Source organism: Vicugna pacos, chromosome 27 (assembly GCF_048564905.1).
Source record: "Vicugna pacos chromosome 27, VicPac4, whole genome shotgun sequence".
Classification (NCBI taxonomy): domain Eukaryota; kingdom Metazoa; phylum Chordata; class Mammalia; order Artiodactyla; family Camelidae; genus Vicugna; species Vicugna pacos.
This window is the reverse complement of record NC_133013.1, coordinates 24,149,591-24,211,539: the sequence shown is the minus strand read 5'-3', so window position 1 is coordinate 24,211,539 and position 61,949 is coordinate 24,149,591. Positions and strand designations below refer to the sequence as shown.

At 54.7% G+C, this 61,949-nt stretch overlaps 1 protein-coding gene and 1 long non-coding RNA gene across 7 annotated transcripts in view; both read right to left on the bottom strand.

Moving 5' to 3' along the window:
- Window positions 1-10,005: 10,005 nt before the first annotated feature.
- On the bottom strand, window positions 10,006-46,417 carry PSTPIP1 (proline-serine-threonine phosphatase interacting protein 1). Of its 4 annotated transcripts, none has more exons than XM_015243142.3 (15): window positions 45,902-46,417; window positions 29,252-29,352; window positions 28,847-28,921; window positions 20,727-20,761; window positions 20,355-20,461; window positions 18,015-18,077; window positions 17,289-17,387; window positions 16,330-16,375; window positions 15,164-15,243; window positions 14,578-14,676; window positions 13,656-13,752; window positions 13,066-13,156; window positions 11,488-11,543; window positions 11,146-11,270; window positions 10,006-10,305 (listed from the first exon to the last, which is right to left on the bottom strand). In XM_015243142.3, exons 1-15 carry the CDS (start codon window positions 45,935-45,937, stop codon window positions 10,174-10,176), a joined length of 1,242 nt encoding a protein of 413 aa, XP_015098628.1. In that variant the 5' UTR covers window positions 45,938-46,417; the 3' UTR covers window positions 10,006-10,173. The 4 variants fall into 4 exon arrangements, with proteins under 4 accessions (XP_015098628.1, XP_006208830.1, XP_072807042.1 ...); XM_006208768.3 differs by having other exon boundaries at window positions 11,146-11,279; window positions 45,902-46,412; XM_072950941.1 differs by lacking the exon at window positions 45,902-46,417 and adding an exon at window positions 35,420-35,729 and having other exon boundaries at window positions 11,146-11,279.
- A 5,957-nt stretch (window positions 46,418-52,374) lies between these two features.
- Window positions 52,375-61,949, bottom strand: part of LOC116285823 (uncharacterized) — an 11,591-nt gene continuing 2,016 nt past the window's right edge. For 2 of the 3 annotated variants that reach the window (XR_012064843.1, XR_012064845.1), the window contains 6 exons: window positions 60,504-60,624; window positions 60,042-60,123; window positions 56,482-56,608; window positions 55,326-55,365; window positions 53,230-53,314; window positions 52,375-53,040 (listed from right to left, as the gene is read on the bottom strand). This is a non-coding gene — a long non-coding RNA (uncharacterized lncRNA). Of the gene's footprint in view, window positions 53,041-53,229; window positions 54,563-55,325; window positions 55,366-56,481; window positions 56,609-60,041; window positions 60,124-60,503; window positions 60,625-61,949 lie in introns of all 3 variants that reach the window. The other variant, XR_012064844.1, reaches the window with a different exon arrangement.

Sequence of the window (61,949 nt, the reverse complement as noted above, 5' to 3'; positions counted from 1 at the left end):
AGATGTAGTATTTAGGAAAGAGCTCAAGAGCATGGAATAGGGCCCTAGTGGTAGAGGTGGTGAGTAAGTGGACTCGGGGAGTCTGGAATGGGGGAGACTGGCAGAATTCCATCATTGATTGGCTGTGGGACAGAGAAGGGAGAGGAAGGAAGGAAGGAGTCCAGGATGAGTCTCAGTTGTCTGACTCAGTCACCTGGGGAGACAGAATTAGTTGCAGAGACAGGGAGCAGGTAAGGACCACATCTGGGGGCATGAGTTCATGTTCAGTTTTGGATCCGTCAGTTCTGATATGCCTGAATATTTCAAGGCTGTCCTGCATGAAAACAGAGGTGATGTGAGAAAGGACTAAAAACCAACTCCTGTTTACGCAGTGGATGTTAACCAAAACATTCATGATTTTAGAGAACTGCAGATAGCTATGTTCTGTTGACCCGTCCGCCCTCTTGTTCCTACCTGCTGTGCGCTGGGCTAGAATGTTTGCTTGTCTTCGTGGCCTTTCACTACCACTTTCCCACCTTTCCCAGCCCTGTCTCTCCCTCTCTCTGTTTCTGGTTTTCCGTCTGTACTGTTCTGTGGCACTGCTGTCACGGGTTGGAGCTGAGGTGGGCAGTAGCTGGGCAATAGCTGGGCAATAGCTGGGCTGTGATGTTGGTTGCCCTCAGCTCTTTCTGCATGACCTAACTGAGCTGCTTGAGATGGAAAACACTTTGGAAAAATGCACCAGTTGCTGGCTCAGTCCTTGAACTTCTCCGAGAAGCCAGCTCCACACCCCCTTCACTCATTCACCGGTTTGCTGGGTGAGAGAGCAGCTGCTTCTCCTTGCTCTATCAGCTGGACTCAGACCGACCGTGCTAGCAGTTGAGGCCAAAAAGACAAGGGGATGTGGTGGCTCTGGAGCCAGGTTAATCATTCTAGTTCCTGCCAGCTTTAAACTGGGCTTCAATTCCTGGCAGAGTCATGGAAATGCCGTTTTCCTTTGGGGACCACTGGATGGGGAAGTCTGTTCATGTTGACCAGGGCTGTACAGATTTAACTTGACCTGCATAGTGTCTCCAGTGTCTCTTCCATGCCTCATGGAGCTGAGACTAGGAATTTGCATGACCCTGGTACCCTGCTCCTCAGGGCCTGTTCTTTAGAGGGCAAAAGAGCCACTTTTTATGTCTGAATTTAATGAATGAGCTGTCCCACTGGGCCAGCGTTTCCCACCCTTGTCTGCACGTTGGAATCGTTTGGGGAACTTGAAGAATACAGGTGCCTGGGTCCCAGAGTTCCTGAAGTGGACTGAGGTGTCCGGAGTGCAGTGAAGGCTGAGAACCACTGCTATACCCTATTGCCTTTTTTATTTTTAAGTTACTTTAATTTGGAAATAATTTCAGGCTTACGGAAGAGTTGCAAGAGTAAGAATTGTACACATGAGGCTAAAATATCCTTTATTCAGGTCTACCTATTAACTTGCCCTATTTGATTTGTCATTTGTATTCTTGCATGTGCTGTCTCTCTGCATGTGTCATGGGCCTTTGGCTCTAATGCTTAAGTGGGTATTTCCTAAGAGTAAAGATAATCTGTAACCAACCTCAGTACGATGATCAAATTCAGTAAATTTAACACAGATACAGTAGTTTGAAATACCCTTTGTATTCCAGTTGACCTCATAATGTCCTCTGTAGGCCCTTCCCCCAGCCCCCAGCCCTGGATCTAGTCTGGGATCAGGTGTTACAGGTAGTTGTCATGTTTCTCTAGTCTCCTTTACTCTGGAGTATTTCCAGTTTTGTCACTTACAACATTGACATTTTGGAAGAATACAATTTCTCCTTTTAAACGATGGTGCTCACTTTGGGTTTATCCAGTGCTTCCTCTTGAGTAGTTTAGACTGTTTTGCATTCCAGGTGGCTCCAGCACTGCCTGTGTCATTTCTCTCTGGGAACACGATGTCTTCTGCCCCTCAGTAGTGCTCTTAATTTTGGTCACCTGGTGGCTCATTCTGGTCCAGTGAGGGAGAAAGTAAATAGGAAAATTTTAATATAAATAATTAACTGTGTAAGAGGTAGTTAACTATTAAGAGGCTATAAAAGAGAGTTCTGAAGCAGCTTAGTAGGAAACAGCTATCACCCCGAGGATCAAGGGAAGAGAAGACAAGGAAAGGGAGGAACTTAGAACCTCAGAGGAGGACCCCGTAAGCTTGAGAGTCAGACTTCCAACAGGAAGGCACTGCCTGCCTTGTGCTGCAGAATCAGTCCCCTGGAGATGCCCGCTGAGCCACAAAAGCAGAGAACCACTGCTTTGAAAGATGCTGCTGGGAACCAGGCCAGACTGAAACAAAAGTGGTCTCCAGCCTTGCTATCCTCATCAGAGGCCCCTGTTAGCCACCTGGCAAAAGGGAAATGCAGTTTGCAGGGTCCCAGCTTCAGTGTAGCAAGGAAGGTGAGTTTGGAGCTAAGAGGCAACAAATTAATTCCTAGCGCAGCTGGTCAGGATGTCTCCCACTTTTTCCATGGTATCGTTAACTGTTTTCCCTCCCAACTCAAGCAGTCTATGGAGACATACTATAGGACCGTGCGAATACCCTGCCCCTCACCAGACTTCTCCCTAGATTCCAACAAACAGTGCTGCCGTTGGTCTGAGTCCGTCTTTGCTGTCATGATTGTTGTTTTAGATTCCATTTTACTGTGATGGTTGTGAAACATTGTTTTTCCAGTTCAGCACACCTTCCTCATTGACCAGTCTGTTCTCCCTCCCTTCTCCCCTAGCTGTTTGTTTTTATATCTATTTATGTTCATTATGACCTGATGGATTCTTCTTTTATTCGATAGTCTGTAATTCACTGTTGTCCTTTCGTTCGTGTTTTGTTTTTGGTTCTCAGATTGGGCCAGTGGATATCCCTGCAAGTTGTTTCCTATGTCCTGACTCTCTTTTCTTTTTTAACACTTACGTAATTTCTGACATTACAAGATGTTCCCAACATACCTTGTACCCCACCTTGCCCCAGCGCTGGGGTCAGCGTTTCCCCAAGGAACCCTGGTCCCTGGTGCAAGCGGTGTTGATTGCTGCTGGGGTGTCTCTGCTTCTCATTCTGTCAGAGCCGTCTTTCTGCCTTTGAAAAGTTGTTTCTAATTTTTTTTAACAGAAGTAATAGAGCTTTAAAAAATGTAAACCACGCAGACATCTGTAAGGAAAAAGCGCCCGCAGGTAAGCAAGTTTAGTAGTGGTATGTGTTCCTGTAGACTGTGTTTCCTACAGAGACAGAACAGACTTGGAGTGGTTTTTGGTTTTGCTTTTTGCTGTTCTATGAATTCTTCTCTGAGGTCCTTTTTTTTGCCCCCCACAACAAGGTGTGTACTCCATCAGACTGAGAATTTGTCATTACTTCTTGTTAGCTGCATGAGTATAGCCATACTGTGATTAACGGACACACAGTGGACAGACACTCAGGTTGATTCCTGCCTCACTGCAGTGAACTCCTTCGTACACATGCTGTCAGGCATTTAGAATTTCTTTTAATTTTTAAAACTTTTTATTGAGGCAAAAACACAGCCTGAAATTAATGTTTTAAAGTGAATAATTCAGTGGCATTTAGTACACTCACAGTGTTGTGTGACTCCCCCCCCCCCCCGTCTAGTTCCAGAGCATTTTTATCACCCCATAGTGTGCACAGACTTAAGGATGGATTCTTAGTGCTGGTTTACTTTGGACCAAAAGTCACATTAAAATTTTTTCATAGATATATCCAGTTGCCCTCCAGAAAAGTTACACCAACTTACCTTCCCACTAGCAGTAAAAGAATTGCATTTCCCGACAACTGTGTCTGTACTTTGGGTGCTGGAAAACTGTCTCTAGAAATCTGTTCTTTTCTCCAAGGCTGTCCAGTTGGTTGGCATCTCTGTAGTATTCTCTTACGACTTTTTGTGTCTCTGTGATACTGGTTGTTATTTCTCTTCTCTCATTTGCTGTTCTGTTTATTTGAGTCCTCTTTTTTTCTTGATGAGCCTGGCTAAAGGTTTTTCAGTTCTGTCATTTTAAGAAATTAGCTTTGGTTTCACTGATCTTTTCTTTTTTGTCTCTGTTTATTTCCTCTCTGATCTTTATTATTTCTTTCCTTCTACTGACTTTGGACTTTGATCTTCTTTTTCTAGTTCTTCAGATGGTTACATTGTTTGAAACTTTTCTTGTTTCTCGAGGAACGCCTGTATTGCTGTGAACTTCCCTCTTAGAACTGCTTTTGCTGTGTCCCTTAGATTTTGGGAAGTTGTGTTTCCATTTTCATTTGTCTCGAGGTATTTTCTGGTTTCTTTGATTTCTTTACTGACCCACTGCTTTTTTTAGTAGCGTTTATTTAGTCTCCATGTGTTTGTGCTTTTCCCATTTTTCTTCCTGTAATTGATTTCTAGTTTCACATCATTACAGTTGGAAAAAATGCTTGATATAAAATCTATGTTCTTTAATTTGTTAAGCTTGTTTTGTGGCCTAGAATGTATGTGATCTACCGTGGAGAATAAAAGAATGTGTATTCTGATGAGTTTTTTGTTGTTGTTTTGTTTGTTTTTTGATGTAGTGGCCTGTAGATATCTGTTAAATCCAGCTGGTCTAATGTGTCATTTAAGACTACTGTTTCCTTACTGATTTTCTGTCTGGATGATTTGTCCATTGATGTAAGTGGGGTGTTAAAGTCTCCTAGTGTGATTTTACCATTGGTTTCTCCCTTTATGTCTGTTAATATTTGCTTTATATATTTAGATACTCCTGTCCTAGATGCATGTATATGTTAGTGAGTGTGATATCCTCTTGTATTGATTCCTTTATCATTATATAATGTCCGTCTTTGTCTTTTGTTATAGACTTTGTTTTCAAGTCTGTTTTGTCTGATATGAGTATTGCAACCCCTGCTTTCTTGTCATTTGCATTGGCTTCAAGTATCTTTTTCCATCCTCTCACTTTGTTTGTGTCTTTAGCTCTGAAGTGAGTCTCCTGTAAGCAGCATATAGCTGGGTCTTAACTTTTTCATCCAGTTAGCCACCCTGTGTTTATTGATTAGAGCATTTGTCCATTGACTTTTAAAGTGATTATTGGTAGGTATGTATTTACTGCCATTTTGTTTCTTGTTTTCTGGTTGTTTTTGTAGTTCTCTGTTCTTTTAGTCTCTTTGCTTGTGAATTGATGATTTTCTTCAGGGGTATGTTTGTGTCCCTTTTTCTCTAGTTTTTGTGTCATAGGTTTTTGATTTGTGGTTATCATGGGGTTCATATATGTTGACCCATTACTACATCTGCTTCTTTTAAACAGATAGTCATTTAAGTTCAAACACATTCTAAAAGATGTACATTTTTTTACTCCCCTTCCCAGGATTTTGTGTTTTGATGGCCTATTTTTGCATCTTTGTGTTCATCTGTTACTGCTTGTTGAAGTTACAGTTGTTTTTACAGGGTTTTGACTTTTAATCTTCCTGCCAGCTCATTTAAGTGGCTGGTCCTCAGTCTTCACTGTACGTTTGTCTTTTCTCGTGGGCTTTCTCCTTCCACGTAGGTACTTCTTGTAGCCTTTTACTTTCCACTTAGGGAAGACCATTTGACATTTCTTTTAGACCTGGTTTAGTGTTGATGAACTCTTAGTTTTTGCTCATCTGACAAGTTATTTCTCTCTCTCTCAGTTCTAAATGATAACCTTGCTGGGTAGACTCTCCTAGTTTGCAGGTTTTTCCCTTTCTGCACTTTGACTGTTTCATGCCATTCCCTTCTGCCTTGCAAGCTTTCTGCAGAAAAATCAGCTGATAGCCGTATGGGAGTTCCCTTGTATATAACTCTTCGGTTTTCTCTTGCTGCCTTTAGAATTCTCTGTTTAACTTCTGCCATTTTAATTATATGTCCTGATGTGGATCTTTTTGGGTTCATCTTGTTTGGGACCTTCTGTGCTTCCTGTACCTGGATGTTTGGTTCCTTCTTCGGGTTTGGGAAATTTTCAGCCATAATTTTATCAAATACATTTTTGACCCTTTTCGCTCTGTCTCCTCCTTCTGGGACCCCTACACTGCAAATGTTGGTACACTTGATGTTTTCTGAGATGTCTTAAAGTGTTCTCCTCAATTTGTTTTGTTTTGTTTTTCTTTTTGCTGTTCTGAATGGGTGATTTCCACGATTCTGTCTTCCAGATCACTTAAGCATTCTTCTGTATCACCTAGTCTACTGTTAATTCCTTCTAGTGTGTTATTCATTTATGTTATTGTATTCTTCAGTTCTGGCTGGTTCTCTTATATTTTCTAGTTCGTTGTAAAAATCCTCTCTGTGTCCATCTATTCTTTCCCCTAATTCAGCTAGCATTCTTACTACTAGTGCTTTGAATTCTTTATCTGGTAAATTGTTTATTTTTGTTCCATCAGTTGTTTTTTAGGAGTTTCCTCTTGCTCTTTTAATTGAAACAAGTTCCTGTCTTCTCATTTTGCTTAATTTTCTGTCTGTGAAATTAGGTGAGACAGTTCCCTGTTGTGGTCGTGAAGAGGTGTCCTTGTGTGGCAGCAACCCTGTACAGTCTGCATGTGCCCAGTGGCTTTGGTCGGGGACCTGGATGTGACGTGAACATGAGACATCTTTCTCCAGGGCGTGCTGGCAGCTATCACCTTGACAGAAGGTGGGTGGGGCTAGAGGTAGAGGGGCCAGGGCCAGGGGCAGCTGTGAGCAGGGCTTCTCTTCTGCTCAGTGGCCATCACCACCCTACCGGGGGCAGGGTTGGGTCCCAAGTTGCTAGAGCAGAAGCCCTGAGGGACGGGTGCAAGTTCACTCAGTTGCCTGTCAGCATGTGCTCTCCTCACCCTGGATGGGAGCCGCGCTGCGAGGGGCTGGCGTGGGCGCCGGCGCGGGCCTCGGCACGGCCTGTGCTGCCCCTCCGCAGTCTGAGATCTGGCTTCTGGTGCACTGCCTGTTGTCAGTGCCAGTCGTGGCTGCGCAGGGCTCTGGGTCTGGGCTGCCTTTGTGCCTCACAGCCGGGCTTTCCCCTCAGCCGAGGCAGCGCTCGCCCCAGCGTGGAGCTGCTTGTGAAGCAAGTGGGGCCAGGGCTGTTGCTCAGCCCAGGCTGGGGTGTGTGCTGAGGCAGTTGTGGGAAACCAGTTGGAGGCCCAGTCTCAGTCCACCCATTCCACCCTGTTTCGGGAATAAACAAGTATGTGCTCACTCCTCACGAGTGGGGTCCAGGCTTCCCATAGCCCTTCTGTTACAGCCAAGGGGACGTGTCTTCCTGAGGTCAGACCCCAGGACTGGGGCACCCAGAATGTGCTCGAACCACTGAGTCCCCTCCCGGCAGCACAGACCCCAATCCAGTTGCTTCTCTTCCCTTCCTGCCTGACTCCGGGTGGACCCTTCTGACAGCCCTGGTTGTGCAGGAGTCTGTCTGCAGGTTTGTTTTCAGTGGGAATTGTTCCACGTGTGGATGTATTTCTGATGTGTTCACTGGGGGAGGTGAGTTCCCCGCCCTCCGGCTCCACCATCTTGGTCTGTTTTTGACACTTTGGGAATTATCAGCCTTGTTTGCTTCCAGTCATGCTTCCCACTACATGAAAATATGTATATCTTTGGCTCTTAGCGAGGACCAGGATGTTTTTAAAGGTGTTTCAGTAATTTGTATCTATTGGATTTCCAGTTTCTATCATCTGCCTAGTTTGATAGGTTGTTTTTGCTTTGTCTTTCTTACAGATCCTAACAGAGATAAGTTACTGAGGAAAATTTGCTCTGAAACTTAACGCCTGTGGCTGTTGTGACGGGATACTCTTGCTGATGTGTTTCCTAATTGGTTATTGTTTCCTAATTGGTTATTGGTTATTGTTGGCTCATCGGAGCCCCGACTCTCTGGGTGCCTGATCTTACATCCAGCATCCTTGTGGTTCTGGGCAGTAATTTACGTATCCTGTGTGGCTCATTACTGCAGTGTCCCTGAGGGTGCATGCAGGACCTGGCAGAAACATCCTGAGTTTACCTGCTGAACACCTTTGTGGGCAGTGCTGAGTACACGGCTCGTTGTGAGGGAAGTTGACTCGCACAGAGTTCCTGCTCTTGCGTTTATCCACTGAAGGTAAAATAGATGTGGAAATTACAATAGGATAGAAAAGAGACTCGTCTGTCTTTGCATCCCCAGTACCGCTCCTGGCAGGCATAGTGAGCACTCAGTGTCTGAAATACGCACTGTGGTGCCATGAGAAAATGATTTTAAAACTTTTTTTTTTTCAGCTGAAGAACCCATTAATTAGAGAGATTCTCAATCCTGGCTGCATAGTAGGATCACCAGGAGAATGTTTGAAATATTTATGTTCAAGATCATCTGGCAGAGGGTTGGATTCAGTTCATCTAAGGTGGGACCAAAGTGTCAGCGTTAAAAACGCAAACAAACAAAAAGCTTGGGTGATGCCGTTGAGCAGCCAGGGGTGAGAAGCACCGTTGACCCAATGGGTGAAGTCTGCAAGTAGAGCTGGAAATGGGGTGGGGGCTCCCCTTCTCCTCACTTTGGCCCCGGATGGGGCTTTGCTGAGCACAGTTTGAGAGCCACAAGCCTGTGGCCCCGGGGACCCTGTGCCCACTGGCTGCTAGCGGCCTTGTTCTGGGCTCGTGCTGCCGCTTCGCACGCCGGGATGAGACATAGGCCGACGTCCTGGTTCAGCCAGACAGGCCTCTCAGGTACCCTGTGCTGGGGCTGCCAGGCCTGGGAGTGCCGGGGGGAGGGCGGCTGGAATTACATGTCAGACCCGAGTGGTGCGTGCGTCCAGTTCAGCCAAATAGCGCACTGCTTCTCCTAGACTCCTCGTCACCGTGGGGAAGGAATTAGTGACGTAAGCACAGCTCTCCAGAGGGCATGCTGAGGACATTGGGCCACCCCCAAGATTCAGAGGTGGGGGCCTTTTTATTAAAAATGATCATCTCTTGCTTTTAGTTAGCACTTATGTTTAATTTTGAACTTTACAAGGATAGTGACTGACAACAGGTGCTGACTGCACCCATCCTACTGATGATGAAACTGAGGTCCAAAGAAACTGTCTTGCCGAAGACCACACAAGGAAGATGAGCGTGGGTTCAGACCCTGATGCTCTGACTTCAGAGGCCACTGCCTCTGCTCCAGTCTGTCTTTGAGCAGCCCTCTGTCAGGAAGAGGTCTGTGGTGATTTACACACCCCGTTACACACTTGCCAACTTCCTCTTTGGCAGCATCTCCTCTGCCGGGAAGGACGGCTGTCTGTGCAGCTGAGGGTGTGACCTGGTGCACGCTGAGTGGAGAAAGCTGCAGAGGCAGTGAATCAGATTTGTTCGTGGGTTCCTTTTTTCCTGGTATAAATTGTGACCCAAGAGTTGCTTTCAGTTCTATTCTCTGGCTTCCTGTACGACTGGAGCGCAAGCTCTGTTACCTAACACCCGTTACCCGTCACCCTCAGGGCAGTAGACAGTGCGGCACCTGTCAGAAATGGTGATAAATATCTAGGCCAAAGGGTTTTGAAAAAACCTGTGCGGTCAAATGGAACGCTCAGTCCAGATGACCAGGTATTTTCAGGAAATAAAGCACTCACACCCGACTTTCTCCTCTTTCCCTTCTTCTTGGCTACCTGTATGTCCTGCCTCTTCTGGGCCTTTACTCAGGCTTGTCCCCGCTGCTACCCCTCCTCCCCTCGTCCTCCTCCACCACCCCGGCCCCGGGGAGGGAAACAGCTCCTCCTCTCCTTGCTTCCACTCTTCTCACCCGTGAACTACCAAGTCCTAGCGATCTGCTTCCCTCGTTCGTCCAGAATTGCTCTCCAGCCCGGTTGCCGCCTCCCAGGCCAGCCCCCAGCATCTCTGTTGGACAGGCTGTGCCTGGTCTCCCAGTCCTATTGTCACAGACACGCTCAGCTTCCTTGTGTGGTCTCCCTGGCAGTTCCCGGAGCACGGCACCTCTCCATCCCCAGCAGACCTGGGACAGACCCAGGGGGCCTCAGGGGCAGCTCTGCTCTCCTGGACCTCTCCCCTCCCTTGCTTCCTCTGAATTGAGCACTTGGACACGGAGGGCGAGGAGGAAAAAACACTCCTTTATTCCCTGTGGCAAAGACTGCTCGAGAGCAGCCAGCACCCTTCCTGGGAAGGCAGGCTCTGTCTTGGGGCCCCAGCAAGGCCAGGGCAGTGGTAGGGTCACCGCTGACCCCACAGGCAGGTTGGGGTGGAGACGACTGCCCCTTCCTCAGAGCTTCTCCAGGTAGGAGCCAGGGACGAAGCCACGCTGCCCATTCCGTTGTACTGTCCACCAACCATCTTCCCCTTCTAGGATGACCTCCAGGATGTCCCCCGCAGAGAGGTCCAGCTCATCAGAATTCTGGGCGAGAATGAAGGCACATCAGGCTGAAGGGGCCTGCTGGGACAGTTCTGGTCAGCCGTTCCCGCACCCCAGGCACGAAATGCCAGCTTGTCTCCCAGGCGGGCTGTCAGCTGAGGCAGGACGTGGGGTGCTCTGTGGGACTCAGCCTCTTCATCTCTCTGGTTTGTCACTGTGGGCCTCCCACAACCTGGGGCTCCTTCCCTTCTCCCTGCTCCTGACACACAGCAGCCTAGCCATTTGTGGCAGGTGGCCTGCCGTGCTCCCACCCTGCTAGCCCTGTCATGAGCACAGTGTCATCATCCCGGCCTGTCTCCCCAGCCAGGGACTGGGCCTTGGGAGTCACCGAAGCCTGCCCTGGGCAAGAGAATGAAAGCACATCAGGCTGAAGGGGCCTGCTGGGACAGCTCTGTCCTTGAAGGGATGCTTGGCCTCTGTCCTGGGGAACCTAGGGGTCCAGCTCTGTGCTCCTCACCTCAAAGCAGGGAGCAGACTAGGCTTCCTGGGGACCTTGGCACGGTGCCCTGTGGCTCCTTGACTCATCCTCCCCTTATGGGCCTCAGAAAGTCAAACCCTGGACACTCATGGTCGTGGGAACAAGGCCCTCACCTGTGGGTGCAGAACCTGACCCTCAGACCACTTCCTCAGGGAGCCCCAGCTGTCGGTCTGCCTGCACACCACGTATGCGTGTGACCAGACTCAGGCAGGCCCGGGCCTCCCCTACATGCTGGGTGCTGTCCTAAGGGCACCCACTCCAGCACACAATGCACGTGCCTACGTGTGAGCACAGCCTGGGCGTACCAGTGCCCTCCCGGGGAGGACAGGAGGGCGGGTCCTCACCTGGGCCGTGTAGTCATAGAGTGCCCTGTACTCCTGGGCTGGCAGGGTGGAGGGTTCTGGCGTCTCCTGCACAGCGATGGCGGCGTAGACACCATCGTTCCGTTCAGGGGTGGGGGTCAGGTTCTCTGTGGAGGCTGAGAGCAGGGTCAGGCCTGGCGCCCGCCCCTTGGAAAAAACAGTGGTCCCTGGAGGCCCCCCCGATGTGGAGCTTCCCCAGACCTGGCTCAGCCTCTCCCCAAACCCCAATCCCCCTGCTGCTGGAGGACCCATCTGTGCCAGGTAGGCATCCTCCTCGTCCCTGCAGGGTGACAGTTTGGGGGCCCTCACAGCACCCCCATTTACCTGCAGAAGCTGCTGACGATGTGGTCTTGGCACTTCCGTGCAGCAGCCCAGAGAACCTGGGGACAGGGAGGAAAGCAGGTGGGTCCCGGGGAGGTGGACGAAGCAGGGAGCCCTGGGGCTCCAGGCACAGGTGTGACTGACGGGGTGCCCCTCAGCATGAGAGCTCCTCCAAGGGGGGCCCCAGCGGCGGCGCTCTTCCAGTCCCTCACACTGTGGCCGTCGTCTTGTGCCGGGTCCCTGCAGAGCCTAATTGGTGGCCCTGAGACCTCTTCTCCAGGGCCCAGGCCCCTGCACCAGCCTCCCCCAAGCGCGAAGGAGCTGCTGCCCGGAGCTTGGCCTACTCGAGGCCCGCTAGGGCCTTCACCCATCTTGGCCCGGACGGTCCTCTTCCCTGCAGCTTCCCCGTGACCTGGCCACGCAAAGTGGGTTCCAGGAGGCAGTGCTGGGCTAATTCACCCCTTCCCCTGTGCCTCGCTCAGGCCTGGAGCCAGATTTACGCAAATTTGTTGAGTAAAAGAAGAAAGCAAAAAGCAAGAGGCAGACACTGGGGTACGTAGTAGGGAGACAGGTGAGGGTGCCCACAGCAGGTGGTGCTAAGGGCTAAATGAGTAGAGGCTGATGCTACTTCCCTGCCTTAGGAGGCCTTCCGGGGGGGGGTCGGGGGGAGCCGGGCCAAGGCTGAAGGCTCAGCTTCACCAGGGACACAGGGCTGCCTTGCTGGGGTCTGGGTCCTCCAAGACGGTAAGAGTGCAGGTGGGAATGCCCTCCTCTCCTGGGGGCCTCTGGTTCTCAGGGTTCGCAGGGGTGTGTGCTGTGATGCCCAGGAGCCTCTGTCTCCCTGGAGACTTCCTGCAGGGGGGCTCCAGAGGCCTTGGAAATGAGCTGTCCTCGGAGGGCTGGGAGCCCCACCCCTTGCCCCTCTCTCAAAGACAGGGCCTTCTCCGCAGTAGGTTGGAGGGAGAGGCGGTCAGAGCGACCTGGAGTGGGGGTGGGCTACCGGCACCACGGGAAGCCCACAGATGTTCCTAGATACCCACACAGGGGACATGTGGGCTGTCATCATCGTCACTTAAGGCCTGAAAAGGAGCATCCTTAGATCTGGGCCTGCCCCCTACATTCACAGGCTCTGCACCTAGAGAAGGTACGTGGCTTCTGCAGATGACACCCACTGCAGCCAGTCCAGAGGAGGAGCCCTGGGAAAGCCTGGAGCGTTCTCCAGGAGTACGGGCTGCCCTGATCTCACCAGCGGGAGAGGTCACCACTGCAGCCTGTCAGTCCAGGGCTCCAGCCAGGCTAGCGGCAGGGCCTAAGGGACAAGCCACCCTGAAAGTCTGCATGCAGTTGCTAGTGAATAAGTGGGGTGTGACTGCTTAATGCCCCTGTCCCTTTAGGCTGAGGGTGTCATGAGGCTAGAGTGAGCCTGTCTTGTCCCCAAAGAGTGCCCAGCACCCAACAGCACCATGTACACAGTAGGTGCTCAGTAAGTACACAGGAAAGAGCCAGTTAAGGAGGAGAGGCGGGCCTTGCTTCCTGGCAGCCCCCTTTTCCCCCAGCCCCAGTACCCCAGTCTGCGCTCACCTCTTTATCATGCCACAGGATGGCTGCGGGCCAGGGCTGCTGGACATCGGGGCGACCTCCCGGTCATAGTAGTTCTGGTAGGGCACCGGAGCTGCGGGCAGCAAGCCCGTGAGGCCCAGGGTAGGAGGCCAGACAGGACACCCCCATCCTGTCCCCACCCAAAGACCCAGTCTGGGGCCCCACCTTCCCCTGGCCCACCCTGGTGCTTCCATGAGAGACCCCACCGCGGGTACCACCAAGACCGAATATTCTAAACTTGGGCCTTAGTGATACCGAACAGGCTGGGGAAGGGGGCTCTGGGAGGCTCCCTGCCTCTACCCCTGTCCTCCGCCCCTTCAGTGTTACCAGGGTTCTTGAGCTCGGCTCATCCTCTGTCTCAGAGGAGGCAGCAGGCTAGAGCCCCGGCACTGCCCCTGACCCCTATCCCCCAGCGGGGAGGTGTGACACTGTCCCTGACTGCCCTCCCCCGAAGGGAGGTGTGAGCCTCTCCCGCTTGGTCCCGGCAGCTGATGCACAGAGAACCCCGGCCGGGTCGTCAGGGCGAGGTGGGCCTGGACGCAGAGGCTGTGCTGCCTCCAGGCTGGCCTCACCTGGGGGCTCGGTGCCTGTGCTCTTGGCCTGGATGAAGCCGTCAATGTCACCGTCCACGCTGCAGCCTTCCAGAGTCACCCGCACCTCTTCGTAGAGCTGGGAGCGGGAAAGAGCAGACGCTGAGGGGCCAGGCCTCCCCTCTGTGGGTCTGAACCCGGGCCAGAGGCCTTGAGGGCTAACAACCCAAGGCCTGCCCAGGGGTCAGGGCCTGGCTGGCAGCTTCTCCTGTTTCCTGAACAGCTGCACAAGTTCCTTTGCAAGGAGTCACCTCACTCCCATCCTCTGAGGGCGACACTACTTCCTCTTTTGACAGATGAGGAAATTTGGGAGGAGAGTGATTTGTCCAAGGTCACAAAGCAAGAATTCAGCGCGCTGGGCTTGGGATTCACTACGGGAGGGTTCACAGCCCACACTCCTTCCTCTGCCACAAGGAGGCCACTGGGGGGTGTCAGTCATTTGAGGGGGAAACTCCAAAACAGCCTGTGGGCAGAGGGGCAGCCTCGAGACAGCACGGGGCTCTGGGGCTGCACCAACGGAGGGCAGGGCCTCTCTGCTGAGGAGGACCCACGCAGGAACTGTCTGGGGACAGAGGAGGGACTAGACCTTGGTTCCTGTAAGCGCCAGGCCTGGAGCAGACAACCCAGGGTCCTCCAGCCTCTCCCCAAACTCTGCGGGCCTGTGTCCACCCACCTTCCTGACCCTGGCAGACGGAGCAGGTGCTCTGTGGCTCTGCTAGCAGAGCCAAGGCCTTGGAGCAGGGCTGCGCACAGGGAGCAGGTGCCGGCAGCGGGGGGTGGGGGGGGGCAGGGGCGCGGACCACAGAGGAAGCTGTCTGCTGCCAGACTCAGGTGGGCCTGGGGAGCTGCTGCTGGGGAGCTGCCCTCTCCCCACGCCCTGCCCGTCCCCGCCCTCAGCCCCCACCTCGTCGTCCTTGACGCACTGCATGGAGAGCTGGTTGCAGTGCACCCACAGGGCATTGCGGAGGATGGTCAGCCGGTCAAACTCTTGCAGCTGGAAGGCCTGGGGGAGTAAGAGAAGTGGAGGGCTCTGCTGCAGGGCTGGGCCGGGCTGGGCCAGGCCGGGCCCCACTCAGCCAGACCCCCTCTGCTGAAAGCCAAGTCTAAAGGAAAGATTCTTCCTGAGGGTCTCCACCCCAACCTTTGTACCAGCTTCTGGGGAGTGTCGTGCGAGGAGCACTGGTCCCCGAATCCTGAGGCCTGTCTCCCAGGCCCTGTCGGTCAGCAGGGCCCAGGGACGCTATGGGTTTTGTCTGAGCCTCAGTTTGGACTTAAGCCAGTGGGGGTGCAGGATGCCTGCCTGCAAAAAGGGGCCCAGAGCACAGAGCCAGGCAGTGAACTCCCCAGGGGCAGGGACCCAGCACAGGGCCGGTGGTATGAGTGGAAGAGAAAATGAAGGAAGCAATGATGCCTCATCCCCCCGTGAAGCAGCTGGAGCAGGGGTGGGCGTCTGTCCCATTGTAGCTGAGGGAAGTGGGGGGGTCACTCACCTCACACGTGGCCCGGTGCTCCTGCTCCCACTCGCCCCGCACCTTCTCCAGCTGCTCAATGTTCTGCCTGTATACCCGCTCTGGAAGCACAGGTGGTCCTCAGGGAGGCCGGTGGCCTGAATGCCCTCCCATGGCCCCTCCTTTGCTCCAGCAGTGCCCCTGCCCCGAGTGCCCTCCTGTGCAAGTCCTTGGAACCCCTCCTCCTCCCTAGAGGGACCCACCCTGGCTGTGGGTGCTGCATCTGAGTGCTCGTCAGGGCCCCGCACCCTAGTGCTGCTCTTCTCAGGGTGACTCCCAGCTCCCCGCTGTGCTCCAGCTGCCTGGGGCTGGGGCCGGGGCCGGAGCTGAGCCTCAGAGGCCCAAGGTCAGAGTCTGGGTCTTTCGCCATCCCTGGCTCCCACCCTCACTTTCTAGATGGGAAACTGAGGCTCAGAGAAGCTGGCACTGAAGGAGGGGTGGAGGGGAGTGTAGGGAGCTGATGGGCTGGGAAGCCCACAGGCTGGGCCATGACCTCTGTCCCCAGATTCTCTGGGGCTCACCTGTCCCCAGCCAAGGGAGCTGCTGCGTCCTGGAAAAGGCCGTGTTAGCAGAAGGCAGAGCCTTCCCAGTGCAAGGGAGTAACCGAAAGCTCTCTGTCCTAGGAGCCGTGCCAGCAGAGAGAGGGGTGTTGGGACTTCTGGCATCGAATGAAGGATAGAGGAGACAGGCCCAGAGAAGGGAAGGCTGTGTGCATACACATGTGTCAATGTACAGATGGGAGGGAGGGAGAGGTGGGAGGCGAGTGGGGCTGTCTCCCTTGATTGTGGCTGTGAAAGTCCTGGGCTCTGGAGTCAGATGGCTTGGGTTCGAATGCAGTTACCACCACTTGTTGGCTGTGTGCCCTTGGGCAAGTCACTTAACCTCTCTGTGCCTTAGCTGCCTCATCTGTTAAAGAGGATATAATAGTGGCCACCTCACAGGACTGTCACGTGGATTAGTTAAAATATGCAAAGCACCAAGAGCAGTCTTGGCAAATGTGAGAAAACCAATGTTTTTATCTTGCACAAAAGTATGGAAGTGAGAGTGAGGGGCATGTAACTGTCCCCAGGGTGAGGGAAGCGTGCTGCTGGGGGAGGACTGTCCAGGCCACCACTTTCCCCAGCTGAGGGGGTGGGCCGGCTGCCTACCTGCCTCCGTGGCCGAGTCCTTGCACTGCTTGGCTTTGTTCTGGCTCTGAGGAGACAGAGAGCAGCCCTGAGGCCCCGCCCCCAGGGCCTCCCAGCCCAGCCCAGCCCTTGGGCTCCCAGCCTCCCTGGGTGACTCCGAAGGGACTCCCTTGGCCACCCAGGGGGCCACTCAGGAGCCAGCTGTGGACAAGTTCTCTCATTAACTCCAGCCTCACCCCACAGACGACCACAGGCTGGTTCCAATAAAAAAGGAATAAAACAAACCTGCATCTCATGCAGATACACGTGAAAACAGGATGCTGAGACCGAGAGGGAGACACTGACCAGGCCTGGTGCCCCATGACAACTCCTGAACCCACTGGCTGGGGCTTGCTGCCACCAGCTCACTCCAGGCCCCTGCCCTCTCTGGGCCTCAGCCTTCCAGTCTGTGCAACGGGCAACTGTGTTCTTGGGCCATGGCAGCTCTGACACCCTCCCCCGCAACTGGCCAAGAGGCCAGAGCAGTCAAGAGTTTGGCCTCTGGACAACCTGGGTTTGGGTCTTTTCTCTGTTGCTTCCTGGCCCTGAGAACTTGGACAAGTCACTCACCATCTCTGGGCCTGTTTCCTCTCTGTGACTTGGGCCTAGTGAGCCCTTCTTCAAAGGGTTGTGTGAGGGTTAGCGTCTGTTCTCATTGTCTGTGAGCTCTGGGCCTGGGCTGCAGGGGTCTGCTCTGAGGAATGGGTCCTTGGGGGCAGCCTGGGGATGGATGGCAAAGGGAGTCAAGCTGACCCTGTCTGTCCAGGCCCTGAGATTCTAGGAAACCCATTTCACAGATGGGGAGATGGAGGTTCAGAGAGGTGAACAGCCAGAATGTCCCAGATGCAGGCCTTGCCTTGGGGTGTCTGTGGCACCCCTGCCCTGCCTCCCTGCCCTGCCCCAGCCCTGTGACACCACATGGCCTCAGTGGCCCCACACACCTTCTCCACCTGTTTCTGTTGGCCATTGGCACTGATGCGCTCGAAGGCCTGCTCGGCATCGTCTGCGTCCCGGCACTTCTGCTCGTATGTCTTCTTGGACTGGGGGTGTGGAAGGGCATGACTTGGGGCGCCCCAGAGTGAGGCTCCTGAGCCCAGCCTCCCTTCTCCCTGCTGGGGGCTGTGGATGGAGTGGGGGCCTCCTCACCGGGGACAGGGATCAGGGTCCGGAATGGAGATGGACAAGGGAGTCTTTTTGCCAGGCCCCTTCCCAGTGGGGACAGCGTAGCCCTACCCATGAGCCCAGCCTCATCAAACCACCAGCAGGGCCCTGCAAAAGCCACACGTGGTCACGATGCAAGCCTCTGCACGTGTGGTCCCCTGGTGGAGCCCTTTTTCTCCTCACCAAGTGTCCTAGGGGACACAGCTCAGGGGTCCCTTCTCCCTCTGCCCCCAGAGTCCCGATCTGATGGCATGGATGGCCCTGCGGACCGCTGTCTGGGACTGACCGCCTGCTCATCAGTCGGGATGAGCCCCCCGAGGGCAAGGCCTGGGTCAGTCTGTACGGGGCCCTGGGACCCAGTGCAGCCCCCCAGACCCAGCAGGCTGCTGTTCCTGTTGCTGGGTGGAGGCCTACGGCCAGCCCTGTCCCCTGTGCCCAGCCCAAGGCTCCTGGGATCCACACCTTGAGCCCAGCCACGCCTCCAGGCCTGAGACTCTCGCACTCACCTCCATGGCCTTCTTGTAGAGCGACAGCTTGCTTTTCTGGACACGGTCCATGGCGGCCTCATACTGCGGGGGACACAAGGCTCTGAGCGTGGGGCTGTGGCCTCAGGATGTTCTAGGCCAAGAGGACAGGGTGTCCCTGGGACGAGGCCCGGCCTCCCCTCCTGGCTCTGACGGCGGCGATGACAAAGCTCCCTCCCTGTCCCACCGTCTTTCACAGCTACCGCTCAGAACACAAAGTGAGGGGAGCCCGGGGTGTGGCCCAGCCTCGCTGCAGACCCCAGCCCGCGCCTGCGCTCTGGCAGGCACACCCAGCCTGCACGCATACACGGGCCTCCGCTCATAAGCCTCCGTACCCACGCACAGCGGTCACACCCGTGCACACACGCTGGTACACGCACGCAGAGCTCCACATGACACACACTCAAGCACTAACAGGCCCCACTGCTTACACTTGCACACACAAGGCCTTCACAGAGCACCCACAGACACCACTCACAAGTACACACACACACACTCTCTCATGTCCCCCCACCCCACAGCCATGGGCCTGTGCACACACCCCCCAGACTGAGTCATGGCCACACATACAGGCACCCGGGGCCATTGCACCCTCCCCTCCCCTCCCCGGCTCCTTGTTCAGATCGGGTGAACTTGGCCTGGACAGAGATTGGCTATAAGGTACGAGGAGAATTGGAAATAAAATGCCCCTCGTGTTGCGGCTGGAGCAGGCTGGTGCCTGGGGCCTCAGTGGGCCCGTGCCAGCAGGGAGACCTCAGGAACTCACCCGGCCACACCCAAAACATTGAGGCATGCACGCATGTACCCACATTCTCCTGTGTGCACACACCCAGGCAAGCTCCCCCCACACTACATCACAGCTCTCCTCCACTTGCAGGCACCCTGGCCACTCTGCAGAAGGTGTCACTCTGTCCAAAACAGCTTCTGCAGACATCACAGCCCTGCTGGCCACAGGAAGGCTCAAAATAGCCCCCTCCGGGCCTCAGTGCTGCAGCGGATGCTCTGCAGGCCAGTCCCAGCCCAGAGAGGCCACTGGCTCCAGCGCCTCAAGGCTGGGCTAACTTCTGGGGCTGGCTCGGGGGTAACAGCTGTCTGCTCAGGAACCCTAATTTAGAATCTGAAAAGCCAGAGACCCCGGCTGGCCGGACGGGCAGACAGGGGCTACGGCCACACGACACTTCTGTGGTCAGAGCCGTTAGGCCGGCCAGCAACCTGCCTATGAAGGGGGGCCTGGTTCTGGGCTGTCCCCAGAGCTTGGGAGGTGGACATAAGTGTCGCAGCCTGCAAGAGGGGAACTGAGGCGCAGGGAGGGAAAGCCACTCGGCCAGCACACCCAGTCCCGGCCTGGCTCCGGCCGTGACCTGTCGCCGTCCTCTTCGCTACTCAGCTGTGTGGAGTTTTCCATTTTCAGTTCTTTGAACAGTTTATGATGATCCTTCCTCTGGGAGCAAGAAGCATTTCTATGCACTGGCCTCTCCCACCCTGTCCAAGGCACCACCCTCATCACTCAGGATCTGGCAGGCTGAGCGTGTATCCCCACCTGTCTTCCCAGAGGCCACATGCGCAGCCAATCAGAGAGCCTCAGGCTTGGGAGGGGGCCCTGGGACACAGAGGTCCCCCAACCCCCCTTCCCTACAACTCCTGCATCTTCCCTAACAAGCAGCCTCCAGCCTCTGCTTCCACACCTCCCGTGATGAGGACCTCACTTCCTGTCCATGCAGGCCCCCCTATCTAGGGGCAACCATTCGACAGATGGATGGAAAGTTCCTTTGGATGTGAAGGTGGGCCTAACAGCCCGGACTCCTGCAGGCTGCCTCCCTCAGCCTCAGGCAGCCCTGCAGGGTCCCTTCTCCCACAGTCGTGCTCCTTGGGTTTCTGCTCGGCCAGTCTGGTGGCTCCCTAGCTTCAGTGGCCTCCTCTGAGCTGTCACAGGCCCTCTACAGCCTGCTGTGGCTTTGTCGTCCAGAAATCCCAGCTTTTTGTAACCGAATGGTCAAAAAGACCGTCTTTCCCTCTTCCTGATATGAGCCTGCTCGGGGGGAAGACCCCAGGGGGACTCTCAGGCCTGAGAGTTGGGCCCTGGCTCCTGGGGCCTGGCCTCTGTCCACACCCTCCTCTCCTCCAAATTACCATCACCCCCCAGCCTGGTTTTCACAACTACCGCTCAGAACAGAAAGCGGGGGGAGCCCGGGGGCGGACCGGCCTCACCGTAGACCCCAGCCAGCGCCTGCACTCTAGCGGGGACGCCCAGCCTGCACTCAGACACGCACACGTGGTAACAAGGACCACCTCCCACTCCCCCCACCCCAGCACTCGCCTCACCTTCTTCCTCTGCTCCTTCTGCCTCTCACGGAACTCCTCCAGGCTCCGCAGCTCCTCCCGCAGGGCCAGGGCCAGCTGGATGTGGGAGCTGCCCACGTTCTCCATTTCTGCGGGCAGAGTAAGGTCATCAGTCCCCCGTGTCAGACCTGATGGGCCCCAGCTACTCACACGCTCGCCCCTGCCTGGGCCAGCCCAGCCCCAACCCCAGCTCGTCTCCGTCAGCCCCAAGTCCTCCACCAGCCTCGCAGCCCTGTGCACAGCCTGAGCGCCCCACTCCCAGCCAGAATCCATCCATCTCCGTCTGCGGGGGTCTGGTGTTCCCGGAAGGTCCTGTCACCCTGCAGCCTGTAATGCAGGACAGGTGGGACTTACGCTGCTTCAGGGAGTCAAAGGAGGCCCTCAGGGAGCTGCAAAGAGAAAGGCCAGGGTCAGCAGGACGGCACAGCGGAACCTGAAGTCCTGGCTGGGCCGAGGGACTTTTATTTTGGTGGGAGAGCCATAGGTCACTCACTCAGATCTAGACCCAAAGGACCCTCTAGCCAGACCACGATCACCCACTCAGAGCCCCAGCTGGGATTTCTGGACGCAAAGCTTTTTGGAAATTATGCAGCTATCAAACCTCCCACTGCGGCAGGCCCTCCCTCCCCGCCTCCTACAGCCCCTTCCCCAACAGGCTTCTTCCTTCTTTAGGATGAGCTGAAGCAGGAGAGGGCGGGTTCGGACCTGGCAAATAGCCCAAGGACGTTTTGGAGGGAGCTGGATGGGGGCTGTAATTGGACGGAGGGTGGTGAGCAGGGCAGAGGAGCAGGAGGGGAGATGTGGGGGCCTCGGGACAGGATGCATAAGGTATACAGGGGAGGACAGTGTGAGGCTGAGTGGCTGGGTGGACAGGTGGCACCTCTGAGAGGGCGCCCAGGAGGGAAGGTGGAGAGCTGACTTCAGGGTGCACTGAACTTGGGGTGCCTGAGAGAACCCAGCAGGATGAGTCAGGAGGCAACAGGGTAGCCAGTCTGAAGCAGAGATGCAGGCACTGTCCCCTCCAGGGAGAGCGGGAAGGGGCTGGCACTGGGCAGGGGTAGGGGGTGATGCCCGAGGCTAGAGTTGCCAGATGGAGCAAGTAAAATACAGGACACCCAGTTAAGTTCGAATTTCAGATAAGCAACAAACATTTTTTGAGTACAAGCATGCCCCATGTAATATTTGGAACATACATGTTTAAAATATTTGTTGTTTATCTGGAATTCAAATTAAACAGGACATTCTGTATTTTATCTGGTGCTCCTGCTGAGGGGGCTCTTCCCAGGCCACGAACAGAGCTGAGGCCTGAGCAAAGATGTCGGAGCCCCCCGGGACCCCGTCCCGCCTACTGCAGACAGGTGAGGGGTACCACGAGGCACGGCGGTCTCTGGGTCAGAACAGCACTGATGGGGAAAGGGCCTCTCCCAGCCCATCAGCTCTTCAAGGCAGGGGCCTCCCAGAGGGGTAAGCTCTCTGCTCCCGCAGAGGCGGGAGGTGACTTGGATCTCAGCCCAGGAAACCAGCAGGACCTGGGCAGGGTCTTCCTGCTCTGGACTCCCACCTGCTTTAGAAGCAGACCCTGGAGCCAGACAGCCTGGGTTCAGTCCAAGCTGTGGCACTCACTCTCTATGTGACCTTGGGCAAGTTACCCAGCCTCTCTTTGTCTCGGTTCCCCCTTCTGCAAAATGAGGTTAATAATAGTGCAAATGGAGTGGTTGGGAGGAGTAAATGAATTTATACGTATAAGGCACTTTCATTAGGACCTGGTACAAAGCAGGTGCTTTATAAAGTTGCTGCCTCCTCTGGGCCCACGTCTGCATGCCCCCACCAGTCTAGGGGGTGCCCCCAGCTCCTGAATCTGACCTGAGCTGTACCTCCAAAGTGTCCCACCTAAGAGCTTACTGGGTACCTCCTCTTATCAGAATTCACCTTCAGGTAGGGGGTCCCCTTGAAGGTGTTTGTAGCCCCTTAACCAAGCCCCTTAAAATACACTGTGGCTCCTCAGGCATCCTGGGTGGTTGGGGGGGCACAGTCAATCGAGGCAGATATGGAAACTGAGGCCAGAGCATGGCCAGCCTTGCTGGAGTCAGACAGAGGCAGTGGAGAGGCAGCCTGTCACTGGCGGCATCCTTAGGCCGTCCTGGAGTGGGGCGAGGTTGGGGCGCCCAGCCGGCTCTCGGCTCTCATCCAGTCTCTCTGCAGAGCGGCACGCCCGCCCCCTGGTGGCCATATGGCTGCATGACACCCAGCGAGACAGCCCGGCCCACCCACCTGCAACTCCCGCGGTCCTTGAGAGAGAGGCTTCACAGAGGGCTCCCTCCTCCCGTGGGACAGCTGGGGAACCTGAAGCCATGGCCATGGAGGAAGAGCAGGCCAGCAGCATCAGCATCACCTGGGCCTTTGTTAGAAACGCAAATTCTCAGGCTCCACCCCAGTCTCCTGAAGCAGAAGCTCGGGGGTGGGGCCTGGCCCACTGTTTTAACTTGCCTCCAGGTGCTGCTGATGGAGGTTCCAGCCTGAGCTTAAATTACTTAATCCTCACAGCTCTTCCAGGCAGGGAGGGCACCATCATTATCCCCATTTTACAGATGAGAAAAACAAGGGTCGGAGAGGTTAAGAAACTGACCATGGTCACACAACTGGTGAGAGGAGGAACCAGGTGGGACTCTGCTTCTCACCAGAGGAAGGAGAGGGGTGGTGGCCATGGTGACCTGACATGCCCTGGTCGAGGAGGGGAGAGGTCAGGACTTTCCGACAGGTGACGCCTTGCCAGTGGTTACGCCTCCAATCCCTCTCCTTCCCTACACACTCTCCTGCCTTGGTCTCCCCCTTCATGGTTAGGGCTTCTCCAGGCCCAGCATGGCCCCTTTTCCCCACCATCCCTCACCCACAACACGACCACATCCCACCCAGACCCCGCAGAGCTCGTGGCCTGCACACTCACTGCCTGCCCCTCACCTCCTTTGGTCTCTCGCATCTCACAGACACCTCAGACTCAGTGTCTGAGATGGACTCAGTGCCCCCAGAAACCTGCTCCTTCTGCAGGTCTCCCTTCTCAGCAAACGCAACACCAGGGCTCCTGGTTATGCACACCAGAAACCTGGGAGCTGCCCTCGGCTCCACCCGCCTCCCCCTGCATTACCTTCCCTTCCACCTCCCAAATCACCTACCCGTCCACCTCTCACTGCCACCACCCTGGCCCCTGGCCCACCATCTCCATCCCTCCAGCTTCACTTACCACCTGTTAGCCCTGTTCTCTGCCCCAGTCACTTGGCCACCCACCAGTTCCTGCTATATGCCATGTTCCTTTTTACCTCAAGGCCTTTGAACATGCTAATTCCCTATGTGCAGCATCTGGCCTGGCTTCCTCTTCTGTCCCTTCTGAGCACTTGTCCTGTTGTCATCTTGGGTTGATACATTGAGTGTCTGTTACCCGACTGAACTGTGAGCCCATTGAACAGGGGCAATGCCTGGTTCTCCTCCACATTGTCTGCAGGCTCACAGCCCAGAACAACAAACTCAGCACTCCTAAATACCAAGGCCTTTCTCCACCCTCCTGGGCCCAGGGACTCAGGCCCTTCCTCCCAGGCCCAAGGTGGCTGTAAGGAATCACAGCCTCCTGGGGCAGCTGGTCCTTCCTCGCTGCTATCCCTACCGCTACACACCTTGGATGCTGGGAGCCCCTGCCTGAGTTTACAGCACTGCACTGGGACAGTCCTGATGGTGACAGAGTCTATGCTCACTTCAGGCTCCTGTTTGCACCCATGAGCTTGCTGTTCCTTGGGGGCTGCAAGGATGAGGGTGCTCGGTCTGCTCGGGACAGGGGAGCAGGACTGCAGGCTCTGACTGCTCCAGGTCCCCCACCCACTCACCTCTGGGCAGCAGACCTTTCTGCTCCTTCAGGCCATCATAGTTCCACTCACAAAGCAGGGCCCAGGACATCACCTCTCTCTCTCAGCCAGACTTTCAAGGAGACAGCCCCAGCTGTATTGTGGGGAGACCTCAACTTTTCCTGGGACCAGAGGGAGCCCATTGTGGGTTGACAAACTCTTCCCAGGAAATGGCCTTAAACTCTGATCCTGTGGGGCATTTGGGGACCATCTGAAATCTTTCTCTGCCCCACGAAATTCAGAAAAGATGATTTCTCTTAGCTTTTCTATCATTCCTGGGTTCCTCCCCGTTGCCACTCAGGGAAACTGTCACCAAGGTTTCCCGGAGCTCTCCTCTACTGTGTCTCCATCACATGTCAAGGATGGGGACCCCATGCAGGCCTCTGCCCTCGGTTGTCAGTCACCAGCATCCTCATGTGTAACTCATCCTGTTGCCCTTTTCGACTTGACTCTCAGCCTGGAACTCTGTCTCAGTCTGAATTTCCAGTGTGAACATCTCCTGTACTGCATCCCCAGCCTGTGACATGCGTCACTTCCCTGTCTCTGTGGTGGCATCCCCACCTCCCGCCAGCCCACCTGCTGGCCAAAAGGCTCCTGCTCACAGGAGATGGCTCCTCTCACCTCCCTGTGCTGTAGGCTGGGCCTGGAGTATGCTGGCCTCCGGGAAGCCCTGATGGGAACAGGCCCTTCTCTCTCCCCACAGCATCCTCAGGGATATCTTTACTCTCTGAGCTCAGAGGAGGAGAGATCATGAAACCAAAATCTCTTCGGACAGGAAAACACAGCGTTTTCGGCTGAGACAAGCAGGAGTGAAACGGGTGGGAAGGTGTGATGATTCAAAACCTTGCCCTCCTGGGGGCTGCCCTCGCTGGCGGTGACCACAGAGATGTTCGCAGGAAGCTGGCCCAGCCCTGCTGCCTCGATTCCCCCTCAGTTCCTGCACACACCCCCAGGCAGCTTCCGGAGCCCACGGCCCTCAGCGCCCTACCTGGGGCAGGATGAATCAGACGGGGAGGTGACAGCTGTCTGAGGGAGGTGGGACTTCTGCCAGGCCTTACAGGGGAGAAACAGGGGCGACAGCCAGAGCAAAGGCCCAGAGGTGGGAAGGAAGAGTCAAGGTGAGCTTTCTGTGAGGCTGGATGTGTGGTTTAGGTGGTATCAGTAAGCCCCTGCACCCACATAGTGTCTTTAAAATGCATTGAAAGGGCTTGTGGGGATCCCTGGAGCTGGCGACCAGGTCTTACCTGCGTGTTCTCCGCTGCCAGCACCCAGAGGATGGTTGCTGAGTTAACATGTGGAGGAGGAGACCGCTAAAAAATCACTTGAAGGTGGGAGTAACCTCTCACCGTATGTGGCTGAGTCTCTGGCCTTCTGGCCTGTCTGAGGTCAGGGAGGGACAAAAATGCTGCATCTCCAGGCAGCGGGGGTGGGGAGGCCTGCTCTGCCCTCTCAGCTCTCACCAGGCTGTTTCCGGGGTCACTTAACCCCTTAGCTTTTGTCCTCCTCGTTCGCCCCATCCAGCCTGTGCACCACCCCCCCCGCCCTCTGCCAACCCTCCCAGAGGCTGCTAATGAGCAGCCCATGGGACGGGGGGCGCTCCCCGCAACCAGCAGATGGGCCCCAGAGGATGAGCTGCCAACCCCCATGCAGAACAGCCAGGCTAGCTTTGCCACGTGCCTGCCCTGAACACATCCAAGGCTCCATGGCGACAAGCAAGCGACCCATCTTGTCACGGCTGCCACTCACTGTACCCACAAGGAGCCCTCCAGGCTGGTGTGGGAGGGGGCAACCTGGTCTAGGCCGAGACCCTGACAGGCAGGCAAGGCTGGAGTGTCTGGGAGAGCTTCCTGGAGGAGGCAGACCATGAGAGGGCCCTGAAGGGAGGTTCTAACGCAAAGGTCTGGGGACAAGAGTGAAGTTGCCCTCAGTGTGCGAGACCCTGGCTTCTGGACAGTGGGGCCTCTATCTTACCTTATTTCAAAAATGTAGACTCCCCTCGCCTCGGCCTAGGGCATGGCACAGTGTAGGCTCGGATGGATGATGGATGCTTGGCCCACGGCTGACAGTCTCATCAAGCTCAGTACAAGTCACGTGGGTCAACAGAGGTACTTATTAAGCATCTACTGTGTACCGCCCACTGAGTTAGGGGTACGGCCTTGGGAAGGCAGCCAGGGAGCTGGTACTGTTTGACTCCTACCTGTCCTTCACTGGCTCTGAGTGTGCCCTGAGCGTTCCCAGCTCCAGCCTTTGCCAGGCGCCTGGCAGGAAGGCGCCTCCCCTTCCTCTCCACCTCTCCCAGGAGGTACCCTCCCCAGCCTACCCCGCTCTGACCTGCTGCTCTGTCCGCCTCTGCTCGATGGGAAACTTGGGGCAGTGCTGGTGCGCACGCGCCACTCTGGCCTATCCTGGAGCCTGCGTGGCTGGGTGGCGGGGCCCCCAGGGGTTTTGTTCCTGCCTGTCCTGCTGCTGGTTAGGCTGAGCCTGGGGGCCTGGCACTCCCAGCCTAGGCTCCAGCTCTTTCCAGGTAGGATGGAGGCTGCCCCTCCAGGGATTCCAGCTCTCTGGGCCAGGGAGGGGCCGGGGCCTCAAAAGAAATAGTCTAGGCTGGCCAGTCAGGCTCCTCAGCCTCAAACTCAGCAGGGTGACCCCAATCTACCTGACTTACGGAGGGGCCTGCATGATCGTAAAGACCCCGGCTATTTATGGACCATCACTGTGGCTCGGCGCACCCTGCTTGACGTTCTGACTGTCCAAAGCAACTCTTGGGTTTGACTGTGCCCTTTCATAGCCTAGGACCTAGGACCCAGAGAGGGGAAGAGCCCACCCCCAGTCACACAGCATACAGGGCAGGGCACACTCTGCCTCTCCGGGCCTCCTATAACCACACAGGGAGTCAGGGCTGCCCAGAGACTCGCCCTGGCCGCTTCATAGTTCTAAAAATGGTCAAGATACCATATGCTCACCGCCCTTCCCACTGCCCACCTGGCTCCACTCTCATTTTATCCTCATCCTCAGTGGCCTCTCCCTCCCTGCTGGAAGTCCCCATGACTCACAGCCCCCTGAGTGTGCCTCACATAGCCTGCCTCCAGCCTGGCCTCCGCCACAGCCCTGCCTGGAGCGCCCTCTCCATTTCCCTCCGGGAGGTCTCCTCTCTTCCCAGGAAAGTTCTCCCTTTTCAGCAGGCCTGGGAGGCCAGGAGGCGGGCAGGGACCCCTCCCAGATCATACTCCCATGATATCACGCCCTACGCAGGAAGACGAAGATGGTCCCCCCAGACCTGCATCTTATTCCTTACCATGTCCTGAGCTCACCCCTGGACCCAGCCTCTGCCCTGCCCTATTTAACTGCACAGCAGCCCACTGGTGTGGACAGATGAAAACCAAGTCAGAGAAGTTCAGTGACTTGCCCACAGTCACACAGCTCACAAAGGCCAGGCAAGGACTAGAGCGCATGCATTCTTACTCCTAGAGCTGCAGTCACACTTTCTGGTCCAATGCAGGACCCCTGGGCACTGAGCATTCACCTCCCCTGGCTCTCACGCCACTTTTCAATCTTGCTCTAGCCCTCCCCAAGTTTTCTCAAGGTCCAGGACAGAAGCAGGAACCAGCCAGGGCCCCCTGTGTCTTTAGAAGACTTAGAGAGTGCTGTATATTCGGACACTCAGATGAGTGGACCCAGTTCCCAGCTTTGGAACTGACAAGCTTGGGGCGCTTTTCCGTGGGCAGAGCCAGACACTCACCTGCCCGACCTCCGGGGGAGCAGGAGCAAGGGCCATGGGCTGCTGTGGCAGCCGCAGGCTGGGGTCAGGTCTCGGTGCTCCCGGGTAGGAGAAGGGCTTATTAAAGCCCTTCCAGGACTTGGAGCCCAGTGCTCTGCCCCTCAGCCTGGCTCAGTCCTCACCCAGTGTGGGGAGGGTCTGCACCTTCCAAGCAGCCCCTCCACTCCACTGTTAGAAAGTTCTCCTTAACTGCCCTCAGATCATCACTCCTTCCCCATCTGCACCCTCTCGTCACAGCCTGTGCACGGAGGCCCAGGCCCCAGGGCCAGAGAAGCCCAGCTGTTTCATGGTGGCAACTGCCCTCACCACCTCCTGTCCTGAGCCGAGCTCTGGACTTGCATTAGCCTCCGAGGAAGGGTGCGCTATTATCCTGTTCACTGATGAGGAAACGGAGGCACAGAGAGTGTCAGTGACCTCCCCCCAACCAAGGTCACACAGCTAACGGGTGAGGAGCTGACGGCCCTGCCTCTGGCCACACCTCCCTCCTTGAAGCCCAGCTGAGCCCACACTGCAGGGGGCTTGGGGGGCCGGTGGGAGGCTGTCACCTGCCTCTCAGGACTTGGATGGAGGCCCCCCAGGTGGAGGCGGGCTGTGCTACAGGTGCCGAGGACAGATGGCCTTCGTCCCCTGCCCGGGGCCTTGGCACTCAGATTCTGCCTTTTCTCCCACACACAGAACCTGACCTCACCCAGAATGCCTGAAAGCCACGAGAGCTGCCCTCCAGGCACCTGCCCTGGGAGCCACCAGACCCTCGCTGGCCCTTCCGGTCCAACCCACACCCGGCAAAGCAGGAGGGAGCCTCTTACTTGATCTCCGTCTGGCCACCTGCCTTCCGGGCGATCTGCACCAGCTCCTTCCCGTACCGCTCCTCCGCCTGCGCCCTGCAACAACATCAGTGACATCCGTGGGCTGCGTCTCCTCCACCTCTGCCTCCCACGAGCTCACTCGCTCCACCTCTGGGGACCTCCTTGAGAAAGTTAAGCCGCCAGTCCTTCCTCTAAATCAATGACGGCCAAGTACAGGCACATCTGGGGGGACTTCAGGTTATTTGTCCATCTGGGGGAGGCCCAGGTTGGGAAGGACGCAAGAGTTACACACCTGACCTGTTAGAGCAGGGTACCCCGCCGCAGCTCGGCTGGGATCGGGGCTCAGCCACTTCCGAGGAGCTGGGTGGAGGCTGCCTCCCTCCCGCCTGGCCCTCCCGCGCTCACCTCTGCCTCAGCAGCTCCTCCACATCCTTGCACATCTTCCTGCCGTCCAGCAGCCGCTGCAGCAGCACCTCGTAGCCCGTGTGGGCGGTGAAGTCCCTGCACTGGAACACAGGGCAGAGGGGCATGTGAGGACCGCAGGACAGAGAGCTACGTGGGTTGAGGAGCACTGCGTGCAGCCTGGCCAGAACCCCTCTCACCGCCTCCAGGGAAAGTCCCCCTCCAGCCTCCGAGACCTGGCCTCCCCGTCTGCCTCCATCTCCCTCATTCAAGAACAAGCTCTTGGGACTTAGGACCTGGCTTCACACAAGCACACAGTAGGCCCCCCATCGGTGGAGGCACCAGGTGTGGCGGTGGGCCCCACAGGGCGTCAGAGCTCACAGCCCAGGACACGGGAACCCTCACCTAAGACGCCCTGGGAGCGGCCCCCACCGAGGCCCCATGAGGACAGCCTTGTGGGGCACCTGGTGCCGCCCACTCCTTCACCCCAATAACCATGTTATCTCTGGTGTCCACGCGAGCAAACTGAGGCACTGACGGGTGAAAGTGTGCCCAGGCTGATTCAGTTTGAAAGTGGCAGGCCTGGTGTTGAACCCAGGCCGTCTGGCTGGGGTCCGCGCCTCTCACCTCTTCACTCTACAGCCTCTGCGGTGATGGCAGCAATTGTTTCCTGACCACCAGCTGTCTGCCAGCTGCTACCCCGGGCTCACCGCGGGGGCTCAAATGATCACCTGCTCCCCCCTGGTGAGGTGGGCATCGCGGGTGACTTCAGTCAGGACCAGGGCACACCTTAACACACACCTGGGACACACCTAGCACCCCTAGGACACCCAGCACACCCTAGGTCCAGCTCTTAGCCAGGACAGTGGGGAGGGGGCACTGTGGAGAATTCTCCAGGACACAGCTGCCTCTCTGCCGCCCAGCACGTGCTCAGCCTGCCCTGTGTCCAGGACATACCCTTCTCCTCTCTCACCCCTAGAGTGGATTCTGAGCTGGTGGTGCAGGAAGTTGGGGGAGGGAGGTAGGACTTAAGGACCATGAGGGGACAGAGGGTCTCCTAGGACGTCCCCAGTCTAGAGAGTGGGTCCTGGGGCCATGCAGCACCCCCAGCTCTCCCCAGGCACTGCACATGAGGCTGACTGCCAGGGGTGGGTGATGGAGCCTGAGAGGGGGTGAAACGTGGTGCTGAGAACTGGGGCTCCTGTGTCCCAGCCTGGTTCCCACATCCATTCTTGAGGAAGGACCCCACCCCAGCCGGGTGCTTGGCCAGGCAACTGCAAATTGGGTTAAGCTCCAAGATTCAGCGCCTAGTCTGTCTTCTTTTCCATCCCCACAAAGTGCCAAAAGCCTCAGAGAGTAGGGAAAGGACCTCTCGCTTCCCTGACACATCATAGCCCTACCTCAGAGCGTAGAGAATCAGCGGGGCGTTCCCAAGGCCACACGCACTCGGAGGAGGCAGGTCTAACCCGCCTTAGTCAGGAGCGGGTGACGCTCCTTTCCCTGCCCCACGCCTCCCCGCAAATACTGTGTTGTGGGTGGGCGGGGAGAGGCAGAGGAGGAGTCTAAATTAAGGAGAGCTTCCTGCAGGAAGAGGCATTTGAACCCGGTTCTCGGAAGAGAAGATGTTGTTCTTCAAGGTCTAAGGAGAACCAGGTGTGGTAGAGAAGGGCAGGGATACCACAAATTGCCTCAGATGGTCGCATGCCAGGCTCAGCACACCCTCAGCAAAATAAGAAGAGTGGCCTCTTCAGGCCTGTCGGATACTTATGACCCCAAGCTCATCCTCTCCCCTATAAGCACTTCTAGAAGCTCCTGAGACTCAGGCTTAGCCGCCCACAGGGTAACAAACAGGCTTGGGCCTGGGCTGGCTACTCAGGGCCCCAGCAGGAGGATGCAACTCCCCAACCCTTGCAGGCCTGTCCACCCAGGGTCCAGGCGGGTGTGCCTGGGCCAAGCTTCCATTTCTGTGGCTTTTGTGGGCCACTTGCCTATTAACCAGCCAGCAGACCATGGCTTCCTGCCCGTCAGCTCTGCCCTCCCTCCGGGCCCCCAGGACAGAAGCCGGCAGCAGCCAGGGAGGAAAATGAATCTGGAGCCTCAGCCTCCAGCTCTCTCCCACTGAGTGGGTCACTCTGAGCTGGACACCAGCATTCAGGGACGAATCCCCTAGACCACCAGAACGGGGAAGCATCCTGTCCTGTGCTCCTCCATCCCTGGGGAAACGGAGGCCCAGGGAAGGGACGGACCTGCCTGAGGTCCCACAAGTAGAGGCAGGACAAGGATGAGGACTTACAGGGCACCTGCTCTTACTCCACAATGCCTCCCCTGGTGCGGGGAACAGCTGCAGGGAAATGCTGACCGGAGCCCACCCCTGCCTCAGACCCTCTGCTCTTCCCTCCCAGCCCCACGCCCAGCCCCGACCCTCTAGGGGAACCCTTGTCCTTATTGAGACCCCCAGAGTGGAAAGAGAAGCAAAACCAAACCTACATTGGCCATTCTGGAGGAGGTGGCAGGCAGAGGGGCCCCAGGAGCGCAAGTCCCCAGAGCACACAGCAGGGTCGAGAATCTGGTCTCTGCTGTCTAGTCCCTGCTCAGAGCCACTGTGGTGCCAGCAAGGGCTTTGGCAAAGAGCGCTGCCGTCACAAGTGACTAGCCTGTTCCAAGGAAGTGCCTGACTCCCTGAGGGTTGCTCCCTCCCAGCCTGCACTCTCCCCCTCCCCCACCCCAGCCTCCTCCTCCAGGCACCGGTTCTGACTCATGGCCCAGGGCTGGGCAGAGTCGAGTTCAGGAAGCTGCTGAGGAAATGAACCAACCAATCATTCAGTTAATCAATCAGTCCTGCACACTCACTGTCCAATGCCCATCACCGGAGTCCCCTGCTCCAGGGGGCCCACACTGGCCCTCCCTCCCTGCACCTCCCCAGCTCCACCCTCTAGTATCAAGGGCCTCCTATCAGTCCCCTCATTTACAGGCTCAGGTTGACATCTCCACAATGCAGAAGCGCCCAGAAGGCAGGGCCTCCCACCTCCTTCTGTCCATTAGCAGCCTGTCATCTGAGACCTGCCCATGGCCTTGCCCTCTGTGAAATCACCATTTATTGAGTCCACCTGCCACACACCATGCCAAGACCATCATAGCCATTTTCTTATTGAAAACACCACACACACAGGGAGGTCAGGACGGTGACCAGGCCAAGGGAGGGAAGTGACTGCTCAAGGTCACTCAGCTGGTAAAGGCCAGAATCTGGGCCTGTCTGCAAACCCACATCCCCACATCAGTCATTCAATAGCCAGCCCAGCAACTCTTCCATTTTAAAAAGTCAAAAAATGATTTTAAAAAGTTTTGGAAATGATTACTCAAATTCTCTCTGCATCAAATCAAAGCTGTTTCGGTCCAACATCCAGTTACCATGGATTCACAGAGGCCGGCTCTGTGCCCAGGCTGGGTCAGAGGAGCGCTGCCCTGGAGAAGGGTGGAGCTGGCTCTGCAGACGTGGGGCTGGGAGCCAGCAAGTAGCCCGAAGCCCCGCCCCCGCCATGTGGCACCTAGGGCGACCCACCCTGGGGTAGGGTGCCAGGTGGCAGGCAGGTGCAGACCCCTCCTTTGGGAGACCCCCCTCAAGCCAGATGTGGGACCCCAGGCCTTGCCATCCACGCTGTATGGCCACTCTGGGCCTCCCTTTCCCCTTGGAGGGGTCAGATCGGAGCTGCAGGAGGAGGTGCTCAGGAGAGCTCTGACAGGACAAAGAGCACCCCTGCCTCAGCCTCCAGGCCATGCAGGGGAAACCTGGGCACCCAGTCCTGCCAGGGGACATCCCAGCTGCTCCCTTCTCTGGGTGCTCTGGGCGTGAGCCGCAGACCAGGCCCTGCTGTGGCCCCACTGGGTGGGTAGAGAAGCAGCCTTTGTGCCCACTGCCACTTCCCCCTTTTCGTACCAATAGCACTCTTGGTGGCTCCATGGGCTAGACCACAGAGACCAGGAAACTGAGCAAGCCACTTCCCTTCTTGGGACCTGGTTTCTTCATTGAGGAGGTGAGGGCAGAGGCCAGCCTCTCCTGGCCCTACAGCCCATCCCACTAAGGCACAGCCCCATCAGGGCAGACTGGCTGCCAAGCCGGGGGCTGGGGGCCCAGGCCTGTCTGAGAGACTGGACAGAGTTCAGCAGACCAGACACAGATTCACAACCCACCTGTGGACCTGGTCATTCTCAGCCTCTCCTTCCCTCATTGTTCCCACCACCTAGGGGTGATCTGAGAATTCAAGGAAGTAATGTACACAGGAGGAGTGAACACAAGATCCCAGCTTGCCCTGAGCAGGGAACGGGGCTCAGGATCATTACCCACACTTGACAGGTGAGAAAAACGGAATGCAGAGAGGTGACCTAACCTGCCAGGGGCCTGTAGGGCACAGCTGGGATTTGAACTCAGTTCTCCCAGGCCAGATCCTACCGAGGTAGCCACGAGAGGAAGAGCTGACCTGTGGGCCTCTGCCACCTGCTGCACCATCACCAGGGGACGAAGACGTTTCACCTGCTTACAGCTACTGACCGCACCAGAGGATGGAGACCTCAGAAGCAGCAGGGGAGGGGAGGGCACGGCAGGTGCAGAGACCCCCATCGTAGGCTTCCCATCACAGGCGAAGCGGGGAGACTGGGAAGCTTTCGACTGAACAAGAGAGTGAGATTCTGATATTAGGTTGAACTCAAGAAACTGAGACCTGAAAAGGAACAAACACTCTAACGTGCCCAGCGGTTAGGACAAGAGAACTATCAGTGGCTTTGGAAGGTGGAAGAAAAAAAATTAAGTTTCCAGTTTGCAGCCTACCAAGTCGAGAAGCCGTTCTGTAAAATGTTCAGCATTCTTGTCAAGAACCTTCCTAAAGACTGACATGTTCTCTGGTGGATAAACTCTTTTTCTTTTTCTTTTTTTTAACTTTTTAAATCATCTTTTATTGGTGGGAGAGGAGACAACAGGGAGACTGGACTCGCTCCCTCCATCTCAGGAAGCCCCAGAAGCCAAGGATGCGGATCTTGAACAACGGTTACAGGCCGCACAGCGCGCGGGCTGCTTGGCCCTCTCCTCTCTCGCTGCAGCTTAACAGCAGGGACCTCTGCGGCCAGCGTGCCTGGTGTGGCTTGTTTACTAGCCACTGGTCTACTGTTGCTTGTCTGCTGTAGCCTGAGAAACCAAACTACTGGGATACACACCCGAGGTAGTGGGCACTGAGCTCTGGAGAAGGCAGCCCCCTTGAAGGCAGAACGTGGGTCTGTTTGCCTGCAAGTGCCCAGTGCCCAGTGCCTGCACAGCCACGCTCAGCAAATACACTGGACAAAGGCTAAAGAAGCATCTCAAGGAGGCCCTCTCTGAGCTGGACGTGGCTTCATGACAGCTGGCTCCTAAGCTGCCCCATGCAGAAGACCATTTGCTTGTAATTCAATGACTCATTACCCAGCCCCTTTAAATAAGCCAGACTTTAACACCATTGTACAGATAAGGAAACAGGCTCAGAGAGGATAAGTCAATGAGTAGCAGGTGGGCTCTTTCCACAGATCACAGCTATTACCCCACAGTGGGGCTCATCTCCACCATCACTGGTGGATAAATTGAGGAAAAGCAAAGGACCAAATATCCATATATGGATGGATGGACGAATGGATGCACGCATGGATGAATGACAAGAGACTTCGATGAACAAGCTGGTTGCTTACCCAGAGCACCCCAGGAGGAGGGGTGGGTAAAGAGAGGGTCCCAAGCCACAGCTCCGAGGAACCTTTGAGGAATGCAGTCACTAGCAGACCTTTGTGGGTTATCAGGAGCAGAGGGAGCGTCTGTGGCTCGTGTCCCCAGAGGCTCAGCCAGGACTCATGAGGGTAGAGACAGAGAGGCCAACTCCAGATCTGTACAAGGAATGGCTTTCCCAGAGCCCAAGTGGCCCCAGATATGGAACACAGGTGAGCTGCTTTGATGTGGGGAGAGCACCCCACCGCCAGGGTCTGTAAGCAGGTTAGGGATTCCACAGAGTGGACCCGAGCCTCAGACGATGTGCTGAACCAGGTGTTCTGGGTCCCCGAAGCAAGGATTCATAAGCAGATAAATGTGGGGTGATTTACAGCTTTTCTAAGATGGCCCAGGATAGGTGTCAGGGAGAGAGCCAAGGAGGCAGACAAACTTACTTTGAAAGAACAAGAAGCACATTGCATATGGTCAGATTAGCTCCTCTGGGTTCCACTGGGCTGACAGGAGACTGGGATCAGAAGTGCGTGTCCAGAGGGCTCTAGCTCTCCACTGAGCCCCAGTCTGTGGCCCCCCCGGGGCCTCACAGGGCCCCTCGCCTGATCAGTCCCGCAGGTTGGGCCCCTGAGGTGTCTGGGCCCTTGAGCTGGGGCCCAGCTGGGAACCTGAAGGTGGCTGATGGTCACTCTGCAGCCCTCCTCTTCAGCTGGGGGCTCTGTCAGAGCCCTGAAAATGTGCAGGGCCTCCCGAGAATCCGAGAATCCAACATAGCTGGGTGTGGAGGGCGGGGAACAACGCAAGCCCCAGAAGGGGACTGTTGTGCATGCGGGGGGCCTCTTATCTGAGCGATAGTGACCACAGGAGGATGCGACGGGTTATGTAAGTTGTCCAGGCTCCAAAAGCAGTTGTGTGGGCGTGCCTGGCTTCCGACTTGGCTGTTTTAAATAGGCCTCCTCCATCGCAGGAAGGAAAGGCTTCCTTTACCACACTCCCTCCCCATTTCTGTGAAGTACTGATCATTTCCCCTCCACTCTCTCAAGTCTTAAAGGCCCAGCTCGGTCCCTTACTTCTTCCTCCTGCTTTGTGAAACCAAAACGTGCAGAAGTTAGCACAAGGGGCAGGGCAGGGAGTGAACACAAGTCTAGGCAGAGGCCTGGAGGTCAGGGTGAGACCCTCGGGTTTAGGAGAGTGAAGTCTGATGCTCAGAGCTGTGAGCGGCTAGCTGCCCGGTGGAAAGGCAGCAGCGAGGGGTCTGAAGAGGTAGCCTGAGGCCAGATGGGAAGAGCCCTGAGTCAGGCAGAGCAAGTTGGGGGAACTTCCCAGCAGGGATGCGGAACCAGAGCCAGGTTCCAAGTTCAGGGGAAGGGAGCAGGATGGGTGGGATGTGGACAGCTCGAGGCCAGAGTCCTCGATGTCTCTAATTCTCAGAGAAGCCTGCAATGTCAGGACTGCACACTCACTGACCCATGTCACCGGTGAGCCACTGAGGCTCAGCAAGGTGAGGGGCCTGCCCAGGTCACACAGCTCCTCTGTAGCTCTGCCACCAAGCTGATCTGGCAGAGGGGGTTGCTCGGATCCAGCAGTGGGCGGGGCAGGAGGCAGATGCCAGTGGCCCAGGGTGAGGACAAGTGGGGAAGGTTGGTTGATGGAGGGAAGGAGGGAGCTGAGCTGCCTCAGAACCCTGAGCCCGAAGAGATGCTGAGCCCGCTGACAGGGACAGGCACTGACCATCCCCTGCACGTGGTCAGCCACACAGGGCTCCTCACTGCATGGGCTCTAGCTTGTGAGTGACCAGCAAAGGACTGGGGACTGGGGACTGGGACCAGTGGTCCGGGAGGTGTCCCTGCACATACCCTTCCCCAAGTATCACCCCTTCCACACCTGCCAGGGGACGCCCCATGGGAAAACCTCCCAGGAGGAAGTCCAGGTCGCGGTGGGGGTGGGGCAAGAGCTCAGGCACTGGGTTCTAGTCCCACCCAGTCCCATGCACACAGACAGTGTTACCTCACCACCTGTGCACAGATTCCCTCCTCTGTAAAATGAGTGTGAACATACCACCCACCTCCCAGGGCCTCTGGGGACTAAAAGGAACAACATACGTAGGAGCCCGACAAAGGGTGCCCTGACGCTTAATGAGCTCCTGGAAGGTGGGGGCCGCGGTGATTAGTGCATAGTAATAAAAGTAAACCAGGAAAGGAAATAAAAAAGGAGAGCAAAAAAGGTTCTGTAACATGGACAGAGAATACAGACTTGTGGTTACCAGGGGGGTAGAGGGTGGGAAGGAATAGACTGGGATAAAAAAAAAAAAAGGTTCTGTAAAACTGTAAAACTCTTAAAACATAGGAGAAAAGTTTCAAGACATTGGATTTGGCGCTGACTTCTTGAATATGACACCAAAAGTACAGACAACAAAAGAAAAAAATAGCTAAGTTAGACTTTATCAAAATGAAAAACTTCTTGTGCATTGAAGGACAATATCGAGCGAGTGGAAAGACAATCCACAGATCAGCAGAAAATATTTGCAAATCACATATATGATAAAGGATTAATATCCAGAATATATAAAGAACTCTTACAACTGATCAGCAAAAGGACAAACAACCCAATTCAAAAGTAGGCAAAGAAATAGACATTTCTCTAAATTAGAAATACAAATGGCCAATAAGCATATACGAAGATGCTCAACATCTTTCGTCGTTAGGGGAATACAAATCAAAACCCCAGTACGATATCACTTCATGCCTATTAGGATGGCTGTGGTTGTCGGGGAAAAAAAAACAGAAAATAACAAGTGTTGGCAAAGATGTGGAGTTATCAGCATCCTCGTGCATTTTTGATGGGAAGAGTTTAGCAGTTATTCAACATGCTAAACATAGGATTACCATATGATCCACTCCTAGGTATGTACCCAAAAGAACTGAAAGCAGAGATTCAAACCATGTTCATAGCAGCATCGTTCACAATACTCAAAAGGAAGAAACAACCCAAGAACCCAATAAAAGATGAATGGATAAACAAAATGAGGTATATACACAAGATGAAGTATTATTCAGCCATAAAAAGGAACGAAGTTCTGATATTTGGTAAAACACAGATGAGACCTACAGACCTTATTTGACCCTATTTGTGGAAAAAGGACAAATATTGTCTGATTCTCCTTAGATGTGGTCTGCAGCAGAGGCAGATTCACAGAGACAGCAGGTGGAGTAGGAGATGAGAGGAGGAGACAGGGAGTTATTCAAGGGGTACAGAATTTCTGTTTGGGATGATGAAAAAGTTCTGGAAAGATGGTTGTACAACATTATGAAAGTACTGATGCCAATTAATTGCACACTTAAAAATGGCAAATTTTATGTTACACATATTTACGACAAAAAAGTATAAGATTATAAGACTTAAAAAAAACAACAAACCTCTACCCTCTACTCATTCACAAGTGAGTCAAATGAGGTCACATAACTGATACAAGCCAGACAGATGTCCTGACCAGCAACGGCAATGCATCCTGCACCACCAGACATCCACACCAATGGTTCTCAGCCCGGGCTGTGCTTTGGAAACACTGGAGAACTTTGAAAACATCGCTCCCCAACCTTGAGATCTGCATGTAATTAACAGGGGCCACGGTCCGGGAACTGGGATTTTTGAGAACTACAGTCCTGTAAGATCCAGCTCACGTATCTGATCTTATCTCCAACTGCTGTCCGTCCTCGTCACTCTGCCCCGGCCACACAGGCCTCCTTGCCCCTCGAGCACGTCCAGCGCTCTCCCGACTCAGCCTGTCGCCCCCTCTCATCCTCCCCAGTATGGCTCAGCTTCTGCTTGCTGTTTCTGCAGTTGGGAAGCCCTGATCCCATCCAGCTGCCCCATCCCTACCCTGGCATGTTCTGGAGCTCTGGTGGACACTTCCTGTTGCCCAATAGTGGGCGGCCTGTCAACACCAGTGGAAGGGGCTGTCACTCGCCTGCCTGCTCTGACACCCGCTGTTGAGGGTGCCAGGTCTCAGCAAAACACCACACGTTCCCACCAACGCCAAAGGCTCTCTGACCCAGGCATAGCCCGTCAGCCACAGAGTCCATCTGGGTGGCACCCCCAGGCCCACATCCCCTCTATGACCCGGGTGCTATTTCCTCATGTCACTCAAAGCCATAGGAATGACTCTCTAATGGTGGAATTTAATATGCAATGGTGAACAGAGTTGGGGAGGCATTCTGGGACTAGAAGGACCCACATAGGGGGCTCACCATGTAGGTGCCTATCCAATTAGAAGCCTGGATCCCTCGAGATCGGTCCCTGGTCTGCTAACTCCCGATGCTGAGCAGCAGAATGTGGCCCCTTAGCACAGCCTTGAACCTCTGCACCTTCAAAGACTGTATCTTAGGTGAGAATTGCTCTGACATCCTACAGATGAGGAAACTAAGGTTCAGAGAAGGGAAAGGATTCTCCAAGCCCCTCCCAGCAAGTGAGGGTGGAGGATAGGGGAAGATTCAAAGAGGCCTGACCCCTTCTGAGCCTTGAGGCCAGGAAGTGACTAAGCCTGTGACTGAGGGACCTTCTGGAGGTAACCCCGCAGGGAGCCCTGCCAGGGCAGCCCCAAGGGCACAGGGTACCACTCTCTCTTGCTGGAAATGAGACAGTTTCAGTTTCTACAACAAGTTCCCTCCATCATGTGGTTTGTAGCTTCAGCCAGGCTCTGGGCAAGGCAGGTGGGCAGGCATCCCACCCACAGCTTGTGGCCTCCAGGCCCTTTTGCATGAGTGGAAACATCCCATCACTGGAGAGGGTGAAAAAAGGAAGAAAGCATCTCTTCCTCCACTCAAGGCCGGCCAAGACCTTTCACAACCCAGCTGGGGCCTTCCCTTCCTACCAGTCACCCCACACAGTCCTCTGGGCCAGGAAACCATGTTCCAAGCCCTCTGTGCCTACTTCCCCTTCCCCTTGCCTGAGCCAGACCTTCCACCTGGAGGGCCTTTCCCCTCCTGCCACTTCCCAAATCCCCACCTGCCCTTCCAAGCCCAAGCAGGGCCTTCCCTCTCCAGGAGCTGGCACCCCCAGCTGTGTGTAGTGCCGGCAGCAGCCAGGAAAAGTCCCTGAGCTCCTGGGAACTGGAGTACAAAGAGGGTCACTGAGAAGCAGATCTTGTCTCCCACCAAGAATAAAATCAAAGGTGTGGGTTCTGTTCTTGACCCAGGGCACTACAGCCAGGAAATCCTACAGGCGAGCATCTGCAGGCATCGCAAAAGCAGAGCAGGCACAACCAGAAAGCTCTGCAGCCCCCTGTCACCATCAGACAACCGGCCGCATCCTGCGGACCAGGCGCAGAGGGACCAAGTTCTCAGGTCCCAGGGGGCACACGTACCACAAAGGGCACAGAGTCTGTGGAAGAATTAATGCTCTCAAACCACAAATGTTGCCTAAAAACACCATCTCAGCCTTGAAAACAGGAATTGCTTCATTTTGTTTTTAAATATTTTCCTTTTAATGGCATACATAATCTGTGATCACTTGCAGAAAATTATGGAGAGAAATATCACCTGACTTCCCAAACCATAGAAACCAACGTTAACATATAGGGAGCCACCCTTTCATCTTACAGGAATTAGAATTGAACCAACAGCTTGCCAGTCTCCTTGGATTCCGGGGCAGGATGTGCTGGGGTCTGACAGACCTAGGTGGGCTTCCCTGCTCTGCCCTGGACATGTGATCATGAACTAGGCCCCTGACCTGCCCATGCCTCCGTGCTGGGGATAGGAGGTCACTGGCAAGTCCTTCCCTGCAGGGTGGGTTTGGGGACACGCGTGGAGTGACTGTCACAATGCCTGGTGCAAAACAGGCACTGAACAAACGCATTGCCCCTGCTCCTCTGGGGATGACGTAAGTAGCTCGGACTCAGAAAAAAATCTTCACAGAATAGGAAATAAATGTCCCCTTTATCATTTTTGATTGTGTAATTTAATTTTTCAGTAAGTAACACATTTACGTGGTTCGAAAATCAACCACCAGAAAAAAAACACAGTGAACACACTGCCTGCCACCGATCAGTCTTTTCTCTCGCCCCCTCAAAGGTCGTCACTTTAGTTAGTTCTCTGTGACTCACCCCAGAGATGCTCGTTGCTAGCACAAGCCTACACCAATATAAACGCTTATCTCCCCAAATTTTCACAACAGGTCATATTCCAGACACATCGTTTGGCTCTGTGCTTTTCATACAAAACACTACGTCTTAAAGAGCTTTGCAACAAGTACAGAAAGAGAGTCCATCCTCATTCCTTCCGACAGCCAAGGACTCCCTTTCCCGCCTCTCACCTTTAAAATCCCCTGTTGTTCTGGAGGACACCCTCCTCGGCCTTCAAGGCTACAGGGGCCTTCCATGCTGCAAGTGCGCCCACAAAGTCCGAGTGGGGTTGGGGTCCAGACCTCCTAGCCCCTTCCAGGCCACCCTGCTCCCTCCTTCCTGCATGAAAATGCTCCCCCCAGCCAGAGGACTATGAGGGGTCCCCAAACAGCTGCTAGTGCCAAGTGCCAGAGAACTGGCCCCACTCCCACCCAGGAATGCCTTCTCTTTGGGGAAGTTACCCAAAAAAGTAGTCCTCAAGCGCAAAACCTGGATACACAAAGACCTTCCCGTTGCATCACTGTCCAGAATACTAAATAATTGGCAGGAACCTAAATGTCCAACAACAGGGGGTTGGATAAATAAATCACAGCATGTCTACCAAAGCCTCGAGCTGGAGGACCATGCAGTCATTAACAACAGTGTCTTGAAGACAAGAAACGCACACCCACATCCACGCATATTCAAAACAGAGTTCTGTTGAAAAGAGGGAGGTCCCTCTCAGTCTCATGCTCTGCAGCCTCCTCAATGGGGAACCTCAAAGTGTCAGAACTGGGAAGGGGAAGAGGTAGCTGATCTAACGCATGGGGGAGGGGCGGGCCCAGCCTCAGCCCCTTCTGTCTCTGGTGAGTCATTCTCCTGACCCAGGCAAGTGGTACCTCCTTCTGTCCTCTGTCTATTGGGGAGCTCAGCTCCTCCCAGCTTGGCACAGAGGTTTCAGGATGAAGCTGGAGCCCAGAGTCAAAGGGGAGAGATGCGACCTCAGGTCACAGGGAGAGCTCAGGCCTGTTCTTTCCGTCTCCCTTGACGGCCCCCCGGCCCAAAAGGAGTGCGGTGTGAGAGGTAGTATTTGTGGCTCTTACTCTTCCTTTTAACAAGCCTAAAAGGGACAGGTTGTAAACCTCAATGAAACCTGGTCCAGAACTCAGTTTTCTCTCTTATAAAGTAATATCCAGTGACTTCCTTGCAAAGACGGTTGGATAACAGGTCTGGGAGGCAGTGAGAGGGGAAGGTGCAGCTCTGAGCATCTCTCTGGGTGTACCCCACGCCTGGCTCCATCATCAGGGAACCTCAGTCTCCAGCACTGGATGTGACTTCCTCAAGGGCAAGACAGTCTCATTCATCTGATTGGATGTGGGAGTGAGGCTCAGAGGCTCAGTTCAGACTACCTGGTAGAGAACCCTGCTCCACAAATTTCTGTAGAATGCAACTAAAGTGAAATGAAGGAGAAGATGGATTCAGGAAGGCAGTGCGACCATGGAGGCATTCACTGTTTGGTCACTTACTCTATAAACATTGACTGAACACAGATCCCACATGCCAGCCCAGAGCTGAGGATGCAGACAGGTGTTTCTTGCAACCCACTTTGGCTCCTGCTGGGAGCAGAGCCACTGGCAAGGAAAGCTGTGTGTACTGAAGAAGGGCGGAACCCTGCATCCTCTGGGCCTCTGTGACCCTCTGGCTCAGTGCTGAGTCAAGTTATATGAGCTCGAAGGCCCTTTCAGCTCAGGCACCTGGTGTTCTCAGCCTCAGTCTTGTCTCACTGACAGGCCCTGTGCTGAGGCTCAGCCACAAACTTCCTGCAAAGCTGTGATGCTCTTTTATCACTCTGTGTGTAGAACAGAAATCAAATTATCCTTCTCTCCCCCTGTGGCTGGCCTGCCCCCGCCTCACTCCCACAGCAGCCTGCATATGACTGTGCTGATGAAGATACAGGCAGGCTATAAATACAGACCGTGTGGCCACACTGACAAAATTGCAAATATAGGCTTACTGAGGGACAGGACTGGCCAGCTCCCGCGCTGACTGTTCCCACCACTCCGAACCGCTCTGCTTTTTAGCTTTTTTTTTTGTCTCCCCTCTTGCTATCAGGCAAGCTACCTCTAACAGTTCAGGTCCACCAATACCTGTCAGTTACCACCTGTACATCAGATTCCATGTAGATCCCGACTATTGGCTGCATCTAGAGGTGAAAGAACCACATGGCCAAGCTTGTTAAAATTGTGGGTAGAATCAGAGTTCATACGTCATGACTAAAAGTTACGGGGCATCTCGTATGAATAAGGATGCAAGCGTTAATGCAAGCTCTTAGCTCCTCAGAAACCGCTTTTGTTTCCCTCCTTACAATGAGCTGGCGCCGGAAACAGGGCTGGCTGTCACCTGTGTTCTGGACGGTTGAGGTTGCCAGGTAACTGCAGTGCTGTGGTAGAGATACGAGCCTTCTAGTTCAGGGGCTTCCTTCCACTAAAGACTCCATTTTCAAACAGTGTGCTGCCAAGCTGCAGGGTTCAATGGCATTGTGTGGGCTGCGGGAGGGGGAGGCTGGGCCCTGTCCCTAACGCTCCCACGTGGGGCTTTTAGATCATTATGTCTTTTCCATTTTACAGATTTGTCAGAAAATTGGGCTTCAAAAGACCTCTATCCACCTCATCTGATCATCTTACTTCTCTGGGAGGTGGGGAGGACAGAGTTTTTCCCTCCTTCACTAACGTGGCCCGAAGACCCAGAGATTGTCAGTGTTGATAGAGGAGTGATGAAGGACCGGGTGGGAGCTCAGACCCTGGGGCCAACGCGGTTTCATGCCAGCCATGTGACCTTGGGCAAGTGACTTAGCCTCTCTGTGCCTCAGCCTCCTCCTGCGAACAATAGGATAACAGCAGCATATCTACGAACTAGGTTTGAATGAGTGAGAGACACACAGCCCTGAACACAGCACACCTTTAGTGCTCAGTGACTATTCGTTGTCCTCATGGGCTGGGCCAGGCTGAGTGTCCGGGAGACGTGTTAGAATTCAGAGCCCTGGAGGCAGTGATGCTGACCCTGACTTTCTGGGACCTCTGCCCAGGCTCAGTGTGAGAGGGTCCCACTGGCCACTTCTCCCCGCCTCTGCTCCAGCCTTCCTTAGGGAAGCGGCCCCCTCCTCCCAGGCCCAGGGAGCGAGCAGCGGAGGAGAGGAGGCCCCAGCCGTCCTCGAAGCCCGTGGCAGCTCAGAGGTGGGGCAAGCACTGGGCGTGGGCGGGGTGCCGCGCAGGAAGCTGCCACAGGTGGGCTGCGATCTTGCTGCTGCTACCACACCCTGCTCCTTCGTGTACCATCCCCTGCTGCCAGGATTCTGCCTTAGGGCTGCTCCTTGGCCAGCTCTGTCCTAGGGAAGGTGGATGCAGCGGCCCTGGGCTGGGACAGCTGTCTTGGAGCTGAGATAAGGCGTCCTGGCCTGCCTTGGGTTAGGATTTTCAGGCTCCATCCTTGACCCAATTTTGTACTCCAGGTGATGTGCTGACTCACTGTCTCACGCCACTGCAAGCACCTGCCCCTCGAGTGGGGCCCCAGCTGCCAACCTGGTGCTTGGAATGGGCCAAGCCTGGTCTGCCTCCCTTGGCTTCTCTGGGCTGGCCCCACCCCCTCTTTGTAGCGATGGGGAAATGGAGGCCCAGAGAGGCACAAGGTGTCCTCTGCAGGCCACCTGCCCACTGTGCGGTCAGAGCAAGCGGGAAACAAGCCACTTATGCTGGCCAGGAGCCCCAAGCAGAGCGTGGCGTGGAAAGGAAGGAAGACCTGGCTCATTAGCTTTCGTCCTCTTGGCTGGAAGCCCCAGGAAAGGGCCCAGCTGTCAGCTGAGGCTGTGCTGACTGAGAAAAGAGCCAGGGGGGCTCAGGGCAGGCTTCACGACAGCCACATCCCCCAGCTTCAACCAGAGAGGTCTCAGCTTTTCCCTGTGAGCCACTGGGGACAGCAAGAGTTTCAGGAGTAGAGAGGAGGGTTGAGACAGCTGGGAAAATGCTGGCGGGAACGGGGGTCCCAACCGGGCTCGCAGGCTGCGTGGCCTGGGCCCAGCAGCTTCACTCCCATGCGCCGGCTGGGCGCTGGGGTTTCACAGGAGCAAAGACTTCATTTACACGTGTGCTGAATTTAAGAAAGCAAGCAAGGAATTGCCTAGCCCTGTTGCCTCCTCAAAGGACTCCTAAGTTCTACAAGGAAGAGGAGTTGGGTGAGGGGAGGAGGGGTCCCACTTGGCGCGCCCACACGGGGCTGGGGGGCTTGGATAGGTCAGTTCACCTTGTTTAGTCCTCCCATTCAGTTGCTATGTTTATTAATATTTATCACCACTATAGAGATGGAGAAAAATGAAGCTCAGAGAGGTAAAATGACTTGTCCAGCCTTTACACAGCAAAGCCAAGATCCAAATTCAAGTTTTTCTAGTCCCCAGATCTGTGACCCCCTCCCTCCTTTGCCTCACATGAACTCCTCAAGCTCCACCATCTATCAGATGCTCCTAAAAAGATTCCGCTGTGGGGAGAGGGTCTCTCGGGGGGAAAATCAGCCCTGAGAGCATAGAAGACCTCTCTCTCACTGTATTGAAGTTTGCAGAGAAATCAGTACCCCAGACTGAGGGCCCCCTTCCTCTTTCAACTCAGAAGCAGCCCAGGTCACCTCCATGACAATGAAGACCAAAAATCAACCACTGTTTTTAGGAGAGGACCCCCTGTCTTGGAGCCGCACCCCCACCAAATGCCCCAGGGAAATGTCAGCTTCCCCACCTCCCCGGGGCTCACCCTACTTGTTCAAACCCACAGCTGTCTTCACTCACCCAAAAGGCATCTTTGAACTGAAGCTGGGGCATCATCCTCAGCGACTGCCACGGCAAAGCTTGCTCTCCTGCCACAGACAGGGCTGAACAAGGGCCAGGAGCCAGGCGCACCGTCCCAGTCCCGGCAGGGCTGGCCCAGGGCCCCCCTCCCCGGCCGGCGCCGTCTGCGGCGTCTCAGAAGGCAGCTGTAAGCCAGAGACAAGCTGCCGGAGGGAGGAAAAAGGCTCAACCTGTTTTGCTTGGGGCTAGAATCAGCAGCAAAATGAGGAAGGAGTGGTGCCCAATGATGGGAGGGCGGGTCCCAGTGTCCGGGCCGGCCCCTCGCCAGCCCCACGGAGATGGAGGACACAGACCAGGCTGCAGCGGAGAGAGCAGGGGTGCCAGCCCCGGGGCCGAGGCAGCGGCCAGCGGGAGAGGCAGGCTGGGGCACGCGCCACCGGGCAGGCAGCCCGAGGCCTCCCACAGGAAGGTTTGTGCAACCTCCCCGGGGCAGGCTGCAGGGCTGTCGCCCCACAGGAAGTGGAGCCTCTGGGCCCCCCTGTGCGGCCCCGCCTGCCACCTGCCACCCTGCTTCTCGCCTCCACTTGCCCCCTTCCTGGCCACCCTCAGAGGCCACAAACTTAGGGAGCCTGTGACCTGCTGAGACTGTGGGCAAGGAGTGGGGCAGGAAGCCAGGTGTGGTCGCCCACCACCTCTGCCCCACCCCAGTCAGGCCAGACTCTCCACTCCTCTCCAGTGACCATTCAGGGGCAGGAGAGGCTCACCCAAGCCTGGGACATCATGAGACTGCGGGTGTGCGTCACCCCAGTCCACGCCCTGCCCTCAAGGAGTTCACGGTTTGGGAGTAGACATAGTTGGGCCTGGAGGTCATGGGAGCACAGGGGTGGGGTGAGCAGGTAACTAGCCAAAGGAGAAGAGTCTCAGGGCCACGGCCACCCCATCAAGTCTCCAGATGAGACACTCAGGGGCAGGAAGGCCCCCTCTGAAGATGGAGTCTTCAGGCTGGAAGAAGGTGGTTGGCCCAAGAGAGACAGGATTACAAAGACATAAACACAGGAGTTTGAAAACCCAGGCTGAGGCCCCAGTTTCTGTTTTATCTGGGCCCTCCATGTCACAGGGACCTTAATTGATCCTCCAACTCTCCGAGCCTCAGTTTCCCCATCTGTCACCCTTAGTCTCTGGAAAAGACACAGTGTTGAGAACATTACTGGAATTTCTGGTTTTGGTGGGGCAGGTGCCGGGATGCTGTCTGCTGTCACCTTGGGAAGGGCCCTGGGCTGGAGCCCCAGACAGCCCTGAGGAGCCAAGGCCCGTCCACTCAGCAGAAGATGCCGGCAGGGGGGCCTGAGCCCATCTGGCAAGAAGGGATGAATCAGGCTCGTCCACAAATCACCACCCTCAGCAATGCCTCCCTTACCATTGACTGGGGTGATTAGACAGATGAGAGCTGCCGCAGAAAAGAGCTGAGCTCCCAGGTGCCAGTTATACGAGCCCAGGGTGAGAGACGGGGCACACCCAGCTCCTGAAATCACTGCCCAGGAGAGAACACGTCAGGGAGAGCTGCAGAGTGGTAGGGCTGCCCTGGGAGCCCCCTACCTCCAGAATCCTTGGAGTCCAGCTCATAAACATCTTCAGCACTGAAGGCACCCCCGTTGGGTGTTCTGTTGCTTGCGGCTGAAGGCAGATCATGGTGTAATTATCAGCTGGAACCCTGAAGCCAAGTACTGAGGCTGCACCTCATCCCAATGGCATCACCACCTCTGACAGCAGCGACTCAGCCTCCCTGGACTCGACTTTTCCCTCTACCAAATGGAGTGATGCTTCTAGATCTGGAGGCAGACTAGAAATCTTCTGTTAATTGAAGGCCCTTACCCTATCATTGGCAGGAAACTTCACAGCCAGGCTCTCTCCTCTGCCTCCCCCCACCCCCCTCACAACCGGCCTCTTCCCTCCCCCCAGAGCCACCCTCTCCTACCTCCACACCTTTGCCCCTCTGCTCCCAGCCTCCCTCCAGGCATGCCTTCTTTGATCTTCCTTCCCTGAGCAAATCCTCCCATCCCACAAGGCTCCCACACCCCAGGCCTTCCTGTCCCAGCAGCTCTGATCCAGCCAGGGCAGAAGATGGCCATGCTGGCTGCAGGCTGAAGCAATTGGGGAAGGAAGTAATAGGACATCTAAAGAGATTCAAGTTCTCTGCTGCAGAGAGGTCCTCCTCCGCCCTCCCCAGCATCCCCCGCCGTGCAGCTCCCAAGGCTTGGCCACCAGAATAGCCAGCTTGGCTTTGGAGCTGAGCACTGGGGGCATCATTAAGCGCTGTATGTGGACTACCTCAGTCCTCACCCTGGCCTGCAGAGTGCACATTATCATCACCCTCACTTTACAGAGGGGCAAACTAAGGATTAAAGAGTTTATGTGACTCACCCAAGGCCTCACAGCCACTAAGTGGAAGCTTGGGCTTCAGACCCAGGTCTGTCTGGTGCCTAAAGCCCATGGCTTAACCTCCGTAGGTGTCTGTTATCAACAGCCCTCTCTTCACACTGGGTTTCATCCCTCCTTTCTCAGGCCCGCCTCCAGATTCCCTCACCCTGATCTGTAGCTGGAAAAGCTGAGTCCAGGAGGCTGTCGGGGCTGGTGGTGCTGTCGGGTGAGAGTCCAGACCTGGCACATGATCTTCCAAGTTCACTTTATTTGCACCCATTGAGGAAGCCTTGGCTACCAGGAACATAAAACCAGAAGGTCTGACATGGACGAGGCGCCTCATTGCCCACACAAAGGGTCCGGAGGCAGCGTGGCCTCCAGGTGAAGTACGTTAGACCCCAGCTCAGTTTCTCTGTGATTTTCCTCATTTACTCTCTCCCTCCCCCCAGCTGCAACAGCTCTGGTCTCCAAGTCCAGACACAGCCTCATCCAGAGGAAGAAAAAGGACCCCTCCCCTTGTGTCTCATTTCCAGCAGAGTCCTCCTCATTCAAGTCTCCCAGAGGACTGCCCTTTGAGTCTCACTGGCCAGAAGTGAGTCACACGCTCCCACATCACCATCACTGACCTCGGGAGGGAGATCTCTTGATTGGGGTGTTAGGGATGTTGGGAGCCAACCAATGTGACCACCCAGTCTTCTCTCAGTGGGGTCCACAAACACTGCTGGGGACCAACTCCTGGAACTGGAGCTCAGAGAGGACACGGACCTGGTCTCTGCTCTGAAGGGCCCATGGACAGGTTCCAGAAAGGTCTCTCCAGATGGGAAGTGACTTAGAGAGGGTAAGACCAGAAGAGGGTGTTGCAATAAGTCTGAGAGAAGGACGAGGCCTAGATGGGCAGGCAGAGGGGAGGGGATGAATCAGCGGGACATCAGGGAGGGGAGGAGCTGGACGGAGACATCTGAGCACCCCTCAGAAAAGGGAATTGCTCTCAGGCCTCCCTCCATCACCAACCCCTAGGGAGGGAAATCCAGTCCTGAAAATCACAATCACGTTTGCTTCAAAACACAGTTTGCCTTGAGGTCTGGGCAGCTGTGTTTCAGGCTGTTGCTCCCTTTTTAAGGAAGAGCTCCATGTGCGGGCAGAGCCCTGTCCTGTTTTGCATGGCATTTGAACACACCGACACGAAGAACTCAAGAAGTCGTAGGTCCAAGGATTGAGAACAAAATGTACAATTAGTTTTTATGACACTGATGGTCACAGCCAGCCCCCTGGCAGGGTTCAGCTCCAGAGACCACATCATCCATCTTTCTGCGTTCAGGAGGATTACCGCCTGCAGGCCGGCGTGTCTTTTACATGCCTGATCTCACTGAGCGCTGTCTCCCTGGACCAGCTATACAATTTGCAGCATCAAAGCAAAACGAAAATGTGCGACCTCTGATTGAAAAAGCAAGGGGAGAATTGCCGTTAAAGGGTCTAAAATACAAAGCCTTTTCCTTCCCAGGTTCTCTCAGCCTGTCTTGGTGCTTTGTTTGCTATTTAAGGTAACACGCCCCGGGGCATGGGAATACTTGTGGGGCAAGCACCCTCCATCTCTTGACTCCTGTCAGTAGGAAACCTGCCAGCTGCTGGGTTTCCCTTCCTGCCAGCCACCAGCCTGCATGCCCTGCTGGGGGCAGGGAAATCGAGCCAGGCACCTCCGTTTCCCATGGTGGATGGCAATTCCCAAGAGTATTGCAAACTCATGCCAGGATGCCCTAGGTACTTAGGTCAGAAGTGAGAGAGAGAGACTCACCCTGCTGAGTGTGTAATGGTTCTGTCAGCCCAAGGCTGGGACAGCTACCGCCACGAGAAGCCACCAGGCAACCCTGAGCCTCCCCACACCTGCACCAGGTCCCTGCTGGGGGCAGAAGGTGGCAGGGGTTGCCAGGCAGGAGTGGGGAGGGGAAAGCAGAGAATCCATCAGGGGAGGTGGCAGGAGGCAGGACCGCACCTGAGTTGAGGCTTCAAGCCCTTAATGCATGCATCTTTGCCCCACCAGATGTCATTTCCAAAACACAAGTTCAAAGATAGTATTATCAAGAATTTCAAGATGCACATCCCTGTAGCCAGCCCTGCTCGCTACAGTCTGTTCTCCATGCAGCGGGGTGAAATTTTTAGACCCAAATCTACTCGTGTACCTTCCTCTTGTTATGACTTCCCATTGCTTTCAGAACATTGGCCTCTGTCCTCCCATAGCCTATAGGTCCTGAATGACCTGGCCCCACACTACCCTTCAGCTTCATCTCACATGGGAAGAATCTCGAGAAATAGCTTGGGGCCTCCTAGAAAGGGGAAGGGGCTGTAGAGAAGGAGCATCTCACAGCTCCTTGGTGACATTAGCAATCCAGGAGTCCCTTACCATGAATTCCATTTGGAAATAGTATCACCACTGGTCCAAGGGATATACATTTTGTCCCTTGCTAACAAGCCGTCTTAGTATTATCTGCTGGCAGGCCAGTGACACATGTATCCCCTTCCTTCCCGGAGGAGCAGAACGCACTGCCGTGATGCTGGAACGGCTGTGCGGTGCCCACCCACCCCATGGCTGAAATGGAATGTTTCTGTACCCAACCAGCATGGTCCACTGCTGGGGAGATGGCCTGCAGAGTCCTTCCGGGTGGCCAGAAGCACACGTCCGCTGGGCTCCCACTCTCAACCCCAGCTACCCTGCCTTGGAATGGAACTAGCCCCACTGCAGTGCACCCACCAGCATTTACTGTCTGGGGATATGGAAACAAACAAGGTACAGTTCCCGTCTGTCCGGTGGGGGAGGTGGCCCAGGGGGAAAATGTGCTGAGTGGCAGGACGGCGGTGGTGCAAGGAGAGGGAGGATCTGCAGCAGAGCCAGAGCAGCCTGGGAAGTCCTCCTGCAGGAGGGGGCTGGGGCCTGATTAACCAGAAGGCGCTCACAGGCGAGGCCAGGCAAGAGGCTGGGGTCTCACTGCACAGGGCCCTGTGCTGAGCACTTCACATGCCTGAGGTCTCACTTAACCCAGCAGATAAGGAAACCGAGGCTCAGAGAAGTCAGTTAACTTGTCAGAGTCCTGTCCTAAGCTGGGGCAGGAGCATGAGGAGGAAGGAGGGGAAAGAAGGGAAATCCCCAGCTGCGAAGGGGGTAAGGAGACCAGGGGCCATGCGGGGTGGGGGGTGGGGGCTCCTAGATGGCTATCTGACACCAGCAGGCATCCTGGCCCCGGGACCTCCGAGGTGGCCCAGAGTGTGGCCCTTGGCCCTCAGGATGTGATAGAGGTTCTGTTTTTCAGTTTGCCACAGGAAAGCCGTTGTAGAAAATTAGGCTTCTTCCCCTTCACACAGCTCTTCCGAGTTGACAGGGAGCTTTCAGATTTACTAATTTGCAGCCACCAGGCTGACTCTGAGTTTCCAATCATTGTCAGTCTTCAGAAGCTGGGTGTTATTGGCCAGGATCCTTAAACATCAAAGAGGTGCAAAGTGGCCAGTGGGCAGCCAGCAGGCAACCGGGACCCCCACCCAGCCCGGCAGACGTGGGGGAAGGGCCCCTCCAGTGAGGACCAAGAACCACCACCACCAGCTCACTGGTCAGAGGGCGGGGGCCCGCAGTGGGGGCAGTCAGCAGAGACCACCTGGAGGCTCTCAAATGGTAGGCAGGGTGCCTCTCAGAAGCCCTGGGGGACTTTGTTAAAAAAACATAAGCCTGGGTTCCAACATAAACCTACTGATTGGGTGAGGACCACGGAATCTGCATTGTCTTTAGATTTCATAAGTGAGACAGATAAACATCCTTGGACTGGAACTCCTGCTCCTGCCTCACTGCTTCATTTTGCAGATGGGGAAACTGAGGCCCAGAGGGACAGAATGACTGGCCTGGTCCTGACAGGGAAGGCAGGGTGTAAGCACCTCCCGCCCAACCCCGACTCCACCCCTATCCTTTCCAGACTGTTTTGTTTTATGTTTTCTATTGTTGCAGTGTCTCAAAAAAGAGCATCAAAACAGTTTTTTGGCATCCTCTCCCTGGTTCGGTTGGTCTTAATTTAGTCAGAAAATGGCTTGTTCACAGTAAGGCAAAGCTTGATTCTGACCCAGCTGGTGTTTAATTATTACCCGAGAACCTGAGATTCAGAGGCAGGAGACCTTGACTTCAGTCTTGCTGAGCCAGAAAATCACTAAGTTGAGATATGGGGAGGGGACCCGGATGGAGGCAGAGGAAGCAGTGCGTGCCTTCCGGACACGTCCAGCTGTGGGTGGTGGGTGGGGCAGCGGGCTTGGAGTTGAAGGGTGGGGTTTGAATCCTGGCTCCAGCCTCACCTCACCGCAACTCAGTTTCCTCATCTGGAAACTGGGGATGATGAGCCTACATATTCAACAGAGTTGCTCTAAAATTTAAATAAGATGTTCCTAACGTACCTAGCCCAGTGTTTGAAAACTGGAAAGGCATCCAGCTCCAATTCTGTGCACAGCAGGCTTTCAACCCACAGCGATGGTCACGGTGCGCCGTAGACTTGGCCTTGCTGCTGCTGACGGCCCTGTCTTCTCAGGATCGGCTGGAAAAGCCTCACTCCCGGGACTTCAAAGAGCAGGACAAAGCCGAGGAGTGACTGGCAGCCGGAGCAGTGCGGAGGGCGTGACAGCAGACTCTCGTCAGACCATGAGACCCCACGGTCCGGGGTGGGGACCAGGTGTCCATCTCCCCAATTCTCTGTCGTCTGCAAAAGGCACGTTTTCTCATGTATTATTTTGTTTTTCTTAATGTGTACATTCTTATTTTGATATCTTTAAAAGTAGAGAAGAGTACAAAGAACTCTAGTCCTCTTTCTCCAGAATCACATTATTTAAATTTTATCACCATTACTTTATTATTTCTCTGTATGGACTTAGGTACACATGTTACTTACATATGCATCATGATGTAGCATGTATCATCTGAGTAAGTTGGAGACATGGGAACCCTTCACTCCTGAATTCTTCAGTGTTTATTTCCTGAAAGCAAGGACATTCCCTTACATAACCACAGTGCAATTTTCAAAATTAAAAAATTTAACACTGATAACAACGCTCTTGTCTGCACTTCTCGTTCAAATTTAATTCCATCAATTGTAATGTCCCTTAAGTCTGTTTTTCCCTTCTGGTCTCCTTCAATCTTTGACAGTTCCTCTGTCTTCCCTTGACCTTCTTTACACTGATACTTTGGTCATTTTGTAGAATGTCTCTCCATTTGGGTTTGCGTCTGGTCCTTCCCCCATGATTAGATTCAGATCATGCATTTGCAGCAGGAACGCCACACCACCATTCTGTGTCCTCAGCGCATCGTATCAGGAGGCATGTGATTCAGCTTGTCCCACTGTCAGTGGCGTTAACTTCGGTCACTCCATTTAGGTGGTTTCCACCAGTTTTCTTTGCCACAGAGTTACTGTTTTGCCCTTTGTGATTAATACACATCTCATAGTAAAATTTTGAGGCTACATGAATACGCGTATCCTGTTCCTCGCTGCACTTCCACCCACTAGTTTTGGCATCCACTGATGATTTTCTAACTTCAGCATTCCACGTGTGTTTATAAATTGACATCTTACTGAGAAGAGTGTTCCCTTCCCCTCATTTATTTATTCATTTACTTCTATTAATGAGGACTCAGGAATTCCTATTTCAATGGGTTATAATCCGTTGTTGTTGTTATATTTATTTTGGTGCTCACACTGTTCTAGCTTGGCCAGGATGAGTCCCTTTAGGGTGGCTTCTGCTTCCTTTGATATGGCACTGTTCGTTTTTGAGCACTTCTTTACTTTCTGGCACAAGATTTTTCAGGCTCATCTTGTACATTACCTGCCTCCAGCTCTGGAATCTAATTTTCTCCAAGCATCCCTGGTTCCTTTTAATGTGAATCCAAAGCTTTTGCCCTTAACTCTTTGCTCTTTACCTCTTGTCTCCCAGAAATGGTTAGAGTAGATTTTAAGGAGAGAGTCATAATTTTGTACGAACAGGTGAGCCAAGAAGTTTTAGATTATGCTGATCTGAGCCGCTAGGAGTAGCTGCGGTTTGGTGGAGCCTAGAGAAATATGAGTTCTTTTCTTCTTCTTTCTTCTTCTTTCTTCTTTCTTCTTCTTTCTTCTTCTTTCTTCTTCTTCTTCTTTCTTCTTTCTTCTTTCTTCTTCTTTCTTCTTCTTCTTCTTCTTTTCTTCTTCTTCTTCTTCTTCTTCTTCTTCTTCATCATCATCATCATCATCGACACTATTAGGAGCAAGAAACATTTTTATTCATTCAGTGGTGCTCTGTGCCAGGCTAGGAAGAGGCAGGGCCAGCTCATGTAGGCATCACACGCCAGGCTGAGGGTTTGGATTTTAAGCTAAGAGCACTAAGGGGTCATCAAAGACCTTGGAGCCAGAGGGTCCCATCTCCCTTCTTCCCTTGAAGGTCATATATCTTTCTAGGGCTGCCTTCTCACTCCCTGACATCAAGACCTTGTGGCCAAATCACACAGAAAGGGGAAAAGGAGAGAAATGATGTACTTCTCCTTAAACACAATGGAAGGATGATCTGTCACCCTTTTCCAGCAGAAAGCACACTGAGAGGCCCAGAAGCTAGCATAGAGGGAGGGGTGGGAGTGGTGAGATTTGACAACCCGGACATTTCGAAACTTCCAGGCCAGAAAAATCAGGAACCAGTGTTCTCAGAGGATGTGACTCTCTTGACAGGGACTCCCGTAATACACAAACAATAATCTATTATTTGACTTTCTTTTCCCAATCCACACTTTTCAAAGCATCTGGATAAGGCACAGGTTTGTATTCTTTAAAATGTTTCTCCCACAGGGCTGCCATGTACAGCTGAGCAGGTGGTTCACTGCCCAAGATGTGAAAGACATAAAGATGAATTGTCCAAATTCCCCTTCGAGGGAGGACCTGCTGCCCAGCTGCAGGGAGAGTGAGCAGCACACAGTCTCCTGCTGGCAGTACCCTCAGAGCCCACCCCGGCTGCAGGGGACCCTCCTTACCTGAGGTCACATCCTTCCTGGGGCAGCTCAAATCTGGTGACTGATGGAGAAAGAAAGTAAAGTCCCGTCGACTTAGGTCTGATGCTGGACAACTCTGGTGAGCACTACTTGCTCCGATGCTGAGACTCGATTGAGCCTGAAACACAGGTTGACTTCCCTCTGCCCAATCCTGCTCTCTCCCCTTTCCTTTCTCTAGTAAGCATTGCATGCTCCAAAACTCTGTTTCAAAGTCTGCTGTTGCAGAACCCACCCTGCAACACAAGAGTATCCAGCCCAGGGGATGAGTGAAGGCTGAAAATCAGAGCTTGTTTCTCTAGCCAGGAGGAATTAACGTGGAACTTCAACCACCAAAGGAGCCACCACTTTCTAATTCTCCTTGCACCTGCTTGGGGCTGCCCTGTCCACTCTCCTCTGGCCGTGGTCACTCTCTCTAAGCAAGCCCCTTCTCTCTGCCCTCTGCCCTCTTCTTTTTCAATAATCCCCCAGAAAAGCCTTCCCATTGATCCAAGAGACCCAGGGCAGTTCTGTCCCCTGTCTGCAGCAGAGAAATTGTTTGGTAGGTATTTAAACTTGCTCAGAGGACCAGTTGGGGGGCATTCATCTCTTCAGGGCATTGCCAGGCCAGAGGATCTCAGAGATGGAAGAACACCAGAGGCTTCTGCAAATGGGTAAGCCAGAGGCCGGCAAGGGTCAGGTTCTCGTCCAGGGTCACACAGTGAGCTAGTCACAGAACCAGGTGCTGGGCAGCCTGTCAGAGCCCCCTGGTCCCACCCCTGCCCTTGGGCCAGCCTCTGGAGACTCGGTTGGTACCTGAATTCACTTTACATCCTGGTATTGAACCAGCTCTTCCCTTTGGCTTCCATCCCCTCTGTCCTGAACTTTCCTGTGGGCCCCCGAGCCCTGCCCCTCCTCTTTGCCCTCCTTCCCAGCTCCGCTCCTTGGTCAGCCTAGAAATCACCTCCTCCCTCTCTTTTGCCCCTACAGCCCTTTGTTCACTTTCTCTGGCCTCTGGCCTTGGCCTTGGCCTTTTGCTCTGCTATCTGCAGGGCTCCGAGGGCCCAGGCTTGGCCAGTGTAGGGACATCTGTGCCTGGCTGGCTGGAGCTGGGCCCTTGCCCTGCAGGCTCAGCTTCCAGAGGGCATGAGGTCGCACCCACCTCGCCGAGGAAGCTGTCACACCGGAGCAGGAACCAGTCACCGCGCTCCCACTGCGTGCTGGACACTGAGCTTCCTGTTGGCCATCTCTTGTCTTCACAAAACTGCTCAGGGACCGTATTTTCACCTCTGTCATGGGAGAAACAGGGCTGCATGATTAGTAAGTGAAGGAGCTGGGACTGGAACCCCAAGTCTATACAGTTCAAACCTCCCACCCCCAGTCTACATTTCTACTATAACCCCCACCCCAATGCAGACTTAAGTTCGCACAGTGCCTCACCTGCTACAGGGCACGCCCAGAAAGTCACTTGGCAGTAAGTATCAAAGGAGTCTTGAGGGATTTAAAAATTTGATATACTTTGTCCAGGAATTCCGTGACTAGAAATCTACCCCAAGGAAATAACAAGAAACATGGGAAACAATTCATGTACCAAGACGTTGGTAACAGTATTATTCATCACAGGGAAAAAACCCGAAACAACCTACATGTCCAAGCCTAATTAAATTACAGCAGTGCTCTACGGAGAATACCCCGCAGGCATCGAAAATATTTACAAAGAGTTTAATAATGACACGGAGGCAACGTTCATGACATCATGCCAAATGAAAACAGCAGGTTACAAAATCATACAGCTCAATCTCAACCCTGAAAATATGCTCTGCAGTTACAAGGAGAGAACGGCGGCGTGAGCCTGCCCGCGGCGCGCACGCGACTCCCGCAGCAGCCCCCCCCCCCCGCCGCGGCGCCGCCTCGTCCCTCTCCCCGCGGGGCCGGGCGCGTGTCGGGGCGGCGCCGCTGGTCTTCGTCCTCCCCGACCGAGCGCCAGCCGTAACACAGCCCGTTTCCGAAAGGACGCTCAGTCTGCACCCGCAGGTGGATGAGCAAGTGAAGGAAAGGAAAGGTCGGGAAGCTGCGCCCAGGCCCCAGGCCGCTCACCTCCCTGGAATCAGTCTCCTGACTGGTAGGGTCTTACACTTGCCACCTCCTGTCCCGGGCCCAAAGCCGACCTGATTCTTTCCTAAAGCCTTTGGCAGCCGTGTCACCTGAGAAACAGGGCGGCTCTTCCCCTGAGCAGCTCCGGTGTCCAGGAGGGAGCACCCCCGTCCCCCTGGGCGGGGGGATGGAGCTGGACGCCTGAGCTGCCGCTGGGAACAGACACCTCATGCACGTCTTGCCTGAGAATCCTCGCAGCTCTAACACTAGAGCAGTAAGGCCCCCGCTAACGTTTACAAAAACTAAGGCTCAGGGTTGTAATTTGCTCCAGCTCTTCCAGGAGGAAGTGGCGGAGCTAGGATTCAACCATCTCTGTCTCCAAAACCCACACCAGGACTACGAAAGTGACCCCGGCAAGTCCCTCCTCCAGTGTGAACCTTGGCTTCCCCTCTGGACAGTGAGGCTGCTGACTCAGACGGCGCAGCTGTCCCTTCCCCGTGGTGACGGTAAAATGCTCCGACTCAACCCCCCTCCCCCGCGCCCTCAGTCCCTGGAGGCAGCCTGGAGCCTTGAGGACCACAGGACGGCAAGCTGGCCGAGTGAGGCTATGTCCACTGAGCCTTCACAGGTAGCCTCAGGCTGAAGAAGCGCTCGTCCCCCCCCCCCCCACACTGGCAGAGAGCCCTGGCGCATGGCAGCACCGCACCCACGCCTCAGAAGGACGCGTGTGCACAGGGCTGCTGGCCATTTCCCCTGCCGTAACCACCCCCGGCTGGCATCTGAGGGTCCTGGGAGGCGCTTCCTGTTGGTTTTGCTCAGCTCAGCTCTTAAGGCCAAGGGGCTCCAAGAAACACAGTCATCTCCGCAGCACCCCCACCCCGGCTCCCCACACACACCATGGCAGTGAGGGAGACCATCGTAATAACAGCCCATGGCTGCAGCCCAGTAAGGCTGCAAGATCGTGAACAATCAGGCCGTGATGGCAGCCCTGGTGGGTAGGGGTGAGAGGTGAGGCTGGAGGCAGTGAGGCAGGGGAGGAGTCTGGAGAGACATGAGGAGGCTGGGCCAGGTCAGGGATAGATGGATGTAGGAAAGGGGTGTGGGGGCCTGGCTCCTGACACTGCCTCCCTCTGCTCCCAACAGCTGGGCTCCCTGCTGGCCAGCCTCCAGGGTCAGTCCTGACCCAGGAAAGGAGGATAAGAAGGCTTCCAGCAGCAGGTCTCATCCACTCTGGCTGGTGGTCAGTTTCCCATATGGATGACACAGTAACACAGTGAAGTGCCTGGCTCGGTGCCTGGCACGTAATGGGCACTTAGCCCTTGGTGGCAACCCCAGACCCAGAGCTGCACCTTCCAGACCTTATAAATGCCACTTTTCGTGGATGTGGGATTGCTCTGCCCACAGTCAGCCGGAGCTGGAGTTACAGCCCTGAATCCCAGGTCAGGCTGCTTGTAGCCCCAGTGCTAGGAGCCATCTGTCTGCCAGGCCATACCACCCCCTGGGCTGGAGAAGTAGAAAGGAGGAGGGCAATCTGAAGCCAGATAAACTGGGGTATGAATTCAGCTCTGTCTCTGACCAGCTCTGTGTTCTTGGCAAGTTACTCAACCTCTCTTAGCTTCATTTTTCTCATTTATAGAAATGGGCCAACAATACTTATCATAAAATAAACATAAACATACAGCACCATAAAAATAGGACTTTTCTGCTTTCAGAGTTTTGGCCGATGCCTAAAGGTGAAGATGCAAAAAGACGTTAGGAGACTACTTGTGTTTGCAGGATCTGCCTAGAGGGGGCTCCAAACAGACCCTGCATGGCTGCCCCTGGCCTGCCTCCAGCTTTGTATAGAGTTGTGGGCAGGGAGGAGACTGTGAGGATGACGCTGAGGAGAGTTTTGGGGAATGTTAATGTTTCACTTCCTCTTCCCTCCTGCAGATTCAGAGAATCAAAAATGACAATAGGGCTTGATCAATGGATCTCCCTCTTTCTTTCTCATTTTCTTTCTCTCCCTCTCCATTTCTCAGCTCTGCTTTCCTTGGGGTTGGCTCTGTTCTCAGGGAGCCTCTTTCTATACGGCCGCCCATGGCTGTTGAAGGCTTACATCCTTGTTTAGCATCCTCGGACAAAAAGGGATAGCTTCTTGTCCGATGGTCTGGCCAAAGTTTCCAGCCTGACTCTCCTTCACCTAATTTGGTGCATGTGCCCATCTCTGAACCAATCACTGTGGCCAGGGTGGGATGGATGCCCTGATTGGCCAGACCTGGGTCACATGTCTGCCTTCACCTAATTTGGTGCATGTGCCCATCTCTGAACCAATCACTGTGGCCAGGGTGGGATGGGGTGCCCTGATTGGCCAGACCTGGGTTACATGTCTCCTCCAGGAGCCCACGTGGATCAAGAGTAGAGGAGGGGACAGAGAGGGCTGTACAAGAAGAGGGAAAGGAATGCTAGGCAGAGGAAAACCTCCCATAATGGCTGCTTCGGCCTCAGGAGAATTACCTTCTCTGTGCCTCCTTTCCCAATCACCACATCTAAAGCAGCTCCCTCCTCCCCACTATTCTCCATCTCAGCACCTCCCAGTTTCCCTCATTGTTCTTACTGCTATTTAGAATTATATATTTGCTTACTTACTGTTTGCTCGTCTCCTCTGCTGTCCAGTGTCACTCCGTGGCAGCAGGAACGCACCGCCCTTGTTCACAGTGGTACCCTGCAACTAGCACAGTGCCTGATACGTGAGAGATGCTTAGAGATGCTTGTGGGATGAAGGAGTGTTACCCTCACCGAGAGTGCCCTTTCTCCAGGCAGGGACCAGACTTATTTCCTAAGGGTCTGCCACCCACCTCTACCCTAGGCTGCCCCAGGGAGTTCACACCCCTGGGCCCCTCTTCACCTCCCCACTCTCCCCTACACCCATCTCACTGGCTTTGCCCCAGGCTGTCCTTAACTGAGAGTCATGCCCAAGGGACAAGGGTCCAGAGGGTGGAGAAAAGTCCTCCCCTACACGGTCCTCTCACTATTTACTGTGCAGTAGTGTCACATTTACACAGAAGTTGCGGTTGTGTCCTCCTGGAGAAGGCTATCCTGGGAACCTACCAGGATGCTGTCCTGCTCCGGAGAAGAGGCAGGAAATGGAACTGCAGGACCAGGCAGTGTGGAGGGAAGCTCAGCCTCTCTTGGTTGCTTTTGGAAGGGTCCAGGTGAATGGGAGGGTCTCCTGGAGCAGGGAGGAAAAGGTGGTGTTATTCAAGCAAGGTGGGAGGGAGCCCAGCTGTACCTCAAAGGAGTTGTCAGGTTTCTGCTTAAGCCAATTCCCCTTCATCCTCCCCAAGCCTTTATCTGAGAGATCTTTACCATTCCTGCAAGACCCCACCAAACTGTCACCTGGGAGCTGCCCTGGGTCCTGGCTCAGAATCTCAGATGTTGGGGGAAAAGTGCTCCCCGAAGGCTGGAGGGATGGGGCAGTGGAAATCAGCGAGAGCGCTCAGAGGCCCCATTTTAGGGCTTGAAGAGCTTCATGCCAGAGTCAGTCTGCGTGTTTCTGAATTTTCTTTAGTGCGAGAAGCCTGAGCTTCTTGGACTGTGGCTTCAGTCCAACAGTTAGTGAAGTTGCTTCCCACAGGCTTGCAGGGGGTTGGGGGGGCCAGGTGCAGGGTCCTGCTCAGGTCTTCCTCCTGCCCTGAGTCTGGCCCCAGTCACTTCCCAGCCTTGGGGTGAGAGGTGGCTGTCCCCCTAACCTGAGCTGTGCAGGAGGGACCAGCTCAGCATTCAGGACTTGCAAACAAACTCTTTGGAGATGCTGGGACTCTCGACTGCACCCCAGGATGTCTTATCCCAGAGCAGAGGAGGGGAGAATGGCTGCGCCTCAATTCCAACTTTCCTGCCTCAAATCCTGTAGTTTTAGGAGTTAAGCCTAGAACTACAAGGAGGATGGGAGGTGTTGTGGCTCTTCAGACTTCCAGAACGTCTCTTCCAGGCACAGAGAAGGAGGTTTGGCATTTGCTGTGCTGGTAGGTTTCCAGACTAGAGCCTCCATCTCATTCCTATGACCCAGAAATTCTGTTCCTGTGCCTGTGATGGAGGAGGGAGGGGCAGCCTGAAAGTCCACCCGCGGGGGAGTGGATGAGTAAAACGTGGCCAGTACACTGCAGGCATACTCAGCAATGTGGATGCATCTTAAAATCAAAGTCGTCACTGAAAAAAGTAGGAAACCAGATGAGGTTTTATAACACAATACTATTTCCGTGCATAATAACACAGACATAGATGCAGGCTTATTTTTAGCATTGCACCATTGCCTCTGGTGTTAATAGAGTGAACACGACTATCTAATACCAATGTGTAAAAGATCTCAGACTGCTCATTTTTAGGATACTAGGGGAACAGATTTTCTTTTTAAAATTGAAGTATAGTTGACGTACAATATTATATGTTACTGGTGTACAATATAGTGATTCACAATTTTTAAAGATTATATACTCCATTTATAGTTGTTATAAAATATTGGCTATATTCTAGGGGAACATATTTTCAGCCAAAATA

Excerpts from the sequence above, each read along its gene's own strand:
- PSTPIP1 (XM_006208768.3), bottom strand. The coding sequence starts at position 45,937 with ATGATGCCCCAGCTTCAGTTCAAAGATGCCTTTTGG. Across the intron at positions 18,078-20,354 it reads AGAAGGAGCAGAGGAAGAAG|TATGAGGCCGCCATGGACCG; the intron begins GTGAGGCGAGTG and ends TGTCCCCCGCAG. Across the intron at positions 10,306-11,145 it reads TCTATGACTACACGGCCCAG|AATTCTGATGAGCTGGACCT; the intron begins GTGAGGACCCGC and ends ATTCTCGCCCAG.